Genomic DNA, 72,089 nt, shown 5'->3' with positions numbered 1-72,089 from the left:
ACGCATCTCAAAGCACAAAATATACTGCCCCTACTGCCATCCCGATCACCCACCGACTGAAATTAAATCTGGACAGTCCATTTCAATTGTGTTGAGTCAGGTATTTGGGAGGATACAGATGCTGGTCTACCAGCAGTGTCCTATTTTAATTTCTACTTTGTCTCTCTCGGCTTATATGATCTTTAACCATTAAGCAAGTATCAGTACAATATCAATAGGAACCAGCTTATGAAACTTTTGTGCTGTCATAATTTACCTGAGCAACTACAGTATCCTCCTTAGTGATAGTGCAGGATCTGCTGAATGGGTTACCAGTCAACCTGAAGCTCGGTTTTGAATCTTCAATATTTCTTCCTAACAAGAATACATCTATCACTGTGTTAAATCTTGAGTCAGACAGATTGCGTGCTGTGAAAATCAAATCTTTGAATTCATTAGCATGCCCTCTGAAGGCCTTCCACTCATCCTACATCACAGAATTAACAAAAAAATGAACAATAAATAAGAAAAAAAAAACAACTTATGCTGGTAGTTCAGATTACCAATTTCCTCGCTCTTCTTAACTTTTATAAGGCTTTCTCTGATTAGTTACACCATCAACATCAACAATGTTAATTATTAGGCACATTATGTTCAATTAATATGAACTAGTAATTCCAATTTCAAATAATTTGATTGATTTTTCTCAACTAAAAATATATAAACATAAAAAGCAAAAGCAAAAACAGTGAGAAAAGAGAAAAGATTAAAAGTTTACTTCCTGATGGACGACAGTAATGAGCGCAGCACCGGAGACCTCGAATAGAGTCATGACATGTCGACCGGGTGACGTGGAAGAAGATCCACCGTCAATCACTCGGTAGGCGAGAGATCCGCTCGAATCGCAGATGGTAAGATGGCGCGGCGAAAAGGGGAAGGGCGATTTGGTAATTTTGTAGTCGACTGGGATCTCCCAAGGTGCTGGTATTACAGGATACGAGGTCATGGCCCGACCGCCTTATTAGTCATTAGTGGGTGATTTGTTGGAGATTCGAATCGGAGAAAAGAAGACCAATTGGGAGTTTGCTTCGAGTGCGTATCCTCTAAGATATCTCAACTTTTGCGTGACCGACGTGTCCGGTGTCTATTGGGGGTGATGTAGGGGTAGTATTACTTGTGCTTTGAGATTCGTGTAGAATGTATTTAAGCAGTTGGGATTTTCTATAAAGTCACGCAAAGTTTGAGATATCTCAGAGGATACGAATTCGTTTGGTTCTTCCCCAAGTAGAACGGTCGGAGTCTTACGCGGCAGCGTCAAAATAGTAAGTACCAAATCAGACGGTTGGAACCAGCATTGAATCCTATAATCCTATCTAAATTAGAATGTTACACATTAATAGTACCAATTGAAGCAACTTAACAAAAGGGTAGGTTGATTAGTGCTATCCGGGTTAAATGGGCCTAAATTTCAGACTTGTTTAATCAACGGACCAGATCGGCCCGTATTTTGTTTTGAAACTGGGCCTTATCTTTTCATATCCGTCACACTAGTTTTACTGGACTTAATAGAATGTCAATCTATTGTTACTGGAAATTTTCATTTTACAAAAGCTTTTTTAATAAACATATATATATATAGAGGAGGGATCGGATGACACCGTGCATTTTTAAAGTTCAAACGGTCGATCCAAACCGTTTAACTTGATGGATATGTTAAAATGTGCTTGCAAATCAAATTTTACATTTTTCTGAATTTTTTTACTATTTATTAAGATGGGTACAAAAATTCAACGGTCTGAATATATCGATTTTGTTAAATACTTAATAAATAGTAAAAAAATTCCAAAAAATATAAAATTTGATCTGCAAGCACATTTTAACATATCCATCAAGTTAAACGGTTTGGATCAACCATTTGGACTTTAAAAATGCACGGTGTCATCCAATGTCACCAAAAAAGAGTGTCATCCGATCCCTCCTCATATATATATTCCCATGTAAATATTCTACTCATGTTCTTACTCAACAAATAAACATATAATCACACCTTTAATTTTAAATTATGTATTGAATGTTTACTTTCATATTTTAACGGCACCAATAAACAATGAATAAAAGACTCCTAAATGCAATTATTTTCTTTTTCTTTGTAAGCATGCTGTATGGTTTATTTTGTTATTTACATTGTAGAAGTTTGTACCAAGCGTTTAAAAAGGTTAAGGCATTGTAATAAGGTTCCAAATAATACTTATATTATTTTAATTTTCCGCTCCTCTTCGACAAGTTTACAACTCGTCGAAATTTACGGACAACGGTTCGAATATTTTTACTCAGTAATAAGAACTTTTCTCAAATATTGTTATTATCCAATTGTACGGACAATATCTTCTTATTTGTACTATAAAACAGCAAATAATTTTAAATTATATCCACTGTTTTATTCCTTTCAACTCCAACGAGTAGAACTAGAGTGTTCTTAAGTTCACCAAGCTCCTTGGTGAACTCAAATCTAAAATCCATTAAATCGGCTTCAAATGATGAATTCGAACTGTTGAAACCCACCTACTTTACGAGTTATGCACCTACATATGAAAATTTTAAACATTTGAATTAATTTAGTATAAAGTCAATTGGTCAAAATTAGAAGGTTAATAAATTAATTTTAATGCATTCATTTTTTGAACGTTTTTTGACCGCTCGACTTTATACTAAATTAATTTGAATGTTTAAAATTTTCATATGTAGACGCATTACTCGTAAGGTAGGTGGACTTCAACAGTTCAAATTCATCATTCAAATCCAATTTGACGAATTTTAGACTTGAGTTCAGCAAAAACTTGGCGAACTTAAAGAACACCCTAGTTCTACTCCAACGATTCGAATTCATCAGTTAGGGTGTGTTCGGATGTCACAGGATTACGAAATAGGAATAGGAATGGGAATAGAAATTCACTTTTGAAAAAGTGGGAACCCACAGGTACAAAATGCATAGGATTAATTATGTGAATATGAGAAAATGAGTGTTCATTTGTATCATGGGATTAATTGTGGAAAATATTTATTTATTTTAAAATATGTATATTTATTTGATTGTTTTAGTTTAATTTAGTTTAGTTATAAATGATTTTTTATTTAATTATTTTTTGTAAATAGTATAGCGTTATTTCTGTATTGATTTTAACCAATTATGTTAAAGTTAGCTTAATATAAAAAAATAATTAAATATAAAATTACAATGAAAAAAAAACTGTCATGCCATCATCAATTTATTTAGACCAATAATATACTATAAATTTAATATTTTAATGGGTTGTAAATTGTAACATTTGATAAACATATTTTTTTTAAATTATATTAATGAAATTAAATAAAATTGATTAAATAATAATATTAAAAAGATGAACCATTTCTAATAAAAAAATATTACTAGAATGGTACAAATAAAATAAGAAAATATTTATAAATAAATTAAAAAATAAGAAAACAACAATTAAAAACTTTTACAAAAAATAAACATTTGAAAACATTTACTGAAAATAAACATTTATAAACAAACAAACAAACAAACAAACAAACAAGCATTTAAAATATATAATTACAAAAATTAGAAAACAAACAAAAATTTAAAATATGTAATTAAAAACATTTACAAAAAATAAACTTTTGCAAACACTTACAAAAAAACAGACATTTAAATTATGTAATTACAAAAATTAGAAAACAAACAAACATTTTAAATTTTAAATACGTAATTAAAAAAATTTACAAAAAAAAATATTAAAAACATTTACAAATTGATCATTGTGGACGATTAATACAATATTTTCGTTTGCTTATTTTTAAAATTATACAATTATTTTTATTAATAAAATTATAATAATACAATTAAATAAATTTGATTAAATAATAATATTAAATAGATGAAACATATCTAGGGCTGGCAAAAAAATTCGTAGTTTGTGATTCGATTCGGGTTTGATTCGAGTTTAATTCGATTCGAAATGGGTTCGAATTGAAACAAACCAAACCAGGTTCGGTTCGAAATTAATTCAAACCAAACTGAAACCTAGCCTGGTTCGATTGAAATGGGTTTGGTTACTTTTATGGTTCGAATCTCATAATAACATCGACCGTCCATTTACCTGATGAAATTAAAATTCAAGATAAAGAGTAATAATTTAACTTAGCCGACACTCCCTCGCTCTCAAATCTCAGTAACCTAGTTCTCTCTCCATCTCTCCCTAACTCACTCTCCCTCTAGCTCTAAAATCTAGCCGACGCTCTCAGCGACTGGCTGTCTCTCCGGCTGTCACTCCTCTCTCCGGCCTAGATGACTGTATGTCCTCTCTCTTCGGTCGTCTCTCATAGTTCATACCAGGAAAGCCGTCTCTGATGTATTTTTTCATGAACAATTTTTTAACTTAAAAACACTCATTTCATAGTTCATACCGGTAAAAGGAAGCCATGTGAATTTTGTCCCGTGAAAAAAAATTAATGTATAAACTACCGGTATAACTAGGGCTGCTAAAAAATAATTTAGTTCGTGATTCGATTCGGTTTCGATTCGAAATGGGTTCAGTTCGAAACAAATCAAACTAGGTTCGGTTCGAAATTAATTCAAACTAAACTCAAACCTAGGGTAAGTTCGGTTCGGTTCGATTCGTTGCCACCCCTAAACATATCTAATAAAAATTATTACTAAAATGGGTACATATAAAATAAGAAAATATGTAAATCTTGATAATAAAAAAATAAGAAAACAACAATTAGAAACATTTTAAAAAATATATATTTAAAAACATTTAAAAATATTAAACATTTATAAACAAATAAACACTTAAAATATATAAACAGAAATAAGAAAACTAACAAACACTAAAAATATATAATTAAAAAATAAGAAAACAACAATTAAAATCATTTAAAAAAAATAAACATTCACCAAACAAAGTTTTAGCAGTTTGTGATTTGTTTACAAACAACTTATAAATCCAGCAATTGCAAAAAAGACAAAAAAAAAATCCGGTTCCACAATTTGCTTAGTCCCACAATCAATTTTGAAGAAGAAGACGCATTATTTATATATACCCATCTCCCAAGCACTTAACGGAAAGAGGAGAGAGGAGAGTCAAAAATTCATGTATCACGTGGAGAAAGAGAGAGTATTTTAATTGGGGTTCATGTCAACGGAGAGAAAGTAGATGGGAACAAAAAAATGAGCGCTCTGAGGTCTGAAATTTTGAAGCCCAAAAATGCATTGAAATGGGAAGAGTGGATTATTCCCTCAAGAAAAATTTGAGTAAAAAGTTGGTCTGCTGAACACTCTCAAATGGAAATAATAGGAACATCCCACAACCCATGAAATTTCCTGTAGGAATTTGACAAACAAACAGGGCCTTAATTGAATTCTATATATCAAGACAAAATCTCTGGGGTCAAGGCGGCTTGTTGTTTTTAGCCATTGAATGAAATCATGTTTGAACGATTTTAATTTTTAGAATATATTTGTCATAGTCAGTGACAAGTTTCAGCACCCAAGTCACAGTGTATGTGTGTCAATAGAGAATTTGAATTCTCTTCGTATTATGATTATCTCATCTGTCATTGGTAGTTTGGTACTGCGGTTCCTTTCGTACCAACAATCTAATCTTCTCACAAAAGCGCCAAAAAATAAGCTGAAATAATAATAAATTAAATGAACAATGAATATCCAGCATTTTTTTCATTTATATAAGTTAATGAAAATAATTTAAGGAAAATAATGGATGACAGGGTATATTGATGTCATTGAGGGAATCAAATCAATTAAATAAAATAGGAAAATTATGGATAACAGGTATTTTGATGTCGAGGAGGTTTCAATACCTAATATCTTTCATAACTCATCATATCTTATATTTTATATTTTGTTTTCAAAATCTAAATTGTCAATCCGAACTGCTCAACATGACATTCATATTAAAATATGCTTGAGAATGAAATTTTATAATTTTTGGAATTTAGTTTACAATCTTTTAAAATATATACAAAATCACTGTTTTTGAACGGACCAAAAACAGTGATTCTGTACCTCTCTTAAAAAAATAGTAAAAAAAGTTTCCAAAAATATTTAATTTTATCTCCAAATATGTTTTAGTATGGATATAATGTTGAGCGGTTACAATCGACAATTTGATCTTAAAAAATAAAGATATAAAATATGAAATATAATGAAGTATAAAAGATACGAGGTATTGAAACTGTCATGATCCCGCCACCGGGCCGAGCATCACGAGAAGAGAGGTACCCTCGCATCCATCCATCGTCCCGTCAACCTACGTTGCAACAAGAAGAACACACAAAAACAATACGGAGTTAACTACAAAACTCAGTAACCGGTTATTTAATGACGGACTTCTCTATAATTGGCTTAATTAAACAACCATTCAAACAGACTGAATTAATCCATACAAATTCAAATTCAAATTATGAATACATATTTTACCTAGGTCTGGGTTATCAATAAAACAAGTCACACTCACACAATATCCATATCATTTCATTTCGCACAACCATTTCATTTCACAATTTCTCAGAACATACGATCATATCATTTCAGAAATCAAATTCGAACCACAGACCCGCTATCTCGTTAAATATGCATCATAATCCAATTGTTACGTTACGAAATTTTAATAATTAAATTCAAATGATTTAAAGGCAAGAATTAAAAATTTGTGCTAATGAAATGGAAGTTTAAACCTTAATTAAGGTCCTAGAAATAAGTAAATTCAGTATGAATCGAAACCGCGTTAAAATTTCGAGATTTTTGAGATTTTATAGGCTGAGTGCGGATGGGTTGACCCGCACTACGGGTGGGTGCGTCCGCACTCATGAAATCATGTGTTGATCGGAATTTTCTGAAAATTAACTAAGTACTGGGTGCGTCCGCACTGCGGATGGGTGCAGTCGCACTCATGAATTTTTGTGTTGAATTGAATTTCAAAAAAAAAATCGGCTAAGTACTGAGTGCGGATGAGGTTGACCCGCACTGCGGGTGGAATTCATCCGCACTACGCTCGGACTTTTTCTGAAATTCTGTCAAAAATTTACCAAGTTCCGAGTGCGGGTGAAGTGACCCGCACTGCGGGTGAAGCCACCCGCACTGCGTATGATTTCTGTGTTAAATTTCACTTCCGAAAACGACCAAGTGCTGAGTGCGGGTCAAGCCACCCGCAGTGCGGATGGATGCATCCGCATTCAGAGTGTTTTTAACCCTAAAATACAAATCAAACCTTCTCTCTCTCCCACTTCGTTATTTTCACCATTTTTAAGTGATTTTCGCCCAAGAGAGAAGAAAAAGAGCGTGTGAGTTTCCGTTTCTTTCAGACTTCCGATTGTTGCGAGAAATCGAGTTTGGAACCGAGTAAGCAGCCAAGGATCTCTCCAAACTCTCCTATTTGGTATTGTTACACTTAGGGGCACCTCTAATTGCTCAAAAACTGAAATTAAATTGCAATTGAAAGTAAAGAGATGAGTTTAGAGAAATTTGACACGCGGAGTGATAACGGAGTTCGGCAAAACAAAGGCCTACGTCTCCGGGGCTTCGCAACCTTGTGAGGTGCGCCTTTCTATTACCCAATACGAAAGGATTACAACTTGTGAACCGTTGAGCCCTTACACACCAAGCGGGAAGTCAAACGGCCAACTCAAAGAGATGAGAACAAGGTCTCGATTGTCTAGGAACACAAGAGAAACACTCAATAGATCACTCTAACCTAATCTATATCAAGATTAGTGAAGTAGGTTTGAGGTTGCTTGAGGGATTTTGAAGTTTTAAGCTCTCACAACAATGGAGTAGGCTAAGCTCTCAGAAAATTGCTTTTAAAATGATTAGGGTCGGCTGAGATAATTTGGGAAGAGATCCTATCACTCTATTTATAGTGTCAGCTCAAAAATGAGCTGTTTGACATAAAACGTTACCAACGTTTTATAAAACGTTACAACGTTTAATTCAAATGCGATTTTAGGGTTTTAATTTTTTGACAGCTTAGTAAAACGTTACAAACGTTTTAACCTGTAAAAACTTGATCAAAATAGAAGTTATTTGAAGCTGAAATATACTTAAAACGTTACAACGTTTTATAAACGTTACAACGTTTCTAGTTGGTACTGAACAGCTGTGCTTCAGTAGTTCTGTAGCTGTTAAACGTTACAACGTTTGTATAACGTTATAACGCTGTAACATAGTTTCTTCTTTTGATCAGTTTATTGTTTCAGACCAATGTAAAACGTTACAACGCTTTGAAAAACGTTACCAACGTTTTATCCCATTTTAATCAACATCACACATACTTTACCAAGTTTCTGATTTTACAATTTGTATTCTTGATAAAAGTCTTCGTGATTTCTTCAGTCCAAGCATATTATACTGCAGTTCTTACTCTTCTTGGACCTACATATTCTCAAAATAGAAGAAATCGTAAAATTCAATAATTGTATGTTTTTGCAAATTAGTCAAATAGACGTAAAAGATTATTGTACGAACAACAGGTATTTCTTTCTCTCTTTCTTTCTTTCGAAACCTCGAATTTTCTCGATTTCTCATATTTTCGTTTTAAACTCGAGATTTGTGTTCGAATTGCTCGAGGACTAGTTCCTCTACACTCCTCGCTTGTTATTTGTCAATCTTTTTCCTGATTTCCTTCCGATTTGAGGATTTTTGATTTCTAGGGTTTCGTGCCAAAATCCAAATTGAGCATAATCGTGAATTGATCTGTTTAATCCAACCGATTAGACTTATAATCGGAAAGGTTACCCTTTGATCCTGAATTTCTAGAACAATTAACGGCTGAATTGAGGTTTTGACCAAATTAGGGTTAACCCAAAGGTAAATTGAATTGAACCGAGAACCAAAGTAGTGAAACGGTGAATGAATGGTAACCTAAGTGGAATTGTGTAAGGTTTAAAGGACCCAGAAGTAAATTGTGTGAGTTTTAAAGGTTTTTAAGTAAGAAAGAAGGAACCGAAAAGAACCGATACCAAAGCATAAGAATTGAATTAGGACTGTATGAACCATTGGTAAACTAAAAGTAAACGTATAGACCACTGAACTCGAATTTAACCAAGTATACGTATAATATAGGTGTAGGCTCGGTCGATCAAGACTTAACGAGGCAATTCGAGACGCCTGATCCGTAACTAAGCGGTACGCTCGTCATAATAAGGTGCGGGATTCTTGGACTTGTTTGATACTTTATTTTCAGGAATTAAACTGTTATTCGTTTGTCATGTTGAATCTCATTGATTGCATCATTGAATTGTGTAAAGCATTTGCATAGCCCAATCAAATTAAACTCGAATTGATGTGACTTGAGTGATTTGCATGTTGGTATGGTTGTAGGTTGTGTCGATCTATTATGATCTGATTTGATTGAAAGTCACCACGATTTGATTTGATATGTATGTGAATGGATTTACGAAGTTAAGCACTTGGATCCAATGAATTTGCAAAGTCGGGCTGTATGCTGGCTTTGATTCCCAGGATCCTAAATAGCCTTAGGTGAACGACCCTCGATGTTCCCAGTACCGGTTGGGACGAGGGAGGGTGATTATGTTATGAGATGTGATTGGAAATCATGGGTGACATGTGTAACGTTTGTGGCATTCTCCTACGTGTTAATGCATTTGGAAGGTCAATTGAATATTACGACTATTGGAATGATTCCAAAGAGGATTTTCTTTATATGATTCGAACCAGACCTTAATAAACTGTTAAGCCAAGCGATTGCAGATGGGTGTCAGATAAAGGGTCCTGCGGTTGGCCATCTGTAGGTGTCAGTAACCCTACAGATGTGGGTTTGATAAAGGGTTCAGCTCGAAAGAACATCTGTAATTGCTACAAGCCCTAATGAATCGAGTTAAGCCATAATATATGTTGTGTTTGAAATTCATCTTGGAAATTCCGTTAACTGTGATTCATCTAATAAACTGTTGTCGAGTAGTGTCATTCTGTTGTTTATGATTATATATATCTGTTTGCATTATTATTGTTTGGGTTTCATTGTTGAATATAGAGTTTGATTGCAAGTCCAATTGTCACACCCCGTAGCCATCCTGTACAAAATGCGACAGGGTCCCTGCCGTAAACATACGGTTTCCCGTATGCCTACAAGGCAATTACGATTCATTTATCCCATACCCCAAATTTACCCATTTCAAACATTCAATTCCACACATCTACACAACCTAGAATATTTAAATGCACACAAATAAACATACATCACATCACATACCTGAACATACTATATATATGAAAGTAATATCACAACCATAAGTATATATATATATATACATAAGTATCATATCATAACAACAACATATCACAAAACACACAAAATATATAAAGGTTCTCACAATCCCATCACCATACTCGACAAGTATCATACATATAATACAAGTCACTGGTAAAGAGAGACAAATACCGAGGGCCTAGGACTGACGAGTCTCACCGCTCCCGGCTGCACCAGAACCTGAAAAAGAATAACCCAACGGGCATGAGAATAAATTCTCAATGCGATAATTTGCCACAACGGATCCCTGGACTTGGAATCAAGTTTTATTTTCAAAAAGAAATCACATTCAACACAGTGCATATATATATATACAGTATATAAAGCTAAATGCATATACCTGACAGCAGTTAATCAAATGAAATCACAACAGAGGAATTACTAAATCGAATCTCAAGTTAAAGAACATATAGGGCTTAATTCTTTTAATAACGTCTGGTAGCAACTACAGATGTACCATCCAACTGGACCCTTCGTTCCCGTCGACACCTGTAGGGTTCCAGACACCTACAGATGGACCCCCAATTACCACCCTAATGTTGACACCCATCTGTAGTGCTTGGCTTAACCGTTTCCTAAGTTTCTGGTTACAAGTCATATTCAGAAAATTCAATCAATTCCTTTAGAACGTAATTTCAATAGATCATTCAAATGCATATCACGCCGGATAATGCTTTAGACGTTCACACTAGTCACCATATTCATACAATCCACAAATCATCACATTTGCCCCTGCCTTAACCGGCTGAGGGCTTACGGCAGCCTAGGTAAACTAAAGCTTTAGAGTCCTACCAAAACCTGCGCGCCAGGTTTTGCAAATTCGTCACTCTTTGGTGACCCATACCATTCTTTCCTTTTTTTTCCAATTCCGGTGACTATCTATCTAAGATCAGATCATAATAGATCGACACAATTATAAACCATACCAGTATGCAAGTCATCCACATTTCAGAATTCAGTTTCAATCAGATTGGGCTATGCTATGCAATGCACAATTCACATAATGCAATCAATAAATATTCAACATGTCAAACGAAACAACAATTTAATTCTGAAAATAAAATATCAGACAAGTCCAGAAACCCCGCACCTGAATATGCTGCTCGTATACCAACCTTATGTCTCAGACGTCTCGTGCGATCCCGTACTCGGTTGCCTTATAGATTCTATTTAGAATATGTACAATTAGGGTATAATCAGCTATAATTACTATATAATTAACATTCGTATAATTACGGTTCGATGTTCTTTTGATTCGGCTTAAAATACACCATTTATAACACATCTACACTGTACTTGCGGCCCGTAGCCCAAGCCCTTGCGGCCCGCAGCAGTCACAGGTCAGATCAATAGAATTGGCTAAGTACAGGGTTGGTTGCGGCCCGTAAAGGTCCTGTTGCGGCCCGCAATGGTTTGACCTGCTTCAGGTCCAGTGACCATCTCGGGAATTACGCCTCTCTTGCGGCCCGCAACCCATTCTGTTACGGCCCGTAACACACACGGTTCAAAATCTGGTTATTTGGCTAAGTACCCTGACTTGCTTGCGGCCCGCAGGCCCCTTATTGCGGCCCGCAGGCCCCTTATTGCGGCCCGCAATTCTTTTGCATAATTCATTTTCTTTGGTTTTTAATCCGTTCGATCGAGGCCCGGTTTAGGTTCAGTTAATTCTCGCATTTTCCCGATCATGCATACTACTATACTTGGTAACTTATACCATGTTCATTACACTATTCATATAGATTCATAACAATTCAACCTTTTTATCTATTTACGTCACAATTTGGTCGATACAAGTTAATAATTCGATTAAACAATCAATCGGGTTTCAATCTAAATATATCAACAAATCCCAACATTTCAGAATCTCAAAACCCCCAATTAAGTTCTCAAAACCAAAACCCTATTTCCAAAACCCTAAATCTCAATTCACAAATTTAAACTCAATGAGTCAAGTAAATGGACTTGAATATATCTAATAACAAGTCAAAATTCGAATTCAAACTTTAAACGAAATAAATCCAAATCAAATCGAAACTAGGGTTTTGAATAGAAATTGAGAGATAGAGATTTATACCAAATTGATTGCTTAATTGCGTAGAGGGTTTCGTCTGGATCTCGAATCTACAAACCGTTCGATCGATAGCGCGAATTTCACTCTCTCCCTTTCTCTCTTCCTCTTTTGCGCCTCACTCTCGCCTCTCTTTCTTTCTCACGGTACCAATGGTACCAACCGGTACAAGGAGATGATTATGACATGGTTTTGGTACTTTTGCAATTTGGTCCTTCAATCTTTCATTTATTACATAAGGGTTTATCTTTTGCATATATAGCCTTGTATAAACTTTTAATGCATTCAAATCCTTTTAAATTCAATATATAACATATATATAACATTTATAATATATATATATATATATATATATATATATTTTAAATATATCAATTTATATATTTACATATGCATTTCATTCTTTCTAAATTCAATGTACATATATCTATATATGTCAAATTTATATTTACAATTTTATAATAACATATATATATACATATAAATTTATTGATTTAAATTCCTTTATATCTAAATTGAAAAGCATGTTTTGCAAATAGACTCTCATATATATATATTTCTTATAATCAAGTTTAGAACGTTACACCAATAGTCTGAACCGTGGCAAATTCGCACTGAGAATTTATTCTCACCCCCACCCTCCGGGTTATTTTTACAGGTACGGGTGCGATGGATTCCGGAGAGGCACGCAAATAGTGGGCCTTATAGTTTACCATCTCATGACCCTAGTTATGTTTTGTTGTATAGTTTAGGGTAGACCTCATGGTTGGTATTCGGAGGAGATACTTTTGTTGTATTATATGCTGACCAGACTGTGTACTCTGATTTGTGTATATATAAACTTGGTTTATATTATTTTGATTTTGAATTGCTGGGTATAATTTGGATAAGCCTTGTAAGTATACACGGCGTTGTATGCTTACGGCGGGAGACTGTCGCATCCCGTGGCCGCGGGGTGTGACACCAATAACTCAATTCAATCATCCAATTCAACCAAACAAAACGAAAACACATATTATGGAGAAGTCTAATTACCTGATGGCGATCAACTCAAAAAATCCAAATCAAACTGCAATGGTTGTTCAGAATTAATGCGCCGTAGTCGGAATTCGAATCGAACATATAATCAAATAAATATAAATATAAAAAAATTTCTCTTTATTTTTCTTTGATCTTTCTCATTTCTCTTTTCTTTTCATTTTTCAATCTTTATTTCATTTCCTCTCATGAATTTACAAAGAGATAGATATGATTTTATCTATAGACCGGTCAATAGCGGTAGAAAATTTTACCATGCATAAGCCACGTGGCAATAATGCCACCTCATTCTATTTTATTTTTAAAGTTTTCTCATTTTACATAATACACCTTCAACTTTTCTAATATTATAAATAAGTCCAAAATAATTAAAAATATATGTATGGGGTGTTACAGAAACCCTCTTCTTTGAGGTCATAGAAAGAATAAAATTATTCTTTTAATCATTTGCAGTGTTCTAAATAGCGCGCTATAGCGTTTTTGGAGACCAAACGCTATGCTATGGCATTAAAACACGTTATTTGCGCTACAGACGCTATAGCGGTAATAGCGGTCCGCTATAGCATATAGCGTGTAGCGCAAATAGCGCGCGTTATGCAACATTTGTTGTTTTTTTTTTCAATTTATATGAGTTTTAAAATAAATAAATGGTGAAGATATTGTTTAATTTTGATGAATATTACATTATATCAAATTCAGGTCCGCTATAATAATTTTTTCATTTTGCTCTTGGTTTTTTTTAACTGATGATAAATCAAATAAATAATTGCTAAATTATGGAAATTTTAGGACTAACAAGAATTTCTTCAAGGATCATCTGTTTATTTTACTAGAAGTATGATTTTTTTTTCAATTTCTAGGTTATTTTGAAATTTAAATAGAAAAAAAGATAAATTATGTTATGATGTTGAAGATATTTTAAATAGAAAAAAGATCGATAGTTTATGATATTAGTATTACTATAGATATTTTGAGTCGCAATTTGGACTTTGTATTGGTTCAATATGAATATTATAATTTTTTAATCAATTTGATATTATTTATTGTTCTATGAGACTAAATAATGTTGATATTTAGTACAAATATATAATATAATTTTTATAAAAATTAAAAAACGCTATTTGGAATAGCTTTCGCTATAGGTTTTTCTGGAGGCTCCCCGCTATGACGCGATAAACGCTATTTAGAACCTTGATCATTTGTAAAGAAACTGAATCTTGATTCTTTTAAACACTTATAAAGAAACTGAATTAATAATTCAATTTTTTTGATGTACCGCTTTATTAGTCACTCCACGTGCCCTACCATAAACGCCCACCCAATTTCCATTTTATTTTCCAGGTTGATTCATATATTTTTTGTATTTTTTAAATATTTTTAATAAATAAAAATTCTAATGAATATTAACAAAAGGACGAAGTAAGAACCAAACATGCGGTCCCATCATTGCAAGAATTTGAGGAGATCTGGTATAGATGCTTTTTTAAATATTTCAAAATATTTCAAAATGCTTTTTTCAAAATGTCTGCTTTTACTCAAAAAACAAAAAACAAAAAACAAAAAAGTGTCTGCTAGACTGCTATGCAAGCAAGGAAATGAAGAATTTTTTTAAAATATAACTAATTTTAATTATTTTAATAAAACAAACATTATTGAATTGATTTTTATAAAAAACAGCTCTATCAATTTTAGAGATCGGTGAAGAAAGAAATAAGTAGAAATGACCAATGCAGATTCATTAAAACAAAATTTAAATTCTTCTTCCACCGATCTCTAGAATTGGTGGAGCTATTTTTTATAAAAAAAAATAGCGCTTATCGCGTCATAGCAGAATGACAAAAAAAAACGGCGCTATGTCTATATAGCGCCGATAGCGCTATAGCTTTTATGGTCCGAAAACGCTATAGCGACGCTATTTAGAACTTTGTAAAAAACCAAATCAATGGTGTGTATTTTATTAAAAGAATTAAAATTGATTCTATTTTTTTTTAATCAGGAAATGAGATGCACCTCTCCCATTCTAATGTCTCTTTTGAGTTGCGAAAGAATTCAAAATTTTCCCTTATGTTATTCAATTGAAATATTTACTCCCTTTTAAATATATATATTTTAATACAAAAATATATATTATTTTGCGTTGATTTTCTTCACCCTCTAATTTCTTAAATAAAATAAAGAAAAATAAAAAATAGTCGATTCGACTTAAGCAATCTCACCGATGACCGAACACCTGCAAATGAGGTTAATTTTTAAAATTTAACACATAATATATATTAATTATATCTATAAAAAATGATGTGATTTAGTGCATAATTTATATTCATCAAATGTTTTAAGTTGTTCAACAAAATGATATTATTGACCTTTGATGTATATTGAAAGATTCTCAAATTACATTAAATTTGATTGATATACTATTTATTTGTTAAAACTCACTAATAATTAATCTTGAATTTTTGCAATCTTAATTATATAAATTGATCTAAAATATTTAATAAGGTTGTTGAATAAATCCATCAACAAATGTCAAAGGGATCCGTCCTAATGCAAAAATGTGGTTAAGGCACATATAAAATTTTGGAGTATATATATATAGAGTTGGTCTACGGTGTTTCGCGAAGTAAAACGAGTATTTTACTTCACACTCATATTTTGCGATTTTAAAGTTCAAAATATCGATCCGAACCGTTCAAGTTGAACTCCACATTAAATTGTGCTTGGAGACCAAATTTTATATTTTTTTGAAAGTTTTTACTATTTCTTTAGAAATTTTGAAAATCGTTGTTTTTTATGGTTCATAATTTTCTTAAAAACAGTTATTTTCAAAAAAAATTTAAAAATAATAATTTTTTTTTCCCAAAAAATGTAATTTAGTCTGCAAGCACAATTTAATATGAAAATCAACTTGAACGGTTCGGATTGACGTTTTGAACTTTGAAATTGAAGATATAGACATGAAGTAAAACACTCGCTTTACTTCGCGAAGTACTATAGCCCAACTCTACGTGCGCCCGTGTGTGTATTATCATTGTAGAATTTTTCTCATCGAGACCAAATACTAGTTCCACCATTGTGTTTGTGTACAAGTTTGCATATTATCCTTCTAATTAATTTCCTTGTTCTTAATGGATTAAAATGCAAAATAATCATTAATTAGTGGTCCAGGAAACTTTCCTCTTTTAGAGTAAAATAAAACAACAATATTTTGTGATGATAAAGTAAACAACAACTGTCTCTGGTCCCGGTTGCAATTTACAAATTAAACATTTTTGCAGAGGGTGAACAAAAAATTACGTTATCCATACGCAATGCCTTTAATTTTTGTGCCTCTATTTTTTTAAAATTTTAATAACTCAAAATTTAAAACTTAAAAGTTAAAATAAAATCATTGGATATGATCTACATCATTTTATCTATGCACGTGTCAAAAATTATGGCATTTCAATTTTGTTTTGATTGTCATCAGGAGCTTGTAAAAATGAGTATGGCTAATATAACATCAGTGTCATTTCAGTCTATATAACACAAACTCCAAAACCTATCAAATCGAGTTTAAATGGTGAATCCAAACCGTTCAAACCAATTTACTTTATGAGTGATGCGTTTACATGCAAACTTTTTATATTTTCGAGTTATTTTAGTATCAAATCAAGTGGCAAAAAAATTAAAAAATAAATGTATTAAAATTAACTTAAAAACTCACACATTTGACCGCTTGACTTGATATCAAATAAACTCAAAAACTTATAAATTTTACATGTAAACGTACAACTAATGAAGTAGATCGGTTTGAACGGTTTGGATTCACCATTTGAACTCGATTTGATAGGTTTTAGAGTTGGTGTTATATAGACTGGAATGACACTGATGTTATATTAGCCATACTCTGTAAAAATGTACTAATGTAGAATTTTCTAGACGTTGATTTTTCAACTTATTGATTCACATAAAAACAAAATGAAATGTGATAATTTTTTATGAGCACATAGGGAAACTAATATAGATCACATCTAATGGTTTGATTTTGACTTTGAAGTTTTAAATTTTGAGTTATTAAAGTTTTAAAAATGAAGGCATCGGGAAGACACAAAAAATGAAGGCATTTGAACCCTCCTCATTTACAAAATAGCAGATAAAAAGGGTCAAGGGTATTTCCTTAAATGAGGAGAGTTCAAATGCCTCTATTTTTTGTGCCTCTATCATACCTCCATTTTTAAGAACTTTAATAACTCAAAATTTAAAACTTAAAATTTAAACTAAAATTGTTGGATATGATCTATATCATTTTATCTATGCACGAGTAAAAAATTGTGATATTTTGACTTTATTTTAGTTGTCATCAAGAGCTTGTAAAAACATACTTATGTGGATAATTTCTAGATTTTGATTTTTTCAAATGATTGATTAACATGAAAAAAAAGAGTGAAATGTGATTTTTTTTTTTTATAAACATATAGAGGAGATAACATAGAGCACATCTAACGGTTTTATTTTAACGTTTATGATTTAAATTTTTATTTATTAATGTTTTTAAAAATAGAGGCATGATGAAGGCACAAAAAATGAAGGCATTAGAACTCTTCTCTTCCTTAATATAGTATATATGTTGGTGCTATGGAAATTGTCTCATAATGTTGCATTAACATTTCAAAGTTTTAAAATTAAAAAACAAATTCAAATTTTCGGCTTTATTCTCCATTAGGATTGATGCCTGCGCTAAGGAAACGAGTAAATTTTAATCGAATAATATTACAAAGTACAAAACTAAAAGCACTAATATTTCCAATTTAGACAGCTTGGTGAGTTCATTAAATTAGCTTACAATAGCATTCATTCATTTAGTTTGTGAGATTAGTGATATTAATAAAATATTTGATTCCTCTCAATTAGAGTTAGTTTAAATATTAAATTAGTATTAAATAAAACATTTGATTAGTATTAAATATAATATAATATTTGATTAGATTAATATTAAATAAAATATTATTTTAAATATTAAATATAATATAATATTAATTTAAAATATAGATTAATATTAAATAAAATATTATTTTAAATATTAAATATAATATAATATTAATTTAAAATATAGATTAATATTAAATAAATATAATATCAAACTAAATTAATATTAAATAAAATGTTAAATTAAAAATCAAATTATAGTTATTTAAATATTAAATATAATATAATATTAGTATTAAATAAATATAATATTAGCTTAGATTAGTATTAACTAAAATATTAATTAAAATATAATATTAATTTAAATATTAAATTAGTATAAAATAACTGTAATATCAAATTAGATTAATATTAGATAAAATGTTAGATTAAATAAAATATTATATTAAATATAATATAATATTAATTTAAATAGTAAATGTAATATAATATTACTTTTAATATTATATTATAATCAAATAAAATTAGATTAAATATAAAATAGTATTAGTTTAAATATTAAATATAATATAATGTTAATTTAAATATTAAATGTCTTCTAAGTTCTCCAGTGAATTTATAGAAGGTATTATTCTTCCTTCATCCTCAGTTCCTCACTGTATTGGTCTTTCTTCTCCTTGCACTGTAGACTTTCGTTCGTCATTGTTTTAGGGCCTGGTCAGCAACAGCTCAAAAATTAATGTTCACGTGGGAAAAAAAAACAAATTCATTCAGATTAAATTTTTTTTTTCTCACGTGAACAGTAAAATTCAGTTAAATTTTTTTGCAATTCCATTTCCATTCCTATTGCACTCCATCCGCCGAACATGCCCTTAAACTCTTTGAGGAAAAATTGACTACCTTTCGTTATTATTGATTACTACTGTTATTGACCCTTAACTATCTCTTGCTTTCTAATTGTGCTAATTGATTGCTAATTTGTTTTTTTATTAACCAATTCTTACTGGTACTGCTCCGTCTAGGTTAATTGACATTATAATGTTTATATTAGATTATTGGTATGAACCAGGAGGATAGGGATGAACCTAGAAGCATCTTGGATTCTTGGTTATATTGGATTATTGGTATTTTATAATATTTTATTTGTCCGTCTAGGTTATATTGGTAACTGTATTATAAGAGTAGAACTAGGGTGCTCTTAAGCTCACCAAAGTTTTGGTGAGCTTAACTCTAAAACTTATCAAATCAATTTCAAATGACGAATCCAAACCGTTGAAACCCGCCTACCTTACGTGTGATGCATCTACATGTGAAATTTTTAAACATTCGAATTAATTTAGTATAAAGTCAAGCGGTCAAAAAACGTTCAAAAATGAATGCACTAAAATTAATTTATTAACCTTCTAATTTTGACCGCTTGACTTTATATTAAATTAATTCGAATGTTTAAAAATTTCATATGTAGATGCATCACACGTAAGGTAGGCGGGTTTCAACGGTTCGGATTCTTCATTTGAAATTGATTTTATGAGATTTAGAGTTAAGCTCACCAAAACTTTGGTGAGCTTAAGAGCACCCTAGTTCTACTCGTATTATAATGTTTAGTTTAAATTTCTATTATACTGATAACTTGTAATTTGTTTATTATAAATGTTTTTCTTTGTATATTGAAATTTTATGGGTCCATTGTTTAATTTTTATTAAATAATTAATCCAAGTTTGAACGAGAGACTAATTTAAAGGGCAAAAGATCAAGAGAGAGCGCTTAAAAATAGCAAATTATGCGATACTAAGGGTCATTTTGGTCTTTTACAATCATTAACCATATTTTATGGGAAAAGTAACATAAGGGTTATTTTGGTCTTTTACAATCTAGCTTTATCCTAATAAGACATTTTTTAATTGTATTAATCTAACTTTCTTAATCCTGACATCTTACCAAACAACCGCTTCTTAGCCAAGATTAAAATTTTAATCCTGTCTCCCTTAAGGAGGGTTGCCGAACACCCCAAAAAATGTTACGAAATAAATGGGGATCAAATTTGGTACATGTATAGTAATTTTATCTTTAATATTATACTTTATAGTACAAATTTAAAAGAATTTTGCAATAAATGGGGTCAATTAACTCCCTACTTGGCTAAGGTAAATCAACATTTGGCAATGATAGTTTTTATTTTTATTTTTTTATTTCTACTTGATGAGAATTATTTCTTTTGTAATTTTTTTTAAGAAATAAAAATTATTATTGATTTTCTTGATTTCCAATAACCATTACAATCTATACCAAATGAAACACCTTAATCATATATTTCCTGAAATCCTTGAAGCGATTGTCATTCAAAATCAAACATAATAATAACACGTTATCATGAATAGTATTCTTTCATATTACATTATCTAGAAATTTCATAGAATGATCTATAGTGTGAACAAAACTCCCTTTTAAGACTAGTTTTTCTCTTTGACCCACTGTAAAAAAAAAGGAAAAAAGGAAAAAAGGAAAAAAAAAACAATACTTTAATTATATGCGAAATAAATGGGTATATATATCATATTTGTCATAAATAGATTTGATATTTATTTCATATAGGATGGATGTGTAACATACAAAATCATTAGCAATCTAATTCAGGATTAATGTTAGCGCTCCATTAATGTTAAAAATTATAAAAAAGAAAATTGACATTGTAATTATTTTGTTAGATCCCATGATGTTATTAAGTTCAACAAATTAGGTAGAAAGAATTATAATTACAATAAAATATTGAAAATACGGTCCTACTGTGCTTGGACGGTTGGACCTATTAAATTATGCTTTGACGTGACGTATGTAGCTACGAGCTAGTCATTGTAACTTGCAACCAAAATAAATCAAGTAGCTATGTTAGGTTCTAGAACTAAGTTTTCATAAATCATAAGAGCATTGTTTGGGAGTTTGAATATTATAATATCAATGTTATTTTAATCTATATAACACTAATTTTAAAATCTATCAAATTGATTTCAAACAGTGAATCCAAATCGTTCAAACCGATTTACTTTATTAGTTGTGCGTTTACATGTAAAATTTATAAATTTTTGAATTTATTTGATATTAAGTCAAAGCGGTCAAATGTGTGAGTTTTTAAATTAATTTTAATATATTTATTTTTTGATATTTCTACCATTTGATTTGATACTAAAATAACTCAAAAATATAAAAAAAATGCATGTAAACGCATCACACATAAAATAAATTGATTTGACCAGTTTAGATTAGTCGTTTGAAATCTATTCAATCAATTTTGGAGATAGATTCATATGACCCGATATCATACTAGTCAGACTCCTTAGTAATTGATAATATATAATTTTCCAGGGTTACTTAAGGAACATTTATTGGGCCTCCTGCCGAAAAGTTGCCCATTGCCCAATCCATGTCCACTGTTATCTTATTTCACTATCTGCCTGGTTGCACGTTATCATGCAGTAAGACACTGTCATGGGCCCCACAAATAGCGTATAGATATCTTTCATTGAGGTGGTCATATATCACCCGAAACACGGTTGAATATTATATTCAGTTACAGAAATACAGGGAAATGGGATAACACGCGGAAGCAAACACAGGAATAGAAAATTGGAAAAAAAGAGACGGAAAGAACAGCAGCAGAGCCCAAGACAAGCAAATCGATAAAAGAAAATTTGTTTTTTTTATTCCTCCTCCTCTCTTCTTCTTCTTCGTCGTAGTAATACCCTTCAAATTCAAAGTACAGTTTCTTCTTCTAGCTATAATAGGTAGCGGAGATGACGTCAGCGACGGTGAAGGTGGAGAAGGCGACGAGCGACCTCTTGCTCTCGCCTGATTGGGCTCTCAACATGGATATCTGCGATTCTGTCAATTCCGATTATGGGTACAGTTTGGTTGAATTTATCTAGTCCAGTTGTTGATTTTGATATAAAATTTGAATTGTTCAGTGATTATACCGCTCTATTTAGTACTTGGAAAGAAAATAGGATCAATGAATGAAGAAAATGCTTCAGAAACTTGAGTGCTTAGTTTGGTACAATTTTTTTAGGTTTTACATGCTAATCAAATTGAATTTTCTATCTTAAAATTAAGTTGTATTTTGTTGGGTTTTGGTGAACTTCTTGAACTTGTGTATTTTATTGGGTTTTCTATCATAAAGTTAAGTTGTTTGTCAGATTAGATGTATTTGTATTTTTTTTATTATCTGTTATATGAACTTTGTTTGCATGAGTGAGTTTTGAGTTAAAACATGTAGTGCTGAAACTTTGTGATTAATCAGGCAAGCCAAAGATGTGATCAAAGCAATAAAGAAACGACTTCACCACAAGAGTTCGACGGTTCAGTTTCTTACTTTGACGGTACGTACTTGAATTCAAATGATCACTAATTTGACCTGAGTCTGCAATAATTATGCTGTTAATCCTATTAAACACAACATTTATCTGATTAATAGCTGTTAGAGACATTAATGAAGAACTGTGGAGATTATGTGCACCAACAAGTGCAGGAGCGTGAAATTCTCACTGAAATGGTCAAAATCATCAAGAAAAAGTCTGATATTCCAGTCAGAGATAAAATATTGTTGCTTATAGACTCATGGCAAGAGGCCTTTGGTGGACCCACCGGGAAGTATCCTCAGTACTATTGGGCCTATTCTGAATTAAAGGTACTTATGTAAACTATTTTCCCTTCTAATGTAATTAGTTAGAAATTTTGTTGTACACCCACGAGAAGTACATCTGAACTTTACTTAAAAAAATTTGATGTACAGCCCAAAAGTATCAGTTGAGAATTATATCTTGCATCCACTCGTGAAACGTAGAAATAGCTGGCTAAAAGCCCCAAAAAGTATCAGTATCTTACCTCTTACCAGCTGTTTTTCTATCATCTCTTTAAAATGTGGCCAAACTACCCCTAGTCTTCCTTCATGAGCAGAGAAAAATGAAATGGGGAGGGGGTACTTTTGGTATGCTAAGTTGAACTAAATAGGTTGGGAGTGTTAATGATGTTATATAGATATTTAATCAGGATGTTATAATTCATTTTTGCACGGGCATGCATAATGTTCTTAGGACACACGAGAAGAATTACCTTAATTTTGCTTATGTTTATCCAATTATAAGATCAACTAATAGCTACCATCCTAATAAATGCAATATTAAATTTATAGGCTTATGGTGTGATATTCCCAGAGAGAACACATGATGATGCTCCAATAATAACTCCTCCTGCTACACATCCTACTGCAAATGATCCTCCTGTGACTCAACAGTTGCCTTCACAATTTCCAGTACCAAGCCCTCCTCAAACTCTGTATGCTGTACCTTCTAGTCAACAACCAGGTTATGGGTCCTTCCAGACGAGTTATGGATCACCTCGTACTGGTTATGGGATGCCACCATCGGGTGATGGGACCCTGTTAAGAGGTTATGGGCCACATCCATTTTATGGCATGCCGGTTAATGCTCCCAACCCGTCCTATGGAATGCCTGTCAATGCTTCTTTAAGACTGGATGAGGCAATGGCTTCAGAGATGGCCAATTTAAGGTATATTTCTCTTTGATACAATCTATTGAACTTTGTTTTTCCATTCTTTGATCTGAATTCACATTGCTATACTGTCATGTGTCCAGCCTATCAGATTTGGATAGTGTGCGTAGTGTAATGGAGCTGCTAAATGAGATGCTTAGAGCTGTTAATCCTACTGATCGGGAGGTATAAATGCATATTCCAGAATAAGTAGTTCTACAGTCTACACTAAATGCTAAGGGTGTATGAACTACATATATAATTCTCTTTTTGCTACATTTAGGCTGTGAAAGATGAGGTGATATCAGATCTTGTTAGCCAATGTCGCATGAATGAAAAGAAGCTCATGGCCTTCATAACTTCTACAAGGTACATGTTGCAATGGCTTTTATCTTTCATCCTTGTACCTCCCTTCCTTAAATTTAGACTTTAATTTTTTTTCTTCTGTTTTCATTTCAGTGATGAGAAGCTATTGGAAGAGAGTCTCCAGTTGAATGACAAGTTGCAAAGCTTGCTAGCAAAGCATGATGCCATAGCCTCAGGCTCTGCTCTGCCTTTGCCAACTGAAAAGGAGGACCCACTGCCAGCTCCTGTCCCGACAGCACCTGTAGCTGTTGTGTCTACTTCTCAAGTGACAAATCTTGTGGCCAGTGAAGAGGAGGAAGAGGAGGATGATGAGTTTGCTCAGCTTGCTCGCAGGTACGCTACCATACCAGTGTACCTTATGTCATATAGTCAGGACCAGCACCCTTAGGTTACTTTGATGGGGTTTTGTTGGTAGGATGCAGATGAGATCTCCATTTATATTTTGTGATGTTTAGTCATGCTTAAGGCTGAAATCAAGGGTTAGTTTGAAAAAAAAGAAAAGAAAAGAATACCATGTTTTGTGGTGTTTCAACTTTCAATACGTACCTTTTAGGTTGGTACTTGCCTATTCATCCTGGTTTCAAGTACCACAGCTGAAGGGTGTTTTTGTTGAATACTATGTTACATATAGTATCAGTTTCTGTTTTACTATCTTTTAAGGCAATTAAATTCCTTGTTCTTATTTTGTAACAGGAAGTCAAAAATGAAGTCAGTAAGCACAAAATCATCCATTATTTCTCAACCATCCCCAAGTACTGTCCCTGAACCATCCACCTCTGTGCATAGCAATTCTTTCTCTCTCCCTGACCCACCGGCCCCTGTGAAAACTACCAGCAAAGAGGATGATATCATAAACCTTCTTAGCCTTTCCATTGCTCCTCAATCCTCCTCCCCTCTCACCCCTACAACCTCTACCCTGAGCCCTCTTTCCACCTCAAATCAAAACCCCTCTCCTATAACTTCCCCGGGAAATAGTTATGCTGTGTCCTGGGCCCCACCTCAGCCTCAAGAGGCCTTGAATAAAACCTCTGCTCCAATTATGCCCCCCTGGGCTCCCCCTCAGGCACAGCCTCAGCCTCATACTCAAGAGAGTGCTGTGATGACCTACCCGCCTCCACCATGGGAAATTGATACTCCATCTGATGAGGGCTCCACCATTCCTGCACCAGCGGCTGCAGTACCGTACTCAGTTAACTCACCGTCACATGGTATGAGACCGATGCAACAGTTGGGTTCAGTTGAACTGAGACCAAATGTACCAGCAGGGGCCCAACCAAGACCATCTTATGTCTCTTCAAATACTTTCTTTGGGGACCTTGTGGATTTTCGAAATGCTGATGGGACTGTGAGAACAACTGGTGGTGTTTCTGCTTCAACTGGTTCGCCAAGTTATTCTATGAATAGTGGAAGGAAATAAATTTGAAGTCTCTTTTTAAGGTTTTGTTTTGTTCTTTCAGTTGTTTTTGTTTTTATCTGTGTAAATTTTATAATTTCTTTTGATTGTTGGTCTTGATTGAATTGATGGTTGGTATACCTGACCATTCTAAGACATGTCATGTGTAAATAATGATCAGGAGCATGGTTATGAATAAAATATTAAGGTTCTTCCTTTTTATGTGAGCCAATTTTTTTTTTCTTATATTCGTTGTCAACATAAAAACATAATCTTATATGCATGCTTGAGCAATTACTACCCATTGTAAAACAAATATAAACTTTTATTGCCTTAGTTCTGTGCCCTTTCTTTTAATTTCCGAGAATTTGGTATTGGAGACATCAATTTGCACTTTGAGCATTGTTTTGATAAATTAATAATACCATTAGTAGACATTAGACAACCATAAACAGTACATTTTACTACTATCCACACTCTAACTAGCAGATATCTCACTTACAGCTACTTTCTCAGTGTCAACATAATTCTGGTATTTGTAGAATTTTGCGCATATGATGTAAATACCGAAGTTGATTAGGGCAAGAATAGCAATCAACCAGTATACATTCTCCAATCGTGATCTGTTTAAATCATCTGGAAGCCATGTTGTCACATGCCGAACGATGCTGAGGAAAGCTGTGCTGAGGTAAAAACCAAATGCAATGATCACCGCCTCCATCCCAGTGGAGGTGTTCTTTAGTGCCTTGGGAAATTCTTGATAGTATAAAGCCACCTGACCAGGGAAGTGTAATGCCTCTGCGGCCCCTTGCAATGCCAGTGGCAGTACAAGCCAGAGTGCTGACATGGGCACTATCCAGCCAGGATGGACCTCAGCTTGATGCCTACTGATAACTGCGGCCCGCCTCCTCTCGACCAAGGCTGACACAATCATGCTAACCACATTGATGAGATGTCCAATGCCGATGCGCTGTAGCGGGGTTGGAGTGTGGTGAGTGAGCTTGTACCAAATTGGGAACAAAATGCGGTCAAGGAAGGCGAGGAATATGACAAAGGCAAGAAATGATGGGACGGTCATTGAGCCGGCTGGGATGGAGAAACTGCGCCCGATGGAGCGGTCCATCGTCAGTGCCTGTAGAACCGAAAGGTTTAGCTGACAGCCGATAGAGATGCTGAGATAGATGGCAGAGGCCCATACTGGTAAGACACGAACAACAGACTTGAAGTCCTCGACTTCTCGCACGGTGCACAGTTTCCATGGTTTGGCGATTGAGCCGTCTTGGTTGGTGTCACCTTCAGAAATCAGCGCAGCACGGTTGAATAAGCTGATGATTAAACAAAATAGCTAGTTAAAATAAGTTTATGTTCCTTCTTTCCATTTGTAATATATAGTGCACCCAAATTGAATTAGAGTTCCTCAAGGTCTGATAGACTGGTAAAGATATTGACAGAGCATACTTTGCTTCATGCAGCGCATGGAGAATAGAGCTGAAACAATGCTGCATGAAGTAAAAACTACTCTGTCAATATCTTTACCCCTGCTAAACCGCTACAATTGATATCAGGAAAATGATATTTTAACAAAAAGGAAATATATCAGAAAGAGGGATACGATATCAGGAAAAACGAAAGAATACCAGGCAACAACAAGCTATTTACGAAATTGTAAATTTTGGGCTGAATTTCCAGCCATCATTTTTATTTTAAAGTTATCAGCAAAATTTTATCACATTTTAATATTTAAGTAGGATGGTAACAATTGTCAACGTTTATAAACTGAGATTTATGAAAAAAAAAATAATCAAAGAAGAGAAAAATCATAAATTAAAACTGAGATTTTCTAACTTTTCTAAATCATCAAAGTTTTTATTTAGTATAAACTGGCATTATCGAGCAGAAAGAAAGTGAAGAATTTTTTTATTTTAGAAATTTAAAATTTCCATCTAAATATTTTAGAACAATATTAAATAAAATTCGAAATTTGGAAAGACTAGAATATGAAATCATGTCCTCAATAATTATGATCACTAATTTAGAGAAACTATTTATGGGGGTGGGGGTTGGGGACTTGGGGCGAGCTGTTGTTCTGTTTATATATGCGATTAATTATGGTGTTTGACTAATTTATTAGTATTATAGTATAATTCAGACCCTTCTAATCCGTGTTTATGGATCGTTTTCAATCATAATGGCGTACTATTTCTACTATTTTGTAATTTCAACATCATCAAACGAGGCCCACGATATATATATATATATATATATACGAGTACGTGATAATTAAGTTTTTCATTTTTCACTTACACTTGATAACTTTTTCATTTTGTAATTAGTTTTGTCCACATTTTATAGAATCAATAACATTTAATGCAAGTTTTATCATATAGAATCAACTAGAAAATTGGGACCGTTCAAATTTTTTACTTTAAGAATCTCAAAGCAACAATTAATATTGTCTCTCTCGTGCATTTTGAATAGACACCAACTTAAATGGATCCGTATCCTCCCAGGTACTTGACTCAAGACAATTGAAACAGACGACTCATATTTACTCTCAGTCGGTGCCTAGCTATTCGGAATAGCACGGAAGGCAGTATATTATTGGGCTTTGAGATTTGTGCCAAGTTAAAAAGAATGGTCCAGATCTAGTAATTGTAAAAAATTTTCCCTTGTCAAGTATTGGAGAGGATTTGAATTCAATTTAAAGGTAACTCCCTCTCTTACTCTGTGCATCCCCTTCCTTTTCCTTCTCTTCTATTTGAATTTTGTAAAGCACACTCTAATGGGCCTAACTTAATTTGATTAAGATAAGAGGCACAATTATCGTCTAGTATTAAATATGATGTCTCAACATTTGTCGTTGAACTTCTCATTAAAGAAACAGATGGAAATACCGTCAAAATTGATAGGAGTATTAATTTATTGCAATCAATTTCTGGGCCATAACAAATTAATGAATAATTAGTTTACGTCTGTTTCATATGTTGAAAAATGTTAATGTTCAAAACAAAAAATAAAATTGCGAATGTAAACTTCATTATTTAAATGCAGCTTCTATCAATAATTATTAAAAAACATTGTATTAATTTTTTTAAATGATTTAATGAAAGGCAATAAAATAACTTTTACAGTAATCCTAGTTTGATACATGTCATGATGAACAATTCATATAATTTTTTATTTTTTATTTTGAATATTATCTTTGAAAGCATTAAATAAATATATCATAACAATTAGATATGATATGGGTATAAAGTTGATAGGGCTTTACAACTCCCTTGAGACAGATAATGTTAGGTAGAACACCTTTTTCTTTCGCATAATTAATCATTTGGGCTTTCACATCGTTTGTGGGGGTTCCACTAATCAGTCAACCACCAGCAAATCATTATAATATTGTTGTGCTAGTTGATTGCTTGATTGAGGTGGAAATGAGATAAAAAGTTTAAGATAGCAGTATGGTATCACTCTTTTGATTCTACGGTCTCTGTGTTGTATGAAGTCAAAACTGATATGCTAAAAATCTTTACTCACAAGAACTAGTTTTTGATACAGTGATAAATGTACATGATCTCTTTGAAAGGTTATAAATTCAAAATTCAGATGAGAATTTTTTTTTTATTGTAATAACAAAAACATTAAATAGTTAAGTGATTTAATCTCCAACCTTTGCATTAAAAAAAAATTACTGTATGAAAATTTCTTTTCAAGAATCGAGAAAAGATCACAAATTGAATGAAAATTATAGAGCAAAACTAGGATGTGATATTGGAGAGCACACCTCCAAAAGACTATCAAATTGATTTTGAACTATGAATCTAAACCGTTGAAATTCAAGTATTTCGTTAGTGATGTATAAGCATGCAAAATTTTTGAAGTTTCGAATTCATTTAGTACATGATCAAGCGGTAAAAAAAATGATAAAAAATTAACTTATAAAATATTCATTGTTTTGACCGCTTGATTATGTGCTAAAAAAATTTAAAACTTGGAAAAATTTTATATGTACATACATCACTCACGAAGTACTTGGATTTCAACTGTTTGAATTCATAGTTTAAAGTTAATCCAAAATAATTTAAAGGTGTGCTCACCAACTCTTCTTAATGAGCATATCACATCCTAGTTTTACTCAAATTATAAATATCAAGGGAGACAATATCTTTTCCCCCTTGCCTCGCTTTATCTATCCTGATCATGAGCAATATAATGGCAGTCATAATCAGAAAGTACACCAATCCCATTCAACAAAAGATCTAACCAATGCCACATGCAAACTAAGCTTCCACTCGCAATATTAATGTCGTATTACGTGTTCATTTCATAAAATTCATACTCCAACTCGATATATGCCTATGAAATTGCCATTAAAAATGAGACAGAGTAAGTTGGCATTTTTCTTTTTGTTTTTTATGGTAGATTTGAGTTTTGAAAGATATGTTTAGGAAAAACAAAAAAAATTATTCGACAGATAAAACAGAGCTGTTTCATTAAATGGAGGCAAGGATTAGTTGCTAGACTTAGAGACCTCTTGGCAGATCAACTACATTTCAGAATTTAATTAATTTGGTTCATCTGTATTAGATATTTATATGTTTTCATATATGTTACATAAATTCCATAGCTTTCTTGGTAGAACTGTGATGTTGAAGGGAGGAATATGATATGTATTTGGGAATAAATTGGTTAAATCAAAAGAAGAGTGGAAGCAATGTGGAATTTTAGCAGAATTGAATAAATATTTATATGTTTCCGTTGATCATTATTTAAATAGATTACCATGAATAATAACACATAATTTGAGTCCTTGATGAAAATTAACAGTATCGTTTGGCATTGAACTTAAGGAGAAACACTGGTAAGTATAAAAGATTACGGTTTGATATAATAAATTAATGATAACACATACCTGAAGCTCTGGCTTGGAGATGCCATGTCATCATTTCCATGAAAATAACTAGGGGTCGCTTGTGACAACTTTACCTTCCATTTCCTTACAGTTGCCACGACCACACGAAACAGACCGGTGAACGGGCTTCCTTCGGGTGCCGGGCTGTGGTAATATTTTGTTCCAAGCAGTAAAACAACCAAACTTACTGCACTAGCGCCCAGGCAGAGACCAAAGCCCAAGACCCAGCTAATGCTATCTTGAATATAAACAATGGCGGTGGCACCGACAATGGCGGCAATGTACATAAAGATGAAGAACCAGTTGAAATATACCGCCTGGTCCTCGACCCGGTCGAACTGGCTCGCACCCATTGTGGCTTGGTTGAACCGGGTTCCTCCTGTTGCAATGGCTAACAGAGCTACTGCACTGTACAACACAGTGAGTTGGCCTTTTGATGCCGCCTGACATGTGTCTGTGCCGGGAACATCGCATGGTTTTGGTCGGAGCGATTTGAGTGCTGCGGTCATGGTGAAGAGCACAAGTGACTGTTGAATCAAATAAATTTAGCTGATTAATGTAATGAAATTAAAATAGAATATTAATTAATTACATTTTTTTCACTATCTAATATGTAATCCCATGGCTCCACCATTTCGTTCAAAAGAAATATTAAAATATCAAAACACTGACAAAAGAATATCAGAATTAAAATAACATATCATTCAAAACTTTTTTGAATCATAAAGAGATTACTTTTTATTATCATAATATGGCAAATGATTTTTAAGTAGGCTTAAGACCTAATCAGTCTTTTTGATGTCATTGTCTAGGATGATGTTAAAGGCTAACAACTCTGAGGAGTCGCTCGTGGGATGTCTCTTAAAAGAAATCAGAAATTGAACTTTGTTCAATAATTGGTACTAAATAGCTCATGACACTCCACACAAACTTTCTGAATCATCGTATTATCTTAATAAGAATTAGAGGCATGCATGCTAATAATCGATCGGCTCGTTATTTAGACTCGTCTACCAATCGAGATACATGATGATTTTGTTGTGTATCATACCCAAATACTAAAAAAAATTTCATAATCAAGACAACTATATATCATATAATTAAGAATTTTGAAGTTTTCTAGGACATATGACAAATTAAGCATGGTTACCGATTGCGGAAGAGAAAACCTTTTTCTAATTAACAGTTTATTATTGATAATCATATACCTACGTCTGTTTTTGTCCTGAACAATTAATAAAGTGAGTTCAAGTTCTTTTTGTCAAATAAAGCTGACCTACATTTGACTGTTAAAGAAACAACTTCCTTTTTCGGGAAAATTTCTGGTGTACCCATCAAAATTTTCAAAATAGCTAATTTCCCCATCAAAACATCTTAATATCCAATTTACCCATAGAAATTTAACATCATTTTTTCTATCCCCTTTTACTCATTAAATCTAGTATTTAGTTATTTTAAATATTAAATTGACAAATATAGCCCCTTCCTCTTAATTAGAGTCCCTTAAAAGTTGAGAGCACCATTAATCTTAATAAAATCAGAGATCACCGTTGTTCTTATTGAATAACCACCGACCTGATTTAATTATGATCCTGGTCCTTAAACGATAAGGATTAGAAGAAGAATTGAAAAACAACAACACCGGGTTAAGGGATCAGGATTGTACTAGTCAAGAGCTTCTTTTGTTGGAAAAGAAGCTATTGTCTCTCATCCTGCAGAGGTGGTGACAAATTTAAATTTTCTTCTAATCTCTTTCGTTTAAGGTATGATTTTTAGCTGTCAATCAATAAGAATAATGGTGATCTCAACTCTTTAGGGACATCTCCTCCATTTAAGAAGAAGGGGGTATATTTGTCACTTTAATATTTAAAATAACTAAATACTAGATTTAATGAGTAAAAGGGGATAGAAGAAAGGATGTTAAATTTTTATGGGTAAATTGGATATTTAGATGTTTTGATGGGGAAATTGGCTATTTTGAAAGTTTTGATGGATACACTAGAAATTTTCCCCTTTTTCTTAATTGGATGTAACACTTTAAGAAAGCAACTACTGATCCCCACCATGATGCAAATAATTGGGTGCGACTTAACACCGCATGTGATTCAATAGGATAATTTAACTTTTCTTGTTTATGTGCTTTAAAAGGATTATATCCTTTTCTAGTCCTACTTAGGCAGTGCGTTTTTGACTAATGATTCACCCTCCATATTCTAAAACAATGTATTTCTTTCATTTTAATAAATGTAGAATAATTAGAAATGGAAAAAAAAAAATCTTTTTCTAATTTCTTCTCAGTATTGATTATTTATATCACTTCTTCACTTGTATTGAGAAATTGTAGCTAAGAAAAATATACAAATATTTGCATTAAATTGTGAACTAAAGCACACACATACCAATAATTGGATTGCTGAAGAGGCGGCAATGACAGAATAACACCCGAAGAAAGCGTCCGCAACAATGGCTCCGGCAACAGGAGCCAAACTCAAAGACCCGCTTATGATGTTTACTATTTGCGCTGCATCGATGCTCCTGACATTGTATTCTTGTATCAAGTATACCAGGAAGTTGCTCATCGCTCCGCTCATTGCCAATCCTACTCCCAGAATACTTCCTTCAAAAGAAAAACAACAATTTGTACAGTAATATTGAACATTAATTAATTAGTTTCCAGAGCATACCGTAATAAAACATAAAAGACCAGGAAATTTCTTATACTGGTATTGGTACAGTACCAATTGGTTGTAATGAAGCCATATGTGCGACGACGATAACCTTTTAATTATTATACAAGGGGAAAAAAAGGGGAAGTGAGGGAGAACACCTGAGAGGAAAGGGAAAGTGATCCAGCCACCTTGCTTGTGAGATTTCTTCTCTGCTTTCTCTTCATCAAATTTTGATTTTTCTGATTCCATTTTTGTTGCCATGAGAGAGCTTCCTGTAAGTTAGGAGTTTGAACTTTTGAAGCACTTGTGCCTGCAGGAGAACACACACACACACACACACACATATATATATTCGCTTATTCTGGTTGGTGGCATTTATAGGCGCATGGGTTAGAAAGTATGTGTTTTTTTTTGTTGGAGGTTGAGGATTTGGTGTCCGCCAACAAATATGTTAAAATAAGAAATGTTATTTACAACACTCTGGCTAATTAATAATATACTTTGGTTTAGACTGTATGTTTAATTTATTAGTTTGGTTTAGAATGTTAATAATGTAGGATATGCTTGGTTACAATTTAAATTTAGTAAGATTTAATAAATTGCTTATTCTATATATCTTATTTCTGTATCTTATTCCTGTTTTGCATCTCGTTTGACAACTTAAGTTAGGGCTTAAATTAATCCGACTAAAGAAGTATAAGTCAGGACTTAAATTGATCCGACTAAAGGAGTAAGATGTTTGGAAAATGAATATTTGTCAATGATACATACAGAGTAAGTTAATTCATTTAAATAGGTGATTTAATTTGCTTTGTCCTACCTCCATTGTTATTCCTCATTTGAAAGCTCAAATATAGTGTCAAATATTTACTTCACTTCTTTTTTTTTTGCTTCAAACACGCCCTTAGGCAATTTCCATTCATACAAGAATCCAAAGTTACAGAGAACAAAGAGATTACATTTTGAACATAGGATAAGTGAAACCCAAATATGTTAACCTCTCCCTTCTACCTATACCCGCCAAATAATCTGCCAACTCATTGTGGCATCTAGATATGTATACACATTTGTAATTCGTGTGTGCTCGCAACATTTCCCAAATTGTCAGAATCTCCTTTGCCGCTCTCCAATCAGCTTCTACAGGTGGATTTGTTTGAGATACCACTTCTGCTAGGGTGCTACAATCAGTGCAAAAAGAACACTCCTCATAACCATTCCCCACAACAAACCGTATCGCCTCGAGGAGGGCTTTAGCTTCGGCCTGCAAAGAAGATGCTGAGGTGCAGTGATTGACTCCATACGCCACTAGTGAGTCCCCTGTCTGTAAAACAAAACCCAAACCCGTTTCCCAATTGTTGACCCATGAAGCATCAGTAAAGCAACATAGTGTGTTCTGCGGTACCCCTCCTGTACCAGTACCGGTACCACTACCTCCATACCCTTTAACAGTTTGAACCAGTGATGTTTCCTGTTTGATTTGTGCATGAAATTGCAAAAATTGGGCAAGAGATGGCTGTTCTCCCTGATACACTCTAGAGTTCCTGCACCGCCAAATTGCCCAAATTATATTCGCAAAGTTTGACCACTGGTCTGCCGTCGCCCACTCCAGAACCTCAGAAACAATATCAGGTATAGCATGTGGTAGTTGTTCTGTTCTTAGAGGCAGCGGAGATGAAGCCCAGCATGCTCTCGCAAACGGGCATTTGAAAGCCATGTGTGCCCCATCCTCATCCTCTTGCGAGCAGATCACACATATTGGCGATAGGGTGTGAAGTCTACTCGCAATTGTCTTGGCCAGTGGTAGTGCATTTCTGACCAACTTCCAGATAAACAATCTGAGTCGGGGCTGTATACTGCCAAACTTCCAAATTTTTCTCCAAACTCGTTGATTGCGCACTGTTGGCTGCCTCCAGGAGTCATTAAGTTCATGGTACATGTGCTTGACTGAGAATGTACCATTTGCAGATGGATGGAAGACCATTATGTCATTGCCATTATTATTGCTAGGCGGTTGTATGTTTGACAGTATATGAATTGAGTTCTGATACCCAAATCTCTGCACTAGTTGGTCAACATCCCATCCCCCTTGCTCCAAGTCACCTAGATCTCTGATAACTAGTCTCCTATTCTCCACAGTGCCCCCCTCAAAATCCATAGCCCCTGGAAACCATGGCTGCCCGTAAACCCGACAGTCTCCCCCATCACCAATTTTCCAGGATAACAGAGGCATTAGCTTTGATCTTAGTGCCATCAGGTTTCTCCAAAAAGCCGTGCAATTGTAAGTCTCTAATGGCTCCTCTCTTTCACCCACAATGGCTCCTCTCTTTGCTTTGCTTTGACTATTTTCACCCACAATGGCTCCTCTCTTTCAGTCATCTTCCACAGGGCCTTGATTAGCAAAGCCTCATTCATCCGATTGAGATCTCTAATGCCCAAACCGCCAAGCTCTATCGGGGCAGTTATGGCATCCCATGCAATATACGCCATGTAGCGTTCCCCCACTTCTTTTCCCCAGAAGAAACACCTTATGATAGAGGTGAGTTTGTGCAGGACTCCTTGAGGTAACTTCACTGTTCCAAAATAATATAGAGGCACTGATTGTAGGGCTGATTTAATCATGACTAACCTTCCAGCTGGTGACATTTTCCGACCCTTCCAGGCTTGCAACTTGGACATAAATTTGTCGATTAGGAAATTGAAAGCACCAGCTGAGGTGGCGATAGGTGCCCCCAAATATTTACCAGTGACTTGCTCATGCAACACTCCCAAGATATGTGAGACCTCATCTCTGATATGTAATGGAGTGCAACGACTGAACCACACTTCACTTTTGTCAATGCCCACCTTTTGTCCTGACATTTCAGAAAAAGCCCCTATTGCATCCATTAAAACAGTTGCCTCCTCTTTTGTGGCCTTGCCAAACAGTAACAGGTCATCTGCATATAGCGAGTTGGTAATTGGGGGAGCCGAGTGAGCCAATTTGATGCCTTTTAGCCGACCCAAGTCGGTTAGGTGTAACAACCCTCTAGACAGTAGATCCATACCCAATATGAAAATATAAGGTGATAATGCACAATTTTACTTCACTTCTTACTCCATAATAAAAATATAATCAAAATTAATGTAGTTCGGATAGCAGAGTCCAATTTGTCTCCACCTCTAGCATTTACCACTTGATTGATTACCACAATTGGGTTGTTATTTTTCTTCCTTCCTCACTGCGCTTGACTAAAACTTGGTTTACTCTATAAAAGGTAGCAACAACAAATGCAGTGACAGGTAATGATCGAGTACATCTGAGTACCGAGTTAAGGTTCTCTGATCAGTTAGTGGTCATAACACCACATCTTATTCCGTCATCAAATGCTAATGCCCAATACTCACAATCATCATTGAGTTTATCTTCTACCCATTGCCAAGCATCCTCGCACTCAACTTTCAATTGTTCTTTATGTCTATTAAACTCCACAACCTCTATTAGCCTCAGGCTCTGCTCTGCCTTTGCTAACTGAAAAGGAGGACCCACTGCCAGCTCCTGTCCTGACAACACCTGTAGCTGTTGTGTCTACTTCTCAAGTGACAAATCTTGTAGCCAATGAAGAGGAGAAAGAGGAGGATGATGAGTTTGCTCAGCTTGCTCGCAGGTACGCTACCATACCAGTGTACCTTATGTCATATAGTCAGGACCAGCACCCTTAGGTTACTTTGATGGGGTTTTGTTGGTAGGATGCAGATGAGATCTCCATTTATATTTTGTAATGTTTAGTCATGCTTAAGGCTGAAATCAAGGGTTAGTTTGAAAAAAAAGAAAAGAAAAGAATACCATGTTTTGTGGTGTTTCAACTTTCAATACGTACCTTTTAGGTTGGTACTTGCCTATACATCCTGGTTTCAAGTACCACAGCTGAAGGGTGTTTTTGTTGAATACTATGTTACATATAGTATCAGTTTCTGTTTTACTATCTTTTAAGGCAATTAAATTCTGTTAGAATTTAAACATTAAAAACTCAAAATTTCAAGTTAATACGTTTGCATATTGTCTCCAATTGATTGACTAGCCGTTATGTATTAATTATTTCCGTTGATATGATATGAAGATTTGAAATTAAGACTAAGATATATTTCTTTAACTGTAAATCATTTATGTTAGTGACAATTGATTTCATATTTATTACTCTTTAATAGTAAATATATTTACAGCAATCATGCATATGCGTTTCCTATTTTGGTATTCAAGGCATATGGCAGTTTTGTCTCTTTCTCTTCCCTAATTCATGCAAAAACGTTTTTGAGTTTCTAAATATAAGCCCTTCTTCTCATTCTTAGGGATTCATCTTGAAAACAGAAAAATAAATACAATCTTTCCGTATCATCTTAACCTATTCATATTATTCCTCTAGATTTCCAATTCACTACTACAATAATATTATTCGATAAATTGCTGGGTATCAAGGAGTTGTTATCTGTCACTTCCACGGTCGTGTCCCAAGAAGTTGACTATCTCGGATTATCTTGGTTGCGATTCCAAATCTTGCACGGTAGAGACGGAATTCGCTTAAGGACAGTGCTTCGCACAATCCGGGTAACTCAATTTTAATTATAATTTATTTTCTGAAAATTGTCCGATATCTTTTATTATATTTTAAAGTTAAGAAAAAAATAACAATCTTAAGCGAAATTTCTCTTTAATTGGACAAGACAAGAAATAATAGTTTATCAGTATACTTTCTGAGATTACATAATTATACTGTTTTTGATTAAGGAATATTTCTTATATCATTAGACAGAATTACTTAGGCAAGCTTTTACTCTAAATATTTCTTATATTTTCTTGATTAAATTGCAGTTATTTTCTATCATTATATCTTTTTTACTCAAAATGGGTCTAGATGATGTTCATACACTCAAACCTGAAAAATTTAATGGATCTGGATTTAATAGGTGAATAAAACAAATGGAAGCATGGTTAATTGCATTAGGTTTAATATCTGTATTAGGAAAAACTGCACCATATACAAAAGAAACTATCAAAGAGGGCAATCATGAAACTCCCACACTGAGCATTCAAGAAACTCCCACAGAGGGTAAAAAAGAAACTGTTAAAGAGGACACTTCCAAATCAAAACCTAGTCTTGAGGAAGTAAAGTTTCACTGTCGTTTTCGAATTTTAAGTTGTCTTTCTGATGACCTTTATGAAATTTATAGAAAATATGAAAAGGCTATAGACATATGGAATGCATTAGAGGATGCATATAGTAGGGATAATGAAGGATTAATAAGGTTTACAATTTCTGATTTTCATAGTTATAAAATGGTTGACGAAATTCCTATCAATGATTAGATTCATAAATTTCAAAATATGATTCAAGAAATACATAGAGGTGGAGGGACAAAATTAGATGAAAATTATCAAGTTACTTGTCTCATAGATAAATTACCACCTTCTTGGTCAAAGTTTGCTCAAGATCTTAGAAAATCACAAAATAAACTTGAAATGAGGTCTCTCATTCAATCAATTAGAATTGAAGATCAATTTAAACTTCGACTAAGAAAAGAAGATCAAATGTCATCCAAAGTTCATTTAACTGAAAAGCAAAATAATATTAAAAATCAACACTTTCAAAATAAGAATAAGAATCACAAGTTTCACGGAAGAAATTTCAAGAAAAGTGGAAATATTCACAAAAACAAGTTTAATAAATCAAAGAAATTTTCTAGACCCAATCATGAGAAAAAGAATGATAGTGATCAATTCTGCTATGTTTGCGGCCGAGATAACCATTATGCAAAAGATTGTTTCTATCGAAAAAAAGAGAAGATTGAAACCAATAAGAAGATCAGCTCAAGTCAAAACAAATCTCAAGTGAACATGATCGAAACAGAACCCGTTGACTCATCTTTCAGGTTAATATCTATAAATCCATCTATTAATCTTACTTATACAAATTTAGATTGGTGGTTAGATAGTGGAGCAAATACACATGTATGTACTAATAAATTTTATTTCTCATCCTATCAGATCTCAAGTGGAAGAAGTGTAACAGTAGCTAATGGAACATCTGTCAAAGTATTAGGCATTGGAGAAATAAAATTAAAATTTACTTCCGGAAAATCTATTATTCTTAGAGATGTACAACATGTTCCTGATATTGGAAAAAATTTGATTAGTGTATCTTTGTTAGTACAATTAGGATATAAAATAGTTCTTGAATCTAATAAAGTTGTAATTTCTAAGAATGATGTTTTTATTGGAACAGGATATGTAACGGATGGCTTATTTAAATTAAATATTGTTTCTCATTTAGTTAATGAGGTGTCAATGATTTCTACTGATGAGTCAACTTCTTCAAATGTTATCGAAAATAACAATATAAGTAATTCACTTGATAATTGGCATGGTCGTTTAGGACATGTGCATTATAAAAAACTTGAAAAAATGTCTCGGCTAAATCTGATACCTAAATTTAAATTAGATATTAATTCAAATTGTGAAACTTGTGTCCAATCAAAAATGCCAAGGAAGTCGTTTAAACCAATTCAATTCAGAGATATATAAAAATTAGAATTAATTCATAGTGATGTATGTGACTCTAATAGAGGCCCTACTCGAGGTGAAAGTAGATATTTTGTAACATTTGTAAATGATTACTCTAAATTTTGTTATATATATCTCATAAAAACTAAAGACGAGGTACTAAATAAATTTGAGAAATTTAAATCAGAGGTAGAAAATCAACAAGAAAAAAGAATAAAAATTTTAAGATCAGATCGAGGTGGAGAATATACCTCAAATGAAGTAGCATTATTTTGTGAAAAATATGGAATTATACATGAAGTTACTGCTCCTTACTCACCCCAATCTAATGGTATTGCAGAACGTAAAAATTGAACATTACTAGACATGGTGAATGCCATGATAATAAGTTCAGGTGTAACACAAAATTTGTGTGTGTGGGGGGGGGGGGGGGGGGGGGGGGAAGCACTTCTATCAGCATGTTATATTCTTAATAGAATTCCATTTAAAGATAAAAATAAAACACCATATGAATTTTGGAAAGGATATCCTCCTAGACTCAATTATTTTCGAGTTTGGGGATGTTTAGCAAAAGTAAGAATTCCTGAACCAAAAAGAAAGAAAATAGGGCCAAAAACAGTAGATGCTATATTTATAGGATATTCACTAAATAGTAATACATATAGATTTCTAGTTACTAAATCTGAAATAAGTGAAATATTAAATGATACAATTATAGAATCTAGAGACGCTGTTTTCTTTGAAAATATTTTTCTATTTAAAAATGATAATTATACGAACTTACCATCTACATCAAAATCTATTTCAATTTCAAATCTGTCACACCCCGACAACAGGGAAGACAACCCGCCGTGCTTATCAGCACAAGGCGATTATATTATCCTACAACAATATATGTACATACATTACCAATGACAAATTAAGACAAGAGCCACAATACATGAAGGAACCTTCTTAATCATTTATACATGAAATACACAAAATGAAGAATAAACTTGTTATGGTGTAATACTATACAACCGAAATATACCATAGCAGATTTATTGAAGTAAACAAATAACCTTCTATGTGGCAAGTCCCGCAAATCTTGAAGTTCTACAAGTCGTTTTTGTTTCTTGTTTTTTTTGTACCTGAAACCCACAAAGTGGAACGGTGAGAGATTGAAAATCCCCCAGTGCGGTATTCAGTTCTAGTCGAGTTATCCTTAGATCCGACCAACTGAAACTAAAACAACACCGAGCACAAAAAAATATAGACTACAGTAATAATATAAGAATCAAAGAATCTTAACTACCAATTATCATCAATCAAGAAACTAAAATATAAGTCCACTTCAAGAATTGCTCAAAACCGCGAAAGAAAATCAGCAAGCTATAGAAACAATTTATAGCAAATAACAATCAAGCAAAATAAATATTATAATATGGAATGCTCATGTGCAATAGACTTAAAAAGTTGAATCAAATTTAGTTGTGCAATCATATCATATAATTATGCTTTGTTCAAGACCATCAATGATAGAATAAAATATCATTATATAAGGTAACCATTGTGGTATTAACAATACTTGGTCATGCGCTACAAGTACAGCGCCTACATGACCCCGGTCATGCGCTACAAGTACAGCGCCTACATGACCCCGGTCATGCGCTACAAGTTCAGCGCCTACATGACCGTCAAGACTCATACAGGACTCCGATCATGCGCTACCACAAGTATGGCGCCTACACAATTTCTGTTATGGCCATAACCTGAAATTATGCGCTTACCCCGAATAGGGCGCCTACATGACTAAAGTTATGCGCTACAAGTACAGCGCCTACATAACCGAGTCATGCGCTACCACGAATATGACGCCTATGCAATTTATGTTATGCGCTACAAGTTCAGCGCCTACATAACAAAAATTACACGCTTACCCCGAATATGGCGCCTATGCAATTTATGTTATGCGTTACAAGTTCAGCGCCTACATAACAAAAATTGCACGCTTACCCCGAATAGGGCGCATACATGATCGTCAGGTTTCAGACATCTGGTTCTTTGACACATTTCATTTAAAACAAGTAGATAGTTTATATCCTTCTATGTATCATGCATGCAAATATAAAATGAAAGAATGCATTCCACACAAGGATCAAGTAATCATGCTTACTTTTCAACTCAAATATATTTGTTAGACTCATGCTTTGTAGCACACATGCATGTCATGAAATTCTTATCACACAAATAATTCAAAACTTCAACAAAGATCTATAAGACAAACAATTAGAAATCAACAAGCAATTATCAAAACAATAGCAACCAAGCAATCCAAATCACATTTCAAATAATATTAAACCAAATTATTCAATCATGCCATTCTCTAATCCCATAAATCAATATAGAAATAGTCAAATACCATACTTGAGACTTATGTATACATGTTCAAATTACCACATACTTGTCTAAAGTGTCACTATACACACCGATTTGGTTTACAATTAAGGGACCAAGTATTGCATGATTCACTAATTAAAATCTCCATTTACTATGACACTTTCTTAGTTCGTGTAATCTTATGCATTATCCAAGTACCACTACCATACATACCAAATCAAGCAACCAAATTGACAATACTAACCAATAATCCCGCAATTAAATCATAATCATCAAGCAATCAACATGCAACCAAATACTAATTATAATTTAGTTATCACTTTGTAAATTTCAGCACCATTCAAGAACTTAATTACGCGACTAATTAATAATCAATCAAATAAGCAATCCACAACAACAAGCAATGAAATTGAAAGGAAACAATAATAATAAAATTAGTTCGAGGAATCTGAGAATAACTCGAAATCCGCACCTTTCATTGTTGAGCACGACAAGGGTCGGAGTTAGTTCATTGTTTAGAATCGAGTCGTTCGAGAGCAGCTAGTGAATCTCAAGCAATCAAGCAAATCGAGAAGCTCTTCACCTCAGTCTCCTCCTTCTCGTCGTTGTGTAGGACTACCATGGACTCTCGTTTCTCTTGTAATTTCCTCCATTTTTTTTTCCATCCTTTAATTTTCCTTTGCTTCTCTCAATTTCGCATTCTTTTATGATTTTACCGCTCCTCTTTCTCTCGGACTCCATAAAAAGAGAACCCGTATTCCCTTCTTCATTTCAATATTTTATCTTTAAAACCCCTCTCTTTTAAGAATAAATTATCAATATGATGACATGTGTCCCCTCATGCAAATGGTTTTAATTAGAGAAGATAGATGGATTACCATGAAGATGACATGTGTCCCCTCATGCAAATGGCTTAATAAGAAACTAATTAAATTTTCTTTCATTTTAAATGGTGAGTTATTTACACTAAGCCACCTATTATTATCAAAATATTCAACTTGATTAATAAAATACAAAGGTTTTATACAACATGTATTTAAATAACTACAAAAAATTTCAAGACCAATAGGAAATCTATGAAATCACTTGTATGACCATACAATGAGATAATTTACAATCAAATATTTTCTAATTAATTTTTTTTTTTCAATTACATGTATTGCTTTATGTCAAATAAAATTTCCGAATTTTCGAAAATTGGGCTGTTACAAAATCATGATTATTCACTGGAACCAAGAAGAAGTAAAAGAGAGAAAATAGGAAAGAATTTTGGTGAAGAATATATAACTTATTTAATTGAAGATAATCCAAAATCTTATGAAGATGCAATGAGATCTCCAGAAGCATCATTTTGGAAGGAAGCAATTAATAGTGAAATTGAATCTATTATAAGTAATAATACTTGGATATTAACTGATTTACCTCCAGGTACTAAAGTTTTAGGTTGTAAATGGATTTTTAAAAAGAAACTCAAAACAAATGGAACAATAGAAAGATTAAAGCTAGATTAGTAGTACAAGGTTATACACAAAAAGCCGATATAGATTATTTTGATACGTATGCACCGGTTGCAAGAATAACTACAATAAGAATTTTACTTGCATTAGCATCAATATATAAACTTTTAATACATCAAATGGACGTAAAAACTGCATTTTTACATGGAGATCTTGAAGAAGAAATTTATATGCAACAGCCAAAAGGATATATAGCCAAAGGACAAGAGAACAAAAAGTTTGTAGATTAGTTCCATCCTTATATGGTTTAAAACAAGCTTCAAAACAATGGCATGAAAAATTTGATAATGCAATGTTATCACATGACTTTCAAATTAACGAATCAGATAATTGCCTTTATTATAAAAAGGAAAATAATGAATTTATCATATTGTGTCTTTACGTAGATGACATATTAATTCTTGCTCCAAATATAGAATTAATAAATAAAGCAAAATCAATGTTGTCACAGAATTTCGATATGAAAGATTTAGGAGAAGCTGATGTTATCTTAGGAATGAAAATTATCAGATCTCCTAATTCAATTATATTATCTCAATCCCATTATACTCAATCAATCATTGATAAATTTGGATTTTCTGATTTAAATCCAGTAAATACACCATATGATCCTAATTTACATTTGTATAAAAATAAAGGTGATCCAGTAGAACAAGAAAAATATGCACAAATTATAGGTTCTCTTATGTATCTAACTAATAGAACTAGACCCGATATATCATATGCAGTTTCAAAATTAAGTAGATATACAAATAATCCAAATAAAAAATATTGGATAGCATTACAAAGAGTTTTTAAGTACCTTAAAGGAACTACATCATATGGTCTTAAATTTATGGGTTATCCATCAGTTTTAGAAGGATTTACTGATGCAAATTGGATATCAGATTCTTTAGATATTAAATCCACAACAGGATATGTATTCCTTTTATGAGGTAGCGCAATTTCATGGCAATCAACTAAACAAACCATTATTGCTAAAAGCACAATGGAAGCTGAATTAATAGTTCTAGATACCACTTGTATCGAAGCATAGTGGTTAAAAGAATTATTATCTAATATACCTTTAATACCTCAACCAATTCCATCTATATTAATTAATTGTGATTCTAGAGCTGCTATTGAATTTTGCAAGAAAAAGTTAATAAATTCAAAGTTAAACAGACATATAAAAAGAAGACAAAAATCAATTAAACAAAATATAAAAAATGAAATTGTTACTATTCAACATGTAAGATCAGAAAACAATTTTGCTGATTGCTTTACTAAAGGATTAAATAGGACAAAAGTCCAAAATTCATCGAGGGGGATGGGATTATGCCCATAATGGGTCTTCTTGCGGTGGCAACCCAATCTCTGATAGGCGATCCCTTGAAAGAGATTCAATGGGTAATAACAAACCGATAACTTGACCAAAAGAGTACACATTTTTTTTTGGAGTATCGACTCCAACCCCATCCCTATGGTGAGTGTGCTCTATGTAGATGGTAGGATGAGCATATTAGATCTTAATGAGAACCAAGGTGGCAATTTCCGCAGGATATGTCTCTACACATATCCTTGGTAGGTAACTCACCTATATGAGAGTGTCTGTATACGACCGCGGTGCGAGGCATGGGTAAGCCTTCAAGACTCATGAAAAATCCAAGGTATTTGCGTAAGGCCATTTAATGCGCTCACTGTGATGAGAATCTCCATATTGTGTGTATGGTAGTGGAATTTGGAACAAAGGAACGAGTTCAAGACATAGTTCTCTCTGTTTCCTCCAAATATTAAGCTATCAATACTAGATGAAGTTCAAAGTTTGTAAACTACTTCATCGATGCGCACTAGATATCCAGCAATTTAGTTCTATAAATTTCAATCATTTGATATTCTTATATTGTGAGTTTTGTGGGGGATTGTTGGAATTTAAACATTAAAAACTCAAAATTTCAAGTTAATACGTTTGCATATTGTCTCCAATTGATTGACTAGCCGTTATGTATTAATTATTTCCGTTGATATGATATGAAGATTTGAAATTAAAACTAAGATATATTTCTTTAACTGTAAATCATTTAGGTTAGTGACAATTGATTTCATATTTATTACTCTTTAATAGTAAATATATTTACAGCAATCATGCATATGCGTTTCCTATTTTGGTATTCAAGGCATATGGCAGTTTTGTCTCTTTCTCTTCCCTAATTCATGCAAAAACGTTTTTGAGTTTCTAAATATAAGCCCTTCTTCTCATTCTTAGGGATTCATCCTGAAAACAGAAAAATAAATACAATCTTTCCGTATCATCTTAACCTATGCATATTATTCCTCTAGATTTCCAATTCACTACTACAATAATATTATTCGATAAATTGCTGGGTATCAAGGAGTTGTCATCTGTCACTTCCACGGTCGTGTTCCAAGAAGTTGACTATCCCGGATTATCTTGGTTGCGATTCCAAATCTTGCACGGTAGAGACAGAATTCGCTTAAGGACAGTGCTTCGCACAATCCGGATAACTCAATTTTAATTATAATTTATTTTCTGAAAATTGTCCGATATCTTTTATTATATTTTAAAGTTTAGAAAAAAAAATAACAAATTCCTTGTTCTTATTTTGTAACAGGAAGTCAAAAATGAAGTCAGTAAGCACATAATCATCCATTATTTCTCAACCATCCCCAAGTACTGTCCCTGAACTAGGGGTGCAAACGGGTTGGATATTACCCGTCCGAATCCGGATCCTACCCGTCCGAATCCGGATCCGTATCCGAATTTTTGCGGATTCGGATATGCGGATACGGATAGTTGCGGATTCCGGTACGGATACGGATATTTTTTATGCGAATTCGGATACAGATACGGTTTGAGTTTCAGAATCGGATACGGATACGAATACGGATAATTATCCATATCGGCATAAATTAGTATTTCGGATATCCGCATAAATTATACTGATCCTAAGTTATAATTATTTCTAAATAAAAAAAAACACTGATTATCACCAAGTTGAGTCGATTCAAAGAAAAAACACCCGATTCTCACCAACCTGTACCGAGTCTCAGCCGCCTGTGCCGTCGTAGGGTGATCTGGACTGCATGGAGAATTGAGTTGCTGCGCATTGTCAAGTTTGAAGCGGAGCACTGTCAAGACTCAAGAGTTGTCCATATTGAGACGATTCTCACGATTTGGGTGAAAAATGCAAGTTTAATTTGAAATTTTAATTTCTGTTTTGCATTTTTCCGAAAAAACACCATGGTTGTGAGAAATTGGGAAGGGCCAAGTATATGGCTGAGTTGATTTGGGAGGAAGAATCTTCTTACTTTTTGGTTTGGATAGACTTGGTGCATAATTTTATAATATAAAAATTTGAAAATTTCTATTGGTTCATGGTGAACCTTGACCATTTTTATATCTAGTATGTAGTTTTGCTGGTGAACCAATATGTAGTCAAGTGTGTAGTTAACTCATTCATAAAAATATGTTTGACAGTAAATATAATATATTGAATAAAATTAAATAGTCTCGTCAATTGTACTAACTAAATAAAATTATTAATATTGAATATTGATGCATTGTAAACGTTCCAAGTAAATGTATTTGTTTCTAAAATTCTTATTTCGTTCCAATCCAATTGTTCCAATGTGTATTCTTGTTTGACTAATTAAGTAATTTGAGTATATGTATATTCTAATTTGACTAAAGTAATATAGTATATAGAAAATACGGAAACAGATATCGGTTTTGTAATAGTTTTGTTATTGTTTACAACAAAAATTGTAATCAATAAATATAGCTGATAACTAATTACTGTTAAATTATTTTCATGTGGCAAGTTTTTTTTATACTTTTTTAACCACAATTAATTACATAAAAAAGATTTCAGCTAAAATAAGTATCAACCACAATTAACCACAATTAATTTCCATGTAGCAATTTCTTTTTTATATTTTTTTTAACCACAATTAATTACATAAAAAATATTTCAGCTAAAAAAAGGTTTCAACCACAATTAATTAGATATATATTTTGAATTAGAAATCCGAATTATATCCGTATTTGTATTCGTATCCGAAAATATCCGATCCGTATCCGTTTAATATCCGATCCGTATCCGATCCGTTTGCACCCCTACCCTGAACCATCCACCTCTGTTCATAGCAATTCTTTCTCTCTCCCTGACCCACCGGCCCCTGTGAAAACTACCAGCAAAGAGGATGATGATATCATAAACCTTCTTAGCCTTTCCATTGCTCCTCAATCCTCCTCCCCTCTCAGCCCTACAACCTCTACCCTGACCCCTCTTTCCACCTCAAATCAAAACCCCTCTCCTGTAACTTCCCCGCACTACGGCAGAAAGGACTTTCTGCGACCGGAATTCCGGTCGCAGAAAGTTGAGTCGCCGGTCTCAGATAGGGTCAAACGGTCGCTGATCGAATATTCCGGTCGCTGAAAGCCCGGTCGCTGTAAGCCTCGTCGCAGTTACTCTTATGCTGACGTCAACGGTCGCTGAAATACGTCAGCCGGTCGCTGATACTTTTTCTGCGACCATTTTTTTTCGTCGCTGTTTTTCTTGCTGACGTCATGAAAAAGTTTCTGCGATGACAGAAAACGGTCGCTGAAACTAAAAAACGGTCTCTGAAAGTTTTTTTCTGACGTCAGAAAAGAATTTCTGCGACCAACAAAACGTTCGAAAAACGGTCGCTGATATAATATTCCGGTCGCAGATACCTTATTTTAGGTTTTTAATATTTGTTTTTGTTATTTTTATTTGCACCATTTAATTAATTGGTATTACACGTACCAACAGAAACATCGTAACAATCACATACAACAGAAACATCGCATATAACATACATCATAACATAAACATAAAAATCGATACAAAAATAACATAACAATTGCATACAACAGAAACATCGCATATAACATAAAGATCAAGAAACTGTATATCATCTCGTCAAACATAAATATCCGAGTAACTCAAGCAGTAAACAGTACCATAAACAATAGACAGTATTATCTAACAAGATATAAATATATAAAAAGACCTAAGCAGTACCATCGCCAGCGACATCTGAGTAATGCCCCTCGTCATCATCCTCATCATCCTGAGCGGGCATCGAGGCCGGCTGCGTACCCGAACCTCCCTGTAAGGTTTTAAGAAAGTGTTTTAGGTAATTATGATTTAGGGTTTAGAGTTCACAATTAAAAAAACATACTGAAATATCAAATTTCGTACCGAAGAAGCTCTGAACCGAGCCTCCAACCGAGCCTCCACCTGAGCCTCGATGCGAGCCTCCATCTTATCAAGTAACCGGGAAGATATCCTCTCAACATCTTCTTCTGTGAGATGCGTCGATGGCGGCATAGAAGAATATGACTGTGACGAGTGCGACCGAGCACTGCTAGACCCACCAGAGCGAAACATGCCTCTCGAAGTGCCTGAAACATGAAAAGTAAGACAATTAGAATTATCTGACAAAACTAAAAATAAATTTCAAATTTCAAAGAGTGTTTATTTTACCTAGAGCACCGAGACCATAGTTATCGCCGTGGGCATTCTGATCATCAACGCCCGTAGTGAACCAGAGATCGCTGTCATATCTGGGCCATTTCTCTTTATCCTCTCCATACTTGTCCTTCATAGCTTTCTCATATTTTAGCTGCAAATTTTGTAAAATATAACAATAATGTTACGTACAATATGAACCATGATATTTTATACAACGATTTGAAAGTACTATTACCTGTGCATTTTTAGCCTTAGTACTAACGTATTCCCCCGTCTGCTTGTTCGTATGAGTAGGCTGAAACAGCTCATCGCTCCATCTGGGTTCGCGCCCTTGTGTTTGCTCCTGTTAAGAATTTGAAAGACAATTTCATTTAAAAAAAGATTATCAAGGTTAGTTCGATTTTATTCAATAAGAATGAAAATATATTAATTTAATGAAAAACAACTTACGAAGCGCTGTTTGTGAACAAGCATGTTCACAGAGCCTGTCGAAGCCCCTGCACCTTCAACATTGGCCCTATTTTCTGCATTCCGCTGGCTCCGACTAACAAAATCGTCGCTGCACCAATGTTCGACGAGTCCGGGCCAGTACGCTGGCTGGATCCAGGCGTCGTAGGGGCGAGGAGCAGCCCCACGCTCCTTCCACTCGAGCATGGACTCTCCGTACGACTTTTTTGCTGCTGCTTTGCATTTATTCAGCACATCCTGAAGCCGTACATCTGCTATCTTTCTAAATACACTCCATGCATCCGTCAAAGGTATATCCGGATGAAACTGGTAGTGCTTCTGCAATGTATAGTTAAGAATTAATATCGTTTGTTAACTTAAAAAAAAAAAAGTAATTATTGGAGGTTTTGTTTGAGAAAAATTTACTTACTAAAAACTCTTCCTGGATAACATCCTTATTATCCTTGGGGAAATCCGTGTATCTATAGTACGGGCCAGGATAATTCTGACGTACTGTCTGCGAAATAACTTTCGCGACTTGTTTCGTCTTCTCTGGATGCCCTGCATCAAAAGTCCTGCAAATATGAATAATTATTACAAGCACTACAATTAATGTATAATTACAAAATACACAAAAAATGAATATTACTTGTAACCCCCTATCCGAAGCACTGGTCGCAAAGTCGGATCTATCGCCGGCGCAATATAGGCATTTGGACCGCATCCCTATGGTGAGTGTGCTCTATGTAGATGGTAGGATGAGCATATTAGCTCTTAATGAGAACCAAGGTGGCAATTTCCGCAGGATATGTCTCTACACATATCCTTGGTAGGTAACTCACCTATATGAGAGTGTCTGTATACGACCGCGGTGTGAGGCATGGGTAAGCCTTCAAGACTCTCATGAAAAATCCAAGGTATTTGCGTAAGGCCATTTAATGCGCTCACTGTGATGAGAATCTCCATATTGTGTGTATGGTAGTGGAATTTGGAACAAAGGAACGAGTTCAAGACATAGTTATCTCTGTTTCCTTCAAATATTAAGCTATCAATACTAGATGAAGTTCAAAGTTTGTAAACTACTTCATCGATGCGCACTAGATATCCAGCAATTTAGTTCTATAAATTTCAATCATTTGATATTCTTATATTTTGAGTTTTGTGGGGGATTGTTGGAATTTAAACATTAAAAACTCAAAATTTCAAGTTAATACGTTTGCATATTGTCTCCAATTGATTGACTAGCCGTTATGTATTAATTATTTCCGTTGATATGATATGAAGATTTGAAATTAAAACTAAGATATATTTCTTTAACTGTAAATCATTTAGGTTAGTGACAATTGATTTCATATTTATTACTCTTTAATAGTAAATATATTTACAGCAATCATGCATATGCGTTTCCTATTTTGGTATTCAAGGCATATGGCAGTTTTGTCTCTTTCTCTTTCCTAATTCATGCAAAAACGTTTTTGAGTTTCTAAATATAAGCCCTTCTTCTCATTCTTAGGGATTCATCCTGAAAACAGAAAAATAAATACAATCTTTCCGTATCATCTTAACCTATTCATATTATTCCTCTAGATTTCCAATTCACTACTACAATAATATTATTCGATAAATTGCTGGGTATCAAGGAGTTGTCATCTGTCACTTCCACGGTCGTGTCCCAAGAAATTGACTATCCCGGATTATCTTGGTTGCGATTCCAAATCTTGCACGGTAGAGACGGAATTCGCTTAAGGACAGTGCTTCGCACAATCCGGATAACTCAATTTTAATTATAATTTATTTTCTGAAAATTGTCCGATATCTTTTATTATATTTTAAAGTTAAGAAAAAAAATAACAAATTCCTTGTTCTTATTTTGTAACAGGAAGTCAAAAATGAAGTCAGTAAGCACAGAATCATCCATTATTTCTCAACCATCCCCAAGTACTGTCCCTGAACCATCCACCTCTGTTCATAGCAATTCTTTCTCTCTCCCTGACCCACCGGCCCCTGTGAAAACTACCAGCAAAGAGGATGATATCATAAACCTTCTTAGCCTTTCCATTGCTCCTCAATCCTCCTCCCCTCTCAGCCCTACAACCTCTACCCTGACCCCTCTTTCCACCTCAAATCAAAACCCCTCTCCTATAACTTCCCCGGGAAATAGTTATGCTGTGTCCTGGGCCCCACCTCAGCCTCAAGAGGCCTTGAATAAAACCTCTCCTCCAATTATGCCCCCCTGGGCTCCCCCTCAGGCACAGCCTCAGCCTCAGCCTCACACCCAGAGAGTGCTGTGATGACCTACCCGCCTCCACCATGGGAAATTGATACTCCATCTGATAAGGGCTCCACCATTCCTGCACCAGCGGCTCCAGTACAGTACTCAGTTAACTCACCGTCACATGGTATGAGACCGATGCAACAGTTGGGTTCAGTTGAACTGCGACCAAATGTACCAGCAGGAGCCCAACCAAGACCATCTTATGTCTCTTCAAATACGTTCTTTGGGGACGTTGTGGATTTTTGAAATGCTGATGGGACTGTGAGAACAACTGGTGGTGTTTCTGCTTCAACTGGTTCGCCAAGTTATTCTATGAATAGTGGAAGGAAATAAATTTGAAGTCTCTTTTTAAGGTTTTGTTTTGTTCTTTCAGTTGTTTTTGATTTTTCTGTGTAAATTTGATAATTTCTTTTGATTGTTGGTCTTGATTGAATTGATGGTTGGTATACCTGACCATTCCAAGACAACATGTCATGTGTAAATAATGATCAGGAGCATGGTTTTGAATAAAACATTAAGGTTCTTCCTTTTTATGTGAACTATTTTTTTTCTAACATTTATTCTCTATATTCGTGTCAACATAAAAACATAATCTTATATGCATGCTTGAGGAATTACTACACATTGTAAAACAAATCTAAACTTTTATTGCCTTTGTTCAGTGCCCTTTCTTTTAATTTCTGGGAATTTGGTATTGGAGACATCAATTTGCACTATCAGCATTGTTTTGATAAATTAATAATACCATTAATAGACATAGACAACCATAAACGGTACATTTTACTACCATCCACACTCTAATTAGCAGATATCTCACTTACAGCTACTTTCTCAGTGTCAACATAATTCTGGTATTTGTAGAATTTTGCGCATATGATGTAAATACCAAAGTTGATTATGGCAAGAATAGCAATCAACCAGTATACATTCTCCAACCGTGATCTGTTTAAATCATCTGGAAGCCATGTTGTCACGTGCCGAACGATGCTGAGGAAAGCTGTGCTGAGGTAAAAACCAAATGCAACGATCACCGCCTCCATCCCAGTGGAGGTGTTCTTTAGTGCCTTAGGAAATTCTTGATAGTATAAAGCCACCTGACCAGGGAAGTGTAATGCCTCTGCGGCCCCTTGCAATGCCAGTGGCAGTACAAGCCAGAGTGCTGACATGGGCACTATCCAGCCAGGATGGACATCTGCTTGATGCCTACTGATAACTGCGGCCCGCCTCCTCTCGACCAAAGCTGACACAATCATGCTAACCGCATTGATGAGATGTCCAATGCCGATGCGTTGTAGCGGGGTTGGAGTGTGGTGAGTGAGCTTGTACCAAATTGGGAACAAAATGCGGTCAAGGAAGACGAGGAATATGACAAAGGATAGAAATGACGGGACGATCATTGAGCCGGCTGGGATGGAGAAACTGCGCCCGATGGAGCGGTCCATCGTCAGTGCCTGTAGAACCGAAAGGTTTAGCTGACAGCCAATGGAGATGCTGAGATAGATGGCAGAGGCCCATACTGGTAAGACACGAACAACAGACTTGAAGTCCTCGACTTCTCGCACGGTGCACAGTTTCCATGGTTTGGCGATTGAGCCGTCTTGGTTGGTGTCACCTTCAGAAATCAGCGCAGCACGGTTGAATAAGCTGATGATTAAACAAAATAGGTAGTTAAAATAAGTTTGTGTTCCTTCTTTCCATTTGTAATATATAGTACACCCAAATTGAATTAGAGTTCCTCAAGGTCTGATAGACGGGTAAAGATGTTAATTAGCAGGTAAAATAAGTTAAAATAAGTTTATGTTCCTTCTTTCGAAACTTGGTACACATGTAGTTATGCACTGATATATGGGTATAAAGTTGGTAGGGCTTTACAACTCCCTGGAGACAGATGTTATTTAGCTATAGCACCTTTTTCTTTCGCATAATCATTTGGGCTTTCACATCGTTTGTGGCGGTTCCACTAATCAGTCAACCAAACCATAGTTCCAACAAATCATTATAATATTGTTGCGTTTGTTGATTGCTTGGTTGAGGTGGAAATGAGATAAAAAAATTGAAGATAGTAGTTTGACATCACTGTTTTGATTCTACTGTGTTGTATGAAGGCAAAACTGCTATGTTAAAAATATTTACTCATAAGAATTAGTTTTTAATCTAGTGGCAAAAACACAGTCTTTATGTGAGGTTATAAGTTTGAAATTCAGATGAAAGAAATTATTTGTTGTAATAACGAAGATATTAAATAGTTAGATGACTTGATCTCCAACCTTGGTTAAAAAAAAAAGAGCCTTTACTCAATGAAAATTTCTTTAATTTTCAGAATCGAGAAAAGATCACAAAGTGAATGAAAATTATAGAGCAAAACTAGGATGTGATGTGCTCACCAAAAGTGATTGATGAGCACACCTCGAAAAAAATATCAAATTGACTTTGACCTACGAAGCAAAATCATTGAAATCTAAGTACTTTGTTAGTGATATGTGCATGTAAAATTTTTGAAGTTTTGAATTTATTTAGTACATGATCAAGCAAAAAAAATAATGAAAAATTAATACATAAAACAATTAAAAAATTAACTTATAAAATATTCATTATTTTTACCGCTTAATTTAATATGCACATACATCACGAAGTACTTGAATTTCAACGGTTTAGATTCGTAGTTTGAAGTTAATTTGATATTATTTTGGAGGTGTACTTATCAACCCTTCTTGATGAGCACATCACACACTAGTTTAGTTCAAAATTATAAATATCAAAGGAGACAATATCTTTTCCCCCTTGCCTCGCTTTATCTATCCTTATAACGAGCAATATAATGACAATCATAATCAGAAAGTACACCAACCCCATTCAACAAAATATCTAACCAACGTGACATGCAAACTAAGCCTCCATTCGCAATATTAATGTCGTATTACGTGTTCATTTCATAAAATTCATACTCGAACTGGATATATGCCTATGAAATTGCCATTAAAAATGAGATGGTAGATTTGAGTTTTGAAAGATATCTTCAGTAAAAACAAAAAAAAAAATATTCGACAGAGAAAACAGAATATCCTGTTTCATTAAATGGAGACAAGGATTAGTTGCTAGACTTAGAGACCTCTTGGCAGATCAACTACATTTCAGAATTTAATTAATTTGGTTTATCTGTATTAGATATTTGTATGTTTTCATATGTTACATAAATTCCATAGCTTTCTTGGTAGAACTTTGATGTTGACGAGAGGAATATGATATATATTTGGGAATAAATTAATTGGTTAAATCAAAGAAGAGTGGAAGCAATGTGGAATTTTAGCAGAATTGAATGAATATTTATATGTTTCCGTTGATCATTATTTAAATAGATTACCATGAATAATAACACATAATTTGAGTCCTTGATGAAAATTAACAGTATCATTTTGCATTGAACTTAAGGAGAAACACAGGTAAGTATAAAAGATTACGGTTTGATATAATAAATTAATGATAACACATACCTGAAGCTCTGGCTTGGAGATGCCATGTCATCATTTCCATGAAAATAACTAGGGGTTGCCTGTGACAACTTTACCTTCCATTTCCTTACAGTTGCCACGACCACTCGAAACAGGCCGGTGAATGGGCTTCCTTCGGGTGCCGGCCTGCGGTAATATTTTGTTCCAAGCAGTAAAACTACCAAACTTACTGCACTAGCACCCAGGCAGAGACCGAAGCCCAAGACCCAGCTAATGCTATCTTGAATATAAACAATGGCGGTGGCACCGACAATGAGGGCGATGTACAGAAAGATGAAGAACCAGTTGAAATATACCGCCTGGTCCTTTACCCGGTCGAACTGGCTCGCACCCATTGTGGCCTGGTTGAACCGGGTTCCTCCTGTTGCAATGGCTAACAGAGCTACTGCACTGTACAACACAGTGAGTTGGCCTTTTGATGCTGCCTGACAGGTGTCTGTGCCAGGAACATCGCATGGTGTTGGTCGGAGCGATTTGAGTGCTGCGGTGATGGTGAAGAGCACAAGTGACTGTTGAATCAAATAAATTTAGCTGATTAATGTAATGAAATTAAAATAGAATATTAATTACATTTTTTCACTTATGTTTATATATATTTTAGTCGCTATCTAATATGTAATACGATGGCTCCACCATTTCGTTCAGAAGAAATATTAAAATATCAAAACACTGACAAAAAAAATGATTAGAATTAAAATAATATATCATTCAAAACTTTTCTGAATCATAAAGAGATTATTTTTATTATCATCTGATAGAACTTTAGAATATGGCACATGATTTTTAAGTAGGCTTAAGACCTAATCTGTCTTTTTGATGTCATTCTCTCAAATTTAAAAATACAAAAGGATGATGTTAAAGGTTAACAACTCTTAAAAGAAATCAGAAATTGAACTTTGTTCAATAATTGGTACTCAATAGCTCATGACACTCCACACAAACTTTCTGAATCATCGTATTATCTTAATAAGAATTAGAGGCATGGTAACAATCATTAAGGACTCAATCGGCTCGTTATTTAGACTCGTCTACCAATCGAGATACACAATGATTTTGTTGTGTATCATACCCAAATACTAAAAAAAATTCATAATCAAGACATATGATCACAAAGCATGGTTGTCGTTTGCGGAAGAGAAAACCTTTTTCTAATTAACGAGCGAGTTCTGAACAATTAATAAAGCGAGTTCAAGTTCTTTTTGTCAAATAAAGCTGACCTACATATGACTGTTAAGGAAACAACTTTTTTCTTAATTGGATGTAACACTTTAAGAAAGCAACTACTCCCCACCATGATCCAAATAATTGGGTGTGACTTAACACCGCAAGTGATTCAATAGGATAATTTTACTTTTCTTGTTTATGTGCTTTAAAAGGATTATATTCTTTTCTAGTTCTACCTAAGCAGTGCGTTTTTGACTAATGATTCACCCACCATATTCTAAAACAATGTATTTCTTTCATTTTTAATAAAATGTAGAATAATTACAAATGGAAAAAAAAATCTTTTTCTAATTTCTTCTCAGTATTGATTATTTATATCACTTCTTCACTTGTATTGAGAAATTGCAGCTAAGAAAAATATACAAATATTTGCATTAAATTGTGAACTAATGCACACACATACCAACAATTGGATTGCTGAAGAGGCGGCAATGACAGAATAACACCCGAAGAAAGCGTCTGCAACAATGGCTCCGGCAACAGGAGCCAAACTCAAAGACCCGCTTATGATGTTTACTATTTGCGCTGCATCGATACTTCTGACATTGTATTTTTGTATCAAGTATACCAGGAAGTTGCTTGTCGCTCCGCTCACTGCCATTCCTACTCCCAGAATACTTCCTTCAAAAGAAAAAAAAAAATTTTGTTGGAATGGCAATGTCCTGTTACAATCTAGTTTTTTTTGGTCGTCGGTGTTGTACAGTAATATTGAACATTAATTAGCTTCCAGAGCATACCGTGATTAAATATCGTGATAAAACATAAAAAACCAGGAAATATCTTATACTGGTATTGGTACAGTACCGATTGGCTGTAATGAAGCCATGTGTGCGACGACAATAACCTTTTAATTAATATACAACGGGAAAAAAGGGGAAGTGAGAGAGAACACCTGAGAGGAAAGGAAAAGTGATCCAGCCACCTTGCTTGTGAGATTTCTTCTCTGCTTTCTCTTCATCAAATTTTGATTTTTCTGATTCCATTTTTGTTGCCATGAGAGACCTTCCTGTAAGTTAGGAGTTTGAACTTTTGAAGCACTTGTGCCTGCAGGAGAACATATATATATATTTGCTTATACTGGTTGGTGGCATTTATAGGCGCATGGGTTAGAATGTATGTGTTTTTTTTTGTTGGAGGTTGCGGATTTGGTGTCCGCCAACAAATATGTTAAAAATAAAAAAAAATGTTATTTACAACACTCTAGCTAATTAAAAATATAGTTTGGTTTAGAATGTATGTTTAATTTATTAGATTGGTTTAGAATATTAATAATATAGTACATGCTTGGTTACTATTTAAATTTAATAAGATTTAAATTGCTTATTCTATCTTACAATTCCTGTTTTGCATCTCGACAACTTGAGTTAGGGTTTAAATTGATCCGGCTAAAGGAGTATAAGTCAGGGCTTAAATTGATCCGGCTAAAGGAGTAAGATGCTTGGAAAATGAATATTTGTCTATGATAGTGGGCCATACATACCTAGTTAATTCATTTAATTAATAGGTGATTTAATTTGCTTTATCCTACCTCCATTGTTATTCTCATTTGAAAGCTCAAATATAGTGTAAAAAATTTACTTCACTTCTTACTCCATAATGAAAATGTAATCAAAATGTTAATGTAAAAGATTTACTTCACACTTCTTACTCCATAATAAAAATGTAATAAAAATGTAGTGCGGATAGCAGAGTCCAATTTTTCTGCACCTCTAGCATTTACCACTTGATTGATTACCCTGCTATGTCATAATCACAACATTAATTTTGATAGAACATCTCTATCTTTGAACTAATGTTGGAGGTTCAATAGCATTTTCGAAATTATGCAACAAATTATTAAAAAGTTTCTTGATAATAGACTCTTTTTAATACAGTTTTAATGTGTTTTGGAGTTGGCTGAAATATTAACATTTTTTTTTGAAGTGAATATATAGACATCCTGTCAATAAAGTTCATCCATTCATGGTATAAATGATGGTAATTAAATTGTAGAGAGAGTATTTGAATTTTGAGAAGAAAAAAATCAATATTTTAATTCTGACCGTTCAAAATATGAATGAATGAATGGACTGTGTTGGCAAGAATTCCTTGCCCAAGTTTTTTTTTTTTTTGTCAAAGATTAGTTGAAATTTATTGACAATCGACAAACTTGACAATTATGATAATATATTTCAAATCAATTCAATAAAGTTTTCAAAACCAAAAACAGTTTATAGATATTTGTTACAAATGTAAGTCAGTTTCTCTTTATTTTGTGTTTTCTGATTTGTATTTGAATTAGTTTCTATCTTTTCTTTTCTTGTTTCTTTTGCTTCTTTCTCATTCCTTCATTTTTTATTTTCCTATTTTTATTTATATATTTTTTTTAGTTTTTTATTGACTAAGGATATGAAAAAAAAAATATCACAAACATTTTTAAGTAAAGGTTGGAGATCAAGTCACCCAACTATTTAATATCCTTGTTATTATAACAAATGATTTCCTCCATCTGAATTTCAAACCCATGATCTCTCACATAGAGACCATGTGCCTTTGCCATTAAACCAAATGCTAGTTCTAAAAAATATCACGAACATTGAAAATTTTGAATGAAATTTGTAGATTTTTTTTGCCCATTCCTTATTAAAATCCTAACTAGGCAACTGCTTGGCACTATTTTAGCAAGCCAAAATGTGGTGGTTTTCAGCAGCAATAATATAATTTATTCTTCAAATCTCTCCTCTATTATTTGGGATTCCAACCTTGATTTCTTTGATTAGATATAAAAAAAATCCTCAATCTTCTATAGCATAACTAAAATCCAGATTCTTGATTTTTACATTGCATTGCTAACGTCTTCCCACTAGTGGAAAAACAGAAATCAGGATCGGCCTATCTGGATCGGTTATATGGACACCCGATCCTAATAAGTATCTGGATCGGTTTATTTAAAAAAACCGATCCTAAAAACTATTCAGATCGGTTTTTAGTAACAACCGATCCTAGTTTATTACTATTAGGATCGGTTTTTTGTGGAAACGGATCCTGATACTATCAGGATCGGTTTTATTTTAGAACCAATCCTAATAGTTCAATCATTTGGATCAGTTTTTAGTAAAAACCGATCCTGATAGTATCAGGATCCGTTTCCAACAAAAACCGATCCTGATAATTAAAATATCTCAAATAAATCTTATTAATTGAAATATATCATAAAATAGCATCTGGATCGGGTCTATACATAATAACCGATCCAGATAACTTAAATACATCTAACAAATTAAAATATATCAGAAAATAGCATCTGGATCGGTTTTTAGCAATAAAACCGATCCAGATACTATCAGGAACGGTTTTATTGCTAAAAACCGTTCTTGATAATTTTTTTTTTTTTTTTTTTTTTTTTTTTTTTAAAGGTAGCATGGTAAAACCTGGCCAGCTTTCAAGTACGTTTTTTTTTTTTAAAGAGGTTTATAATTAAATTAATTTCTTTAAAGAGGTCAAATTAAAGATATTTCATTCCCTATGTACATCCTATATATGAACCGTCTGATCAAATTCGAATCAATATGGTCTTGGTCTAACCATATATATTTTGTTATCTCAGGTAATATGAATTCGTTTCCATTTGTTCATGACATCAATTAAGCAATTAATTTTATGGTATTAATTTATAAATAACAAATAAATAATTAAACAAACAATTATACAAACACAAACAAGTTGTTTATTTTTTTTTAAATAATCTCTGGTTATATATATATATCTCAGATAACTTAAATACATATAACAAATGAAATATATATCAGAAAATAGCATCTGGATCGGTTTTTAGCAATAAAACCGATCCAAATACTATCAGGAACGGTTTTATTGCTAAAAACCGTTCTTGATATTTTTTTTTTTTTTTTTTTTTAAAGGTAGCATTGTAAAACCTGGCCAGCTTTCAAGTATGTTTTTTTTTTTTTTTAAAAGAGGTTTATAATTGAATTAATTTCTTTAAAGATGTCAAATTAAAGATATTTCATTCCCTATGTACATCCTATATATGAACCGTCTGATCAAATTCGAATCAATATGGTCTTGGTCTAACCATATATATTTTGTTATCTCAGGTAATATGAATTCGTTTCCATTTGTTCATGACATCAATTAAGCAATTGATTTTATGGTATTAATTTATAAATAACAAATAAATAATTAAACAAACAATTATACAAACACAAACAAGTTGTTTATTTTTTTTTAAATAATCTCTGGTTATATATATATATCTCAGATAACTTAAATACATATAACAAATGAAATATATATCAGAAAATAGCATCTGGATCGGTTTTTAGCAATAAAACCGATCCAAATACTATCAGGAACGGTTTTATTGCTAAAAACCGTTCTTGATAATTTTTTTTTTTTTTTTTTTTTTTTTTTTTTTAAAGGTAGCATTGTAAAACCTGGCCAGCTTTCAAGTATGTTTTTTTTTTTAAAAGAGGTTTATAATTGAATTAATTTCTTTAAAGAGGTCAAATTAAAGATATTTCATTCCCTATGTACATCCTATATATGAACCGTCTGATCAAATTCGAATCAATATGGTCTTGGTCTAACCATATATATTTTGTTATCTCAGGTAATATGAATTCGTTTCCATTTGTTCATGACATCAATTAAGCAATTAATTTTATGGTATTAATTTATAAATAACAAATAAATAATTAAACAAACAATTATACAAACACAAACAAGTTGTTTATTTTTTTTAAATAATCTCTGGTTATATATATATTTCTCAGATAACTTAAATACATCTAACAAATGAAATATATATCAGAAAATAGCATCAGGATCGGTTTTTAGCAATAAAACCGATCCAGATACTATCAGGAACGGTTTTATTGCTAAAAACCGTTCTTGATAATTTTTTTTTTTTTTTTTTTTAAGAACAACTTTGAAAATAAAATAGTATTAGAATCAGTTATTTCAAATAACCAATTCTAATACTATTTTTTTGTATATGGCATATGGTTCAATTATATGGTTGTTGTATATGTAATTAGTGTGGTGATTAATAGAATATATATATGGTTGTTGTATATGGCATATGGTTCAATTATAAATATTTTTTGATGAAAATTAATGTAATTTACATTATTAAAATTTATGTGATAATATAATTAGTTATTTGACATTGATATTTCATTTTGAAGTCATTTTGACTATTGAATTTTTTTATACAATCATGCATGATGCATCAATGACTTGTGCCATATAATAATATACATAGGACTTGAACCCTTGTTGTGTGGGGTTGTGAAGGAACGAATACGAATATTAGCATTTGGTCGATCGGAACCGTTAAAATGAAAGAATGTCATATTAATTTCACCATTATAAAATTTGATACAATTCGGGATTCGTGTACTAGTTCATCAAAGCAAAACAATATAGCAACATCGCACGGCCGTAAATAATTTACGTTGGATCAAAACTTACAGTTGTCGGGCCTTCGGCACTTTTACGTTATTAATGTTCCATGTTATATCTTGATCATTTTAAAAATTATTACATGTCATTTAATTACAGACCCACCGTTGGATGATCATGCAGAAATGAACGGTCTGCATTCCATTTAACAATTTGATGCCATTAATAATAATAAAATTGTACAAAATTGATCATAGTAGAGTTGATTTGGCCATACAAACACAAATAAATAAATTTGATATTTTTCACATTTTTCTTAATATTTATCTGTGTACATGCATTATCAACAGAAAAGAAAATAAATGGTAACCGTTTGATGGTTGATAGACCATCAATATGAGTGGGGTTTACCGCAGTGATCTTTCTTATATATAGTATCAGGATCGGTTTTTTATAAAAAACCGATCTTGATACTATTTTTTTTCAAAGTTGGTTCTGCAGCAAAAAAAAAAAAAAAAAAAAAAAAAAAAATTATCAAGAACGGTTTTTAGCAATAAAACCGTTCCTGATAGTATCTGGATCGATTTTTTATAAAAAACCGATCCTGATTTTTTTTTTTTTTTTTTGCAGAACCCATTTTGAAAAAATTTTTTATCAAGATCGGTTTTTATATAAAAAACCGATCCTGATACTATTTTTTTCAAAGTTAGTCCCGCCAAAAAAAATTAGTATTAGGATCGGTTTTTTATAAAAAACCGATCCTGATACTATTAGGATCGGTTTTTTATAAACAACCGATCCTAATGATAACTCCCTATATAACCTGCTTAGGGTTCTTCTTATTTTCATTCCGCGCCTCTCATTTTCAACTTAGCGTCTCTCTCACTGTCTCCGTCTCTCCCTCTGTACTCTTTGTGTCTCTCTCTCTGTCTCCGTCTCTCCCTCTCCTCCGTGTCTCTCTCTCTCTTTCTCTCCGTCTCTTCCTCTCAAAGCCGAGCCTCTCGCACCTCCGGCTCGGCCGATCAACTATTACGGTATTAACTTTATATAATTTTCTCATTATTATGCTTTAAAAACACATTTTTTTGTATTTTTTATTGTAAAATGTTTTTCCATCTAATTGTTACATTTGTTTTTATTTTTAGGATCTTTTTTAATCTCAAGTGATGTGATTGCAAAAGAGGTAATTATTGATTTTTTTATTGTTGTGCTTTACATTAATTGCATAAATGTGTGTTAATTGAAGAAATAGCTCAATTAGTCACTTGTATGTTTGTTAATTAATTTTTTTTGGATTTAAATTTCTTGTTATAATATGTAATGCTTCACAAAACTTTGTATGAACATGAATTTTTTGTAATAATTTAAGATGTGTATGATATTTAATTTATGATGTGTATATGATATTTGATTATTGTTTCTTACTGTGCAAAAAAAATATATATTTAGGATGCTGGCCAGCAAAATATATATGGAAGCTGGTCAAATAAATAAAAATATTTTTTTAGCTTCAATAAAACATCAGGATCGGTTATTTTAAACAACCGATCCAGATTACTACTATTATGATCGGTTATTTTTTTAAAAACCGATCCAGATTTCAGATCCTCATTCCAACAAAAAAAAAAGTATCAGGATCGGTTTTATATAAAAACTGATCTTGATAGTTCGTATCTGGATCGGTTTTTATTTAAAAACTGATCTAGATATGAAATTTTTAATAAAAAAAAATATTCGAAAATATTATCAAGAACGGTTTTTATATAAAAACTGATCTTAATAGTTCCTATCTGGATCGGTTTTTATTCAAAAACTGATCTAGATATGAAATTTTTAATAAAAGAAAATATTCGAAAATATTATCAAGAACGGTTTTTATATAAAAACTGATCTTAATAGTTCCTTTCTGGATCGGTTTTTATTCAAAAACTGATATAGATATGAAATTTTTAATAAAAAAAAATATTCGAAAATATTATCAAGAACGGTTTTTATATAAAAACTGATCTTAATAGTTCCTATCTGGATCGGTTTTTATTCAAAAACTGATCTAGATATGAAATTTTTAATAAAAAAAAATATTCGAAAATATTATCAAGAACGGTTTTTATATTAAAACTGATCTTAATAGTTCCTATCTGGAGCGGTTGGTATTCTAAAACGGATCTAGATAACTACTATTAAGATCGGTTTTATGAAAAAACCGATCCTATTAGTTTCTATTTGGAATGGTTCTTTAAAAAATATAAAACCGATCCTGATAGTATCAGTATCGCCTTCATCAGGATCGGTTGGATTCCGTTACTGATATGTGTATATAACCGATCCTGATTCCATATTTTCCACTAGTGTCCGCTGGGTTATTGTTGTCAAATAAGCTTAATGGCTAATGGCTAATGGCTAATGGCTAATCATTTGGTTATTTTATGCATGCTGCGTATTGAATGCCAGAAGTCTCATCTCTACGTATCGAAAAAAATTGAATATTCTGCTGAAGGTATGGCCATATTTTGTTTGGAGTATATATATGTGCTCTTTCAATTAGTCTATATGGCATTTTTACAAAAAATATAGCTTTCTTTGTTCTTATACCAAATGTGTTATGTTGTTATGCTTTGTAGAATGGTAACCTGACTATGAAACCTGATACAAAGAACAATAATTGGGTAATACAAGCATATACTAGATATGACACCTATGACAGGTTTGTATCTAATCGATCAATTTTCTTCAGTGTTCCAAATAGCTAGATCATGTAAAGCTCGTGCATCATATAAATTTTCTTCAACTTTTTTTTAGAAAAATTTCTTAAAATGGTCTTCAACAAATTATATTTCTTGAAATCATCTTCAGGAAGATTATTATTGAAAAATAAAATTAACATGAACATTATATAAATTTTAACATCATATAAAATTTCTTGAAATCTTCTTCAAGAAGAATTTCTTAACATCTTTTGAAATCTTCTTCAGGAAGACCTTAATATATTTTGAAATCTTCTTCGAGAAGATTAAATTATTAAGAGAAAAAAAATAAAATAAACATCATACAAAATTTGTACATCATATAAATCTTCTTCAGAAAGATTTCTTAAAATCTTCTCAAATTAATTCTTCCATATCATATATATTTTCTTTAGGAAGATTTCTCTAAATCCTCTTCTTCCGGAAGATTAAAAAAATTACGCTTCATATAAAATTATATGAACTATACTAAGCATCTCAAAATAAATATACATAAATTGATAAATTATTCCATTTAGCAATTACTTATTGCAAGTATTATTTATTTAAATAGAATTGAAATAAAATATAACAAAGTTACCTCGAATCTTCAACTAGTAGAGCTCTCGTGCTGATCATAACGTGTTATAAAATAAAGACAAATAATAATAAACAAGATAGAGAACATAAAAGATGACAATATCTTTATTCATATATTTTTCATGTGTGTACAATACAAGATTACAAAGCCTCTATTTATAGGCTACAAATTATAAATAAAAAACCATCTAAATAAATGGAGAAATAAATTTCAATAGTAGTGCATGGAGTAGTGAAAAATAAATTGAGAATTAATATTGGGAGTTACAAAATGAATGGACCATCCACTATTATATTCATAACACCTTGAATTTTTTTCCTGTTTTTCTCTAATTGTTAGAATTATGTTATGTATAAGGAAACATATCAATGCGCCGTACTTGACCTAATAAAAGATAGTTGCATGGTTGTTCCCAATTCCATTCATTATCAGCTGAAAATAAATGACTAAAATTAGAAATGCCTACTTAAATTTTTAATCTGGATAAAAAGTCTTCCAAAAATTTGACCTAATTTTATAATTGATTTTACTAATCAGATCTAATACAGAAAAACAAGTCAAATTATTTAGAGATAGATTGTTTTAATTGTTTAAATTGAACTTTTACAGCATCAATGATTTTTGCAAACTGGTTCTTTACCACTAATTTATAACTTTCTTTTGGTAATACAACAAGGATGTTATAGTATGTGTCATTTTAGAATATTGCTTTTGCTACCAAAAAAGTATGTACTTCCATCACTAATTATTATAGCCTTTCTTTCTAGGTGGGTGGTGTGATTGTGAGAGTGGAAACATACTCAACATCGTGCAACATTTTTCCTCTGGTGGAGAAAGTTTAGTTTTGTTATGTTGCTTTCATATATGTAGCACGCTCTCTTTTAACCCCCACAAAATAAAGAATTTGGGCTAATTAGTGGGAGTATAGATTTCTGAACTGAGTTATAGATCTAATTAAGGAACTTTCTTCATTTCTCAAGCTATTAGATTTGTAGTTTTACTCGAAAAACTTGTCGGGCTTATGGGTTAAAATACCAAACTGACACCAATTATTACAAAATTATTTTAGCATAAAGCACACATAAGTTCATTCCATCAACTTAACTCTTAAAAGATTATGTTCTTTTTTTATTTTTCCTTCATAAATAAAAAAGGCATTTATCAAAGAAAATATATTCTTATTATATTTTTATTATTTGGTTTATTAAAAGATTACTGCCATAGCAAATGCAATATATGAAGTATGGGTTAGGTACCAGTTACAAATTACAGGTTTGATTTTTTTTTTCTATTGTATCCAACGCCTGTGTTCTTGGCCATTGCATACCAGACCAGTATTAAACAGTACCAACATTCATGCAATTAACCACTATATTTAGAGGTAATGTGCATGAAGAGAGAAACAAAAGGGCTAATTTTATGTTATTAAAATTTACATGCATCCACATGTAAAGTATGTTAATCAAGTTAATTATAGTCTTTTTAAGAGCAGAAATTCAACCATTAATTCTCAAATAGGCACAGTACCATAAGCAAGAAGACAAATAAAAAGTAACTGCCTTTACTTGCAGGTTGCCATTAGAGCTCTAAAATATAGAAGAGAACTTGATGAAGTCGATCACTCTCTTTTTACTAGATTATTGATTGGAGTTAAAGATTTGTGCCATAGAGAAGCACATTAGGTTATCATCAACATCAATCTCGAAGGATGCATGTAAGAAGAATGTAAGCCGGTCTATACACAATTATATATGTATGACACTCCAAATGAATTAGAAGTAGATTAGATAATTTTCATAGTCTTTAGAAATTGCAAGAACTACATCTGGATATTGTCTCAGATCAAATATAAATGTGAAACGGACAAAAAATGTCATAGTCTAATATTTAGAATGTTTAAATACGCTTCCTTGAATTTGATATGTAAAAAATCACGTCTTAACTACCACCGCCGAAGCAACGCGAGGCTAACCTCTAGTTTGTTCTATATTGTCAAGCTTGTGAGATGACTTCTCTGCTCTATCTTCATCAAATTTTGATTTTTCTGATGCCATTTTTGTTGCCATGAGAGAGCTTCCTGTAAGTTAGGAGTTTGAACTTTTGAAGAACTTGTGCCTGCAGGAGAACATATATATATTTGCTTATTCAGGTTGGTGGCATTTATTGGCGCATGGGGTAGAATGTATGTTTTTTTTTGGTTGGAGGTTGCGGATTTGGTGTCCGCCAACAAATATATTCAAAATAAGAAATGTTATTTACAACACTCTAGCTAATTAATAATATTATAGTTTGGTTTAGACTGTATGTTTAAATTAGATTGGTTTAGAATATTAATAATATAGGACATGCTTGGTTACTATTTAAATTTAATAAGATTTAATAAATTACTTATTCTATCTTATTTCTGTTTGTATATATCTCGTTTGACAACTTAAGTTAGAGCTTAAATTGATCCGACAAAAGGAGAAAAATGGTTGAAAATGAATATTTATTTATGATAGTAGACCATATATACAATGTAAGTTAATTCATCTGAAAAGATCATTAAACTTGCTATATCGTACCTAGATTACTATTTTTCATTTGGAAATCAAATCGCCTGCCCCCCGGGGGCAGAAATTTCTTGCCCCCAGAGTCTCTGCGCGGTGGGACCGGAGTGAGACCGGTTACTGTTTAAGGGTTTAATTATTGTTACTGTTTTTAAATGGGGTCTCACCCACAGAGACTCTGGGAGCAGGAATTTTCTGCCCTCGGGGGCAGACAATTCGGTCTCTTTTCATTTGACATCTCAACTATAGAGTGAAATTTATTTCACCTCTTAATCCGCATTTAAAATATAGTGCGGATAGCAGTCCATTTTGTCTCCACCTCTAGCATTTACCACTTGGTTGATTACCGTGCTATGTCATAATAATCACAACATTAATTGTGATAGAACATCTCTATCTTTGAAGTTTGAACTAATTAATGTCGGAGGCACAGCATTAATTGTGATAGAACATCTCTTTCTTTGAAGTTTGAACTAATGTTGGAGGTTGAATAGTATTTTCGAAATTATGCAACGAATTATTAAAATGTTTCTCGATAATCAAATAATTTTAATACAGTTTTAATGTGTTTTGGAGTTGGCTGAAATATTAACATTTTTTTTAAATGAATATATAGACAGGAAATTACTGTCAACAAAGTTCATCAATATATTCGTGATCTAAATGGTGAGAATTAATTAAATTGTAGAGAGCGTATTTGAATTTTGAGAAGACAAAATCAATATTTTAATTCTGACCGTTCAAAACATGAATGAATGGATGGACTATGTTGGCAAGAATTCCTTGCCCACGGTGTTTTTTTTTTATTTTTGTCAAAGATTAGTTGAAATTTATTGACAATTATGATAATATATTTCAAATCAATTCAATAAAGTTTTCAAAACTAAAAACATTTTATATATAGATATTTGTTACAAATGTAAGTTAGTTTCTCTTTATTTTGTGTTTTCTGATTTGTATTTGAATTAGTTTCTCTTTTCTTGTTTCTTTTGCTTCTTTCTCATTCCTTCATTTTTCCTTTTCCTATTTTTATTTATATATTTTTTTAGTTTTTTATTGACTAAGGATATGAAAAAGAAAATGTCATCAACATTGAAAATTTTGAATGAAATTTGTAGGTTTTTTTTTACCCATTCCTGATTAAATCCTAGCTAGGCAACTGCTTGGCACTTTTTTAGCAAGCCAAAATGTCCCAATAGGATCTAGTCCTTGTAATATTACCTTGATTTTGCAACAAAAGAAATTACATTCTTCCAGTGGGCATCAATTCCATTGATTTGTTTCTTACAAAATTGTGGTGCAGGTCTCTATATCCGAGGTTGTGGGAATCACTACTGAGTCATATCGGATTCAAATAATTTCCAATTTAGGATTTTTTTCGGTATACTATAAATCATTTTGAGTTCCTATCAGATTTGGTTGCAAATTGATTTAGGAGTTATCTTGTTCAGCTTGATTAGGACACATACATTAATCTAATTTAATACGCAGCAATTAATGAGGAGAGAGGAATATTTTTGCTTGAAAAGAAATCTAATAAAACAGAAAATCTTTAAAATAAAAAAAAGAAAATGTTATTGTCCACAGTGTTTTGTCCACAGTCTGTCCACAAATCTTATCCACTCCCAATTTAACCGTCTTTAACTACCTCCGGTCCTTACCCTCATAAAAGACAGATCTCTTCCGATATTTTTCTTCTCTCCGTTTTTTTCCAAATCAATTTGACGGATAAAAGACGAATCTCTCTTCCGATATTTTCCTCCAATTTGTTTTTCTCCAAATCATGGCGATTTATTTCATTCATGCATCCAAAAACAAACAAAAATTCATTATTTCGTTTGGACCTTTTCTCCGCGATAGTTGATGCTTCAGACAAGAATTGATTTCAACCCATACATATGATTAGGCATAAAGATGGCTTGATTCACAACTTAGATTCATATACAAATTGTTCCATCACCGTTCAACTTCGATTGGAATGATGCTTTGCTCTACTAGTGCTCGATCTGAGAACCATACCACTAGTGTCCGACGGCAGCAACGGCGATAAAGTCCGACGGCGACAGCGACGGCAGCTACTAGCATCTGATGGCAGTGACGACACTCGTGATGCATCTCAAACTTTTATTCAGATATGATTGATTGATTTTCTTCGATTTAGTTTTTGATGATTCAATTTTTTCGAAGGATCTCAATTTTAGATCTTGATTTTCCACTATTTTAATTTTTTGAAGGATCAATTTATTGATTTCGTTTCTTTCTTCATATCAACGTTCTATAGATGGACAATAGATTTAACTGTTTAGCTGCTTCTATTTAAATTTAATATTTCAATTCAAAATTACATAAATCATTTTTGTAATGTTGTCGATTTGAATTTTTTGATTTAAAAACTTACAGGATTCGATATTTTGTTTTACAGTATTCGATTTTCACTTTCGAATGAAGAGAGATGAGAGCGATGAGAGCGAGGCGATTTGGAACATAATCGGGTTATTTTACAGTATTCACTTTGTAGTTTTACAATATGCATCTTGTGGTTTTACAGTATTTAAAATAACTTGTTTATTATCGCTATTGATTGCTATTGACGAACTCTCTCATCAAGATATCGATAATCAAAGGAGAAATCGTAAAAGTTGCTTTGGATTCCGTCGCTACCAGGACGAGTAGTGCTTCGGCAGCGTCTTCAATTCTTTTCTAAGGGGAAGCTTTGATCGTCAGTAGAAAGATGTAGAAAAGTAAGGAGATTCTCTAGTCGAGAAGTAGTGATGTGAAATCAGTAGGTTATTTCTGATTCATTTTTCCTTTGCAATGTCGATTTTAATTGAGATTACTGACTTGATCTCGTTTTTTATACATGATCACAATGAAATCTTCAATCGTGGAGCGCAATCGAATAGAAGTTGTTTTTGTTGAAGAGCACGGCAAAATTCAAATCTAGTAAGTTATTTCTGTTGAATTTGTTGTTTTCGTTGTATGCAGTAACAGATCTAGCATTTCAAATGAATCTGGAGGAAAGAGATGATAGAGAGGCGATATGGAGTATTGATATGTTAATTTTATTGTATTGCCCCGTTAATTTTACAGTATTCATCTTGTGAAAATCTGGAGGAAATAGATGATAGAGAGGCGATATGGAGTATTAATCTGTTAATTTTACAGTATTCATCTTGTCATTTTACAGTATTCATCTTGTCATTTTACAGTATTCATCTTGTGAAAATATGGAAGAAAGAGATGATAGAGGGTATGGAGTATTGATCTGTTAATTTTATAGTATTGCCCCGTTAATTTTACAGTATTAATCTTGTGGAAATCTGGAGGAAATAGATGATAGAAACGCGATATGGAGTATTGATTTGTTAATTTTACAGTATTTATCTTGTAATTTTACAGTATTCATCTTGTAATTTTACCGTATTCATCTTGTGAAAATCTGAAAGAAAGAGATGATAGAGAGGCTTCTTACTCATCCGAACAATATTCAATTGATAATTCTACTGTATACAAGATTCAATTTTACAGTTCTGCTGATTCAATTTTACAGTATACAAGATTCAATTTTACAGTATACAAGATTCAATTGAAAATTTTACTGTATACAAGATTCAATTTTACAGTATACAAGATTCAATTTTACAATATACAAGATTCAACCCAGTGCGGACGCTAATAATTAACTCTAACTGCTAATAACCGCTAATAACTAACTCTAACTGCCAATAACTTTCTATAACTGTAATTTTTGAAAGTACAGTTTGAAAATACATTTATTTTGTCCTGTTGTGCAAGTTGCAATCTTTTTCTAACTATCATGGGACCACTTCAAATAGTTGCTGGATGTTTTGTGATTAACTGATATATTTTATGTGATATATTGTATATGTATGCATGTAGAAGTAATTTTACAGTATTTGTGCAAGTCAAAGCTGTGGACAAATGGTGGACAAAAGACTGTGAACAATTAGACGCTTCCATAAAAAAAAGGTTATGCGATTGGATCATCACCCACTAGAGGAGAGATTTTAGGAGCCTAATAATTGTAATCCAAACAAAATCTCCAAGCGTGTCCCCCAAGTAGTTTAATAGAAAAAACTTCCAATGTTATCTAACTTTCATTTCCAGCACTACTATCCAAACATTTAAAGCTCTGTTTATAACATTTTACAATACTACTCGCGAGCATTTAAACCTCTGTCTACAAGCATTAAAATTCTAAATCT

At 33.0% G+C, this 72,089-nt stretch overlaps 6 protein-coding genes across 6 annotated transcripts in view; 2 read left to right on the top strand and 4 right to left on the bottom strand.

The window, feature by feature from the left end:
- LOC144573574 (protein LURP-one-related 7-like) overlaps positions 1–1,063 on the bottom strand; it is a 1,806-nt gene extending 743 nt beyond the window's left edge. The window contains exons 1-2 of the mRNA XM_078323355.1: positions 758–1,063; positions 257–466 (exon numbers count right to left, since the gene is read on the bottom strand). Of these exons, the coding sequence (XP_078179481.1) occupies positions 257–466; positions 758–985 (438 nt within the window). The 5' untranslated portion in view covers positions 986–1,063. The remainder of the gene's footprint in view (positions 1–256; positions 467–757) is intronic.
- A 21,011-nt stretch (positions 1,064–22,074) lies between these two features.
- On the top strand, positions 22,075–25,838 carry LOC144573604 (TOM1-like protein 6). The gene is made up of 8 exons (XM_078323386.1): positions 22,075–22,217; positions 22,614–22,692; positions 22,788–23,000; positions 23,505–23,881; positions 23,968–24,049; positions 24,147–24,232; positions 24,323–24,562; positions 24,923–25,838. Exons 1-8 carry the CDS (start codon positions 22,111–22,113, stop codon positions 25,644–25,646), a joined length of 1,908 nt encoding a protein of 635 aa, XP_078179512.1. The 5' UTR covers positions 22,075–22,110; the 3' UTR covers positions 25,647–25,838.
- Positions 25,839–26,027: 189 nt separating this feature from the next.
- On the bottom strand, positions 26,028–33,523 carry LOC144573605 (protein NRT1/ PTR FAMILY 2.7-like). The gene is made up of 4 exons (XM_078323387.1): positions 33,359–33,523; positions 32,931–33,148; positions 30,532–31,058; positions 26,028–26,947 (listed from the first exon to the last, which is right to left on the bottom strand). Exons 1-4 carry the CDS (start codon positions 33,459–33,461, stop codon positions 26,101–26,103), a joined length of 1,695 nt encoding a protein of 564 aa, XP_078179513.1. The 5' UTR covers positions 33,462–33,523; the 3' UTR covers positions 26,028–26,100.
- Positions 33,524–34,155: 632 nt separating this feature from the next.
- Positions 34,156–35,451, bottom strand: LOC144573643 (uncharacterized). Its single transcript, XM_078323418.1, has one exon. It carries the CDS (start codon positions 35,449–35,451, stop codon positions 34,156–34,158), a length of 1,296 nt encoding a protein of 431 aa, XP_078179544.1.
- A 366-nt stretch (positions 35,452–35,817) lies between these two features.
- On the top strand, positions 35,818–52,381 carry LOC144573642 (uncharacterized). Its single transcript, XM_078323417.1, has 4 exons — positions 35,818–36,153; positions 36,455–36,479; positions 36,682–36,844; positions 51,459–52,381. The coding sequence occupies exons 1-4, from the start codon at positions 35,818–35,820 to the stop codon at positions 51,868–51,870; spliced, it is 936 nt and encodes a 311-aa protein (XP_078179543.1). The 3' UTR covers positions 51,871–52,381.
- A 195-nt stretch (positions 52,382–52,576) lies between these two features.
- Positions 52,577–57,719, bottom strand: LOC144573601 (protein NRT1/ PTR FAMILY 2.7-like). Its single transcript, XM_078323384.1, has 4 exons — positions 57,480–57,719; positions 56,991–57,208; positions 55,346–55,872; positions 52,577–53,498 (listed from the first exon to the last, which is right to left on the bottom strand). The coding sequence occupies exons 1-4, from the start codon at positions 57,580–57,582 to the stop codon at positions 52,652–52,654; spliced, it is 1,695 nt and encodes a 564-aa protein (XP_078179510.1). The 5' UTR covers positions 57,583–57,719; the 3' UTR covers positions 52,577–52,651.
- Between the last annotated feature and the right edge of the window lie 14,370 nt (positions 57,720–72,089).

This window comes from Carex rostrata, chromosome 21, assembly GCF_964058835.1.
Source record: "Carex rostrata chromosome 21, lpCarRost1.2, whole genome shotgun sequence".
In the NCBI taxonomy this organism is placed as follows: Eukaryota; Viridiplantae; Streptophyta; class Magnoliopsida; order Poales; family Cyperaceae; genus Carex; species Carex rostrata.
The sequence above is the reverse complement of the archived record's forward strand: the minus strand, read 5'-3'. Positions and strand labels throughout refer to the sequence as shown.

Coding starts and splice junctions, on each gene's coding strand:
- LOC144573605 (XM_078323387.1), bottom strand. CDS start 33,461: ATGGCAACAAAAATGGAATCAGAAAAATCAAAATTTGATGAAGAGAAA. Junction 31,059..32,930: donor CTTCAGCAATCCAATTATTG/GTATGTGTGTGC, acceptor TTGATTCAACAG/TCACTTGTGCTCTTCACCAT. Junction 26,948..30,531: donor TCTCCAAGCCAGAGCTTCAG/GTATGTGTTATC, acceptor TTTAATCATCAG/CTTATTCAACCGTGCTGCGC.
- LOC144573642 (XM_078323417.1), top strand. CDS start 35,818: ATGACTAACCTTCCAGCTGGTGACATTTTCCGACCCTTCCAGGCTTGC. Junction 36,154..36,454: donor CATCTGCATATAGCGAGTTG/GTAATTGGGGGA, acceptor ACTCTATAAAAG/GTAGCAACAACAAATGCAGT. Junction 36,480..36,681: donor AACAACAAATGCAGTGACAG/GTAATGATCGAG, acceptor AACCTCTATTAG/CCTCAGGCTCTGCTCTGCCT.
- LOC144573601 (XM_078323384.1), bottom strand. CDS start 57,582: ATGGCAACAAAAATGGAATCAGAAAAATCAAAATTTGATGAAGAGAAA. Junction 57,209..57,479: donor CACTTTTCCTTTCCTCTCAG/GTGTTCTCTCTC, acceptor TTTCTTTTGAAG/GAAGTATTCTGGGAGTAGGA. Junction 53,499..55,345: donor TCTCCAAGCCAGAGCTTCAG/GTATGTGTTATC, acceptor TTTAATCATCAG/CTTATTCAACCGTGCTGCGC.
- LOC144573643 (XM_078323418.1), bottom strand. CDS start 35,451: ATGGCACTAAGATCAAAGCTAATGCCTCTGTTATCCTGGAAAATTGGT.
- LOC144573604 (XM_078323386.1), top strand. CDS start 22,111: ATGACGTCAGCGACGGTGAAGGTGGAGAAGGCGACGAGCGACCTCTTG. Junction 22,693..22,787: donor TTCAGTTTCTTACTTTGACG/GTACGTACTTGA, acceptor TCTGATTAATAG/CTGTTAGAGACATTAATGAA. Junction 24,233..24,322: donor GCCTTCATAACTTCTACAAG/GTACATGTTGCA, acceptor TTTTCATTTCAG/TGATGAGAAGCTATTGGAAG.